Source organism: Styela clava, chromosome 2, assembly GCF_964204865.1.
Source record: "Styela clava chromosome 2, kaStyClav1.hap1.2, whole genome shotgun sequence".
Lineage (NCBI taxonomy): Eukaryota > Metazoa > Chordata > Ascidiacea > Stolidobranchia > Styelidae > Styela > Styela clava.
In genome coordinates, this window is record NC_135251.1 from 23,308,081 (window position 1) to 23,367,425 (window position 59,345).

Genomic DNA, 59,345 nt, shown 5'->3' on the forward strand with positions numbered 1-59,345 from the left:
TTGTTGATTATTTTCAAATTTTCGAAAAATTATCGTTTTTGAAATAGCGATTTCTCAAAAACCGCCAATAAAGGCAGCACTACGACACATTCGGAGAAAAGCAGATACCTTATAGATTCGATTTTATTATGTCAGAACAGTAGCAGTACGTTTTGACTTGGCCATATATAATACCAAACATAGCGTATAATTTTCAATTTTATTAACTATGTAGATGTAACATATTTAAAAACGGTTAGGTATTTCAACTTAATTTACTGGATAATTCATCAAACACTTTTCTCTCTTGGTCATACATCAAAACTGTATGTTCATTAAACTTGGAATAAGACGGCGAATCCTAAAATAACAAAAAATGATTTGACGCCCTCTTGTGGATTTTTTTCGAAGTTTTTGAAAAAATATCGTTTTTGAAAGGACGATTTCTCAAAAACCGCCAATAAAGGCAGCACTACGACACATTCGGAGTAAAGCAGATACCTTATAGATTTGATTTCATTATGTCAGAACAGTAGCGGCACGTTTTGACTTGGCCATATATAATACCAAACATAGCGTGTATTCAAACTTTTATAAACAATGCAGACGTAACATATTTAAAAACGGTTTGGTATTTCAACTAAATTTCCTAGATAATTTATCAAACATCTTTTTCTCTTGGACATACATATATACTGTACGTCCATTGAACTTGGAATGAGTTGCGGAAAGTATGAAATAACGGAAAATCATGTTTCGCCTTCTTGTTGATTATTTTCAAATTTTCGAAAAATTATCGTTTTTGAAATAGCGATTTCTCAAAAACCGCCAATAAAGGCAGCACTACGACACATTCGGAGAAAAGCAGATACCTTATAGATTCGATTTTATTATGTCAGAACAGTAGCAGCACGTTTTGACTTGGCCATATATAATACCAAACATAGCGTATAATTATCAATTTTATCAACTACGTAGATGTAACATATTTAAAAACGGTTAGGTATTTCAACTTAATTTCCTAGATAATTTATCAAACATCTTTTTCTCTTGGACATACATATATACTGTACGTCCATTGAACTTGGAATGAGTTGCGGAAAGTATGAAATAACGGAAAATCATGTTTCGCCTTCTTGTTGATTATTTTCAAATTTTCGAAAAATTATCGTTTTTGAAATAGCGATTTCTCAAAAACCGCCAATAAAGGCAGCACTACGACACATTCGGAGAAAAGCAGATACCTTATAGATTCGATTTTATTATGTCAGAACAGTAGCAGCACGTTTTCACTTGGCCATATATAATACCAAACATAGCGTGTATTCAAACTTTTATAAACAATGCAGACGTAACATATTTAAAAACGGTTTGGTATTTCAACTAAATTTCCTAGATAATTTATCAAACATCTTTTTCTCTTGGACATACATATATACTGTACGTCCATTGAACTTGGAATGAGTTGCGGAAAGTATGAAATAACGGAAAATCATGTTTCGCCTTCTTGTTGATTATTTTCAAATTTTCGAAAAATTATCGTTTTTGAAATAGCGATTTCTCAAAAACCGCCAATAAAGGCAGCACTACGACACATTCGGAGAAAAGCAGATACCTTATAGATTCGATTTTATTATGTCAGAACAGTAGCAGCACGTTTTGACTTGACCATATATAATACCAAACATAGCGTGTATTCAAACTTTTATAAACAATGCAGACGTAACATATTTAAAAACGGTTTGGTATTTCAACTAAATTTCCTAGATAATTTATCAAACATCTTTTTCTCTTGGACATACATATATACTGTACGTCCATTGAACTTGGAATGAGTTGCGGAAAGTATGAAATAACGGAAAATCATGTTTCGCCTTCTTGTTGATTATTTTCAAATTTTCGAAAAATTATCGTTTTTGAAATAGCGATTTCTCAAAAACCGCCAATAAAGGCAGCACTACGACACATTCGGAGAAAAGCAGATACCTTATAGATTCGATTTTATTATGTCAGAACAGTAGCAGCACGTTTTGACTTGGCCATATATAATACCAAACATAGCGTATAATTTTCAATTTTATCAACTACGTAGATGTAACATATTTAAAAACGGTTAGGTATTTCAACTTAATTTACTGGATAATTCATCAAACACTTTCCTCTCTTGGTCATACATCAAAACTGTATGTTCATTAAACTTGGAATAAGACGGCGAATCGTAAAATAACAAAAAATGATTTGACGCCCTCTTGTGGATTTTTTTCGAAGTTTTTAAAAAAATATCGTTTTTGAAAGGGCGATTTTTCAAAAACCGCCAATAAAGGCAGCACTACGACACATTCGGAGTAAAGCAGATACCTTATAGATTTGATTTCATTATGTCAGAACTGTAGCAGCACGTTTTGACTTGGCCATATATAATACCAAACATAGCGTGTATTCAAACTTTTATAAACAATGCAGACGTAACATATTTAAAAACGGTTTGGTATTTCAAATAAATTTCCTAGATAATTTATCAAACATCTTTTTCTCTTGGACATACATATATACTATACGTTCATTAAACTTGGAATAAGTTGCGGAAAGTATAAAATACCAAAAAGCATTTTACGTCCTCTTGTGGATTATTTTCAAAATTTCGAAAAATTATCGTAATTGAAATAGCGATTTCTCGAAAACCGCCAATAAAGGCAGCACTACGACACATTTGGAGAGTAGCAGATACCTTATAGATTTGATTTTAATAAGTCTGAACAGTAGCAGCACGTTTTGAGTTGGCCATATATAATACCAAACATAGCGTATAATTTTTAATTTTATCAACTATGTAGATGTAACATATTTAAAAACGGTTAGGTATTTCAACTAAATTTACTGGTAATTCATCAAACACTTTTTTCTCTTGGTCATACATCAATACTGTACGTTAATTAAACTTGGAATAAGTTGTGAATTGTAAAAAACCACATAAAATGTCTTACGCCCTATTATATTTTTTTTTCAATTTCCTAAACATACCGTTTTTGGAGTGACGAATTCTTGAAAACCGCCAATAAAGGCAGCATTACGACACATTCTGAGAAAAGCATATACCTTATAGATTTAATTATATTATGTCAGAACAGTAGCAGCTCGTTTTGATTTGGCCATATATAATACCAAACATAGTGTATAATTTTCAATTTTATAAACAATGCAGACGTAACATATTTAAAAACGGTTTGGTATTTCAACTAAATTTACTCGATAAATAATCGAATATATTTTTCTCCTGGTCCTAAATCAATACTGTACTTTAATTGAACTTGGAATAAGTTGCGGAAAGTATAAAACAACAAAAAATTATTTTACGCATCCTTGTGGATTCTTTTCATAATTTAAAAAAATATCGTTTTTGAAAGGGCGATTTCTCGAAAACCGCCAATAAAGGCAGCACTACGACACATTCGGAAAAAACAAATACATTTTGAATTTCATTTCACCGTACTAGAACAGTAGCTGCACGATTGACTCCGCCATACGTAATACCAATCATATCGTAAATTTCCCTTCTTTTTTACATTTATTTTTACATTCGCTGATACACCTTGTCCTCTTAGATAGACATTCAAGCATGATTGTGAACATTGCCTTCTTTCGCAATTTCGCAAGTTATTTGTAAGTTTCCCACCGTGTTTCAAAAAAATAGGTTTGGATGAAGTGTTTTAATCGTTATCATGTCTTCCGATGAGCTTAAGTTTGATTGCAATAAAAAAAGTGCGTTCTGGAAAGACAGCGATTGACTAGGGATAGGCTAAAATGATCCATCATTACTTGTAACCGATTCGTGGTTTTATATTTTAATGAAAATAATGACTTAGAGCTCCTAAATTAGTTTATAAGCGGCATATCTCAAAAACAATTCGGAAAAGGGCCTCCAAAATGTTACAATAGCTAAGTAGAGAGATAATTTCAAGATCAAGAGTCGGGTGAATATCTATTTCATACCAGACAATTTCATGCCCTCTCGTGGATAAGAAAAATTATAGTGGACTCCTTTAAACAGCCAATAAAGGCATCAATACCAAACATTCGAAAAAAGAATAACACTTTAGATTCAAGTTACGAAAGAACAAGAACAGCAACTTTTGTTATGACCGTATATATGTATAATACCAAATAGACAATTTATTTTTTTAACCTTTGAGCAAACGTAGCATATTCCTCATTACCTATACCCATTAAAGAGTATGTCGTAAATGGAATGACTCAGCAACTTTTTTTTAAAATATCGTGTAATTGCACATTTATCACATTTGTTATGAGTTGCATTAAACGTAGTATCAAAAAAGGTTTTTATGCCGTCTCGTATAATATTTTCAAAATTACCAATTATTGAAAATCATTGCTATCAAAGGGGTGATTTCTCGAAAACACGAAAATAAAGGTAGCACTACATACCACACACGCACTACAGAAGAAGAACACCTATATGTTTGATCATACACTGTGGTGGAATAGCAGCACGACATGGCCATACCTAATACCGAACATAAGATATTAAATTAAGCATTCACAGTGGAATATCAGCGCGCATTTTGAGAATCACCACGCGACCCATATTTCAATGCGCGCACGTAAAGTATGAACAAACGTATTGCTTTTGAGAAATGAATCGTCACTGTTTGAAGTTTGAATACACGCTATGTTTGGTATTATATATGGCCAAGTCAAAACGTGCTGCTACTGTTCGGACATAATGAAATCAAATCTATAAGGTATCTGCTTTACTCCGAATGTGTCGTAGTGCTGCCTTTATTGGCGGTTTTTGAGAAATCGTCCTTTCAAAAAGATATTTTTTTAAAAACTTCGAAAAAAATCCACAGGAGGGCGTCAAATCATTTTTTGTTATTTTAGGATTCGCCGTCTTATTCCAAGTTTAATGAACATACAGTTTTGATGTATGACCAAGAGAGAAAAGTTTTTGATGAATTATCCAGTAAATTAAGTTGAAATACCTAACCGTTTTTAAATATGTTACATCTACATAGTTGATAAAATTGAAAATTATACGCTATGTTTGGTATTATATATGGCCAACTCAAAACGTGCTGCCACTGTTCTGACATAATAAAATCGAATCTATAAGGTATCTGCTTTTCTCCGAATGTGTCGTAGTGCTGCCTTTATTGGCGGTTTTTGAGAAATCGCTATTTCAAAAACGATAATTTTTCAAAAATTTGAAAATATTCAACAAGAAGACGAAACATGATTTTCCGTTATTTCATACTTTCCGCAACTCATTCCAAGTTCAATGGACGTACAGTATATATGTATGTCCAAGAGAAAAAGATGTTTGATAAATTATCTAGGAAATTTAGTTGAAATACCAAACGTTTTGAAAAATGTTACGTCTGCATTGTTTATAAAAGTTTGAATACACGCTATGTTTGGTATTATATATGGCCAAGTCAAAACGTGCTGCTACTGTTCTGACATAATGAAATCAAATCTATAAGGTATCTGCTTTACTCCGAATGTGTCGTAGTGCTTCCTTTATTGGCGGTTTTTGAGAAATCGCCCTTTCAAAAACGATAATTTTTTGAAATTCCGAAAAGGATCCACAAGAGGGCGTCAAATCATTTTTTGGCATTTTAAGATTTGCACACTAATTCCAAGTTTAATGAACGTACAGTTTTGTTGTATACCCAAGAGAAGAAAATATTTGATGAATTTTCCAGTAAATTTAGTTGAAATACCAAACCGTTTTTAAATATGTCACATCTACATTTTTTAATAAAATTGAAAATATACGCTATGTTTGGAATTATATATGGCCAAGTCAAAACGTGCTGCTACTGTTCTGACATATTAAAATCGAATCTATAAAGTATCTGCTTTTCTCCAAATGTGTCGTAATGCTGCCTTTATTGGCGGTTTTCGAGAAATCGCTATTTCAATAACGATAATTTTTTGAAATTTTGAAAATAATCCACAAGAGGACGTAAAATGCTTTTTGGTATTTTATACTTTCCGCAACTTATTCCAAGTTTAATGAACGAATAGTATATATGTATGTTCAAGAGAAAAAGATGTACGATAAATTATCTAGAAAATTTAGTTAAAATACCAAACCGTTTTTAAATATCTTACGTCTGCATTGTTTATAAAAGTTTAAATACACGCTATGTTTGGTATTATATATGACCAAGTCAAAACGTGCTGCTACTGTTCTGACATAATGAAATCATATCTATAAGGTATCTGCTCTACTCCGAATGTGTCGTAGTGATGCCTTTATCGGCGGTTTTTGAGAAATCACCCTTTCAAAAACGATAATTTTTTTTAAAATTCCGAAAATAATCCACAAGAGGGCGTCAAATCATTTTTTGGCATTTTAGGATTTGCACAATAATTCCAAGTTTAATGAACATACAGTTTTGATGTATGACCAAGAGAAAAAAGTGTTTGATGAATTATCCAGTAAATTAAGTTGAAAACCTAACCGTTTTTAAATATGTTACGTCTGCATTGTTTATAAAAGTTTGAATTCACGCTATGTTTGGTATTATATATGGCCAGATCAAAACGTGCTGATACAGTTCTGACATAATGAAATCAAATTTATAAGGTATCTGCTTTACTCCGAATGTGTCGTAGTGCTGCCTTTATTGGCGGTTTTTGAGAAATCGGCCTTTCAAAAACGATATTTTTTTAAAAACTTCGAAAAAAATCCACGAGAGGGCGTCAAATCATTTTTTGTTATTTTAGGATTCGCCGTCTTATTCCAAGTTTAATGAACATACAGGTTTGATGTATGACCAAGAGAGAAAAGTGTTTGATGAATTATCCAGTAAATTAAGTTGAAATACCAAACCGTTTTTAAATATGTCACATCTACATAGTTAATAAAATTGAAAATTATATGCTATGTTTGGTATCATGTAATGCCAAGTTAAAACGTGCTGCTACTGTTCTGACTTATTAAAATCGAATCTATAAGGTATCTGCTTCTCTCCAAATGTGTCGTAATGCTGCCTTTATTGGCGGTTTTCGAGAAATCGCTATTTCAATAACGGTAATTTTTTGAAATTTTGAAAATAATCCACGAGAGGACGTAAAATGCTTTTTGGTATTTTATACTTTCCGCAACTTATTCCAAGTTTAATGAACGTATAGTATATATGTATGTCCAAAAGAAAAAGAAGTTTGATAAATTATCAAGGAAATTTATTTGAAATACCAAACCGTTTTTAAATATGTTACGTCTGCATTGTTTATAAAAGTTTGAATACACGCTATGTTTGGTATTATATATGGCCAAGTCAAAACGTGCTGCTACTGTTCTGACATAATGAAATAAAATCTATAAGTTATCTGCTTTACTCCGAATGTGTCGTAGTGCTGCCTTTATTGGCTGTTTTTGAGAAATCGCCCTTTCAAAAACGATAATTTTTCGAAATTCCGAAAAAGATCCACTAGAGGACGTCAAATCATATTTTGGCATCTTAAGATTTGCACACTAATTCCAAGTTTAATGAACGTACAGTTTTGATGTATGACCAAGAGAGAAAAGTGTTTGATGAAATTTAGTTGAAATACTTAACCGTTTTTAAATATGTTACATATACATAGTTGATAAAATTGAAAATGATATGCTATGTTTAGTATTAAATATGGCCAGATCAAAACGTGCTGCTACTGTTCTGGTTTGGTGAAATCGAATCTTTAACGTATCTGCTATTCTCCAAAAGTGTCGTATTGCTGCCTTTATTGGCCATTGTCCGAGAAATCGTCACTCCAAAAACGGCATGCTTGGGAAATTGAAAAAAATTATATGAAGGTTGTAAGACATTTTTCACTTTTTCATACAATTTGCATCTTATTCCAAGTTTAATAACACACAGTATCGGTGTTTGAAAAAGTAAGAAAACGGAATATTACGATATTAGGTGAGTTTATTTGAAATACCAAACCTTTTTAAAATATGTGAACATCTACGCTATTCAAATAATTGAGATATACGCTATGTTTGGTATTATAAATGGCCAAGTCAAAACGTGCTGCTACTGTTATGGTATAGTGAAGTCGAATCTAAAAGGTATTTGCTTTTTTCCGAATGTGTCGTAGTGCTGCCTTTATTGGCGGTTTTCGAGAAATCGCCCTTTCAAAAACGATTATTTTTCGGAATTCAGAAAAGAACCCATTATAGAGAGCGTAAAATGTTTTTTTTTTTATATTTTAAACTTTCCCAATTAATTCTTAGTTTAATAAACGTACAGTATTCATTTGTGACAAAGAGAAAAATATATTTGATCAATTTTCCAGCAGCTTCAGTTGAAATACAAATCCATCTTAAATTTGTTACGTCGACAATGTTTATAAAACTGAGAATACACGCTATTTTGGTATTATATATAGCCAAGTCAAAACATGCTGCCACTGTTTTGTTATAGTGAAATCAAATCTATAGGGTATATACTTTTTTCCGAATGTGTCGTAGTGCTGCCTTTATTGGCGGTTTTCGAGAAATTCCCCTTCCAAAATCGATAATTTTTCGAAATTTTGAAAAGAATCCACGAGAGGGCGTAAAATGTTTTTTTGGTATTTTATACTTTTCTTCTGCAACTCATTCTAAGTTTATTAGACGTACAGTATTAATGTGTGACAAAGAGAAAAATATATATTTTATCAATTGTTCAGCAAATTTAGTTGACATACAATTCCTTTTTAAATTTGCTTCGTCCACATTGTTAATAAAATTGAAGAGTATACGCTATGTTTGGTATTATATATGGCAAAGTCAAAACGTTCTGCTACCGTTCTGACATAATAAAATTGAATCTATAAGGTATGTGCTTTTCTCTGAATGTGTCGTGATGCTGCCTTTATTGGCGGTTTTTGAGAAATCACCAATCCAAAAACGATAATTTTTGAAATTCTCAAACTAATTCAAGGAGGTGCGCAAAATTTTTTTTATTATTATTTTATACTTTCTGAAACTTATTCTAACTTTAATAGACGTACAGTATTGATGTGCGACAAAGAGAAAAATATATTTGATCAATTATCCTGCAACTTTAGTTGAAATACAAACCCTTTTTTAATATGTTACGTACCTTTGTTTTAAAAATCGAGGAATATACGCTATGTTTGGTATTATATATGGCCAAGTCAAAACGTGCTGCTACTGTTCTGGCATAATAAAATTGAATCTATATTCTATGTGCTTTTATCCGAATATGTCGTAGTGCTGCCTTTATTGGCGGTTTTCGAAAAATCGCCATTTTAAAAACGATAATTTTTTGTAATCCAGGACAGAATTCACTAGGAGTCGCAAATGATTTTTTGCTGTTTTATACTTCCCGCAACGTATTCCAAGTTTAAAAGATGTACAGTATTAATGTGTGACAAAAAGAAAATGATATTTTATCCATTATCTAGCAAATTTATTTGAAATACAAAATCAATTTGAATTTGTTACGTCCATGCCGTTATTAAAATTTAGATTACACTTTATGTTTGGTAATATATATGGTCAAGCCAAAACGTACTGCTACTGTTCTGCTATAGAAAAATCGAATTTATAGGGTATCTGCTTTTCTCCGAATGTGTCGTGGTGCTGCCTTTATTGGCGGTTTTCGAGGAATCGAGGTTCCGAAGAGGATAATTTTCCGAAACTTTGTATTTGCGGAATACCTGAAAATTCATTTTTCGCTTAGTTAGTCTTTTTTTAAACACTAATTTCTTGTTAAATTTAATGTATTCATTCAGTTTAAGAATTTTTCATCTATTTTCGTGCCAATATTATATTTTGATCAGCATTTTCAATTTTCATATTTACCTTGTAAGTGAACACTATATGCGCGTGGAACCTATATTCAATGTGTAAAAATATTCTGGCTGAAAGTGCTGCTAGCTTCACAGTGGTGTGATGATCATGCGCATTGAGCAATTTGTATACGACGGTATGAAGTGGATGGAGTTTGTAATTTAATGAGTAAGAATCGTATAATAAAATAACAATTGAATATACAATGGATTCGTTGACGCATCGCAGCACAATAGCTTCTTTTTTATTTGTATAATACAATTTTTCTAATATCTCCAAGTATAGAATTAACCTAAGTGGTCATTTTCCAATAAAACGTTGGAAGTCGACTCTACACACCACAATTTTGCAAAACAAACGAATGCCACATGTGCTGCACTGCTGCAAACCAGCTGTCCAGTGTTTGTAAACAGATCCGCGCCGGGACATGTGGTAGAGTTTTGGAACAGCAATATATAGATGCTTTTCAAAACAATGTTGCATGCCGCCATAAAAATAAGATCATGCGATTAGATTCATCAAACGACAAGTTCTTGCAAATGCCCTTTTTCGAAATTCATTTGTACAACCAGTTCTGTCAATAGCGAAATGCATGATAAAATGGCAGCAAATCACAAAATCAGAGAAAAAGTTTATTTCATTTTGTCAAACCAAGAAAACAATATAGGCATACATATATCAATATCAAATAAACCAATGAGCATATATAATTATGAGTACTGTATATATGCTCATTGAATAAACAGATCGGTTTTCGGTACATGACTGGGTGGCAACGATACGACCTTTGGAGTGCCACCCAATTCAATTGAATGAGCTTACAAATAACAGGTTCTGGCTCAATATATCAATACCTCTAATGTTTGTTTACTATATACAATATTTACATGTTTATACCATTTTAATTATAAAAACAAAACTATGATACCGGTATACCGTTCTTTTAACTAACCGAATTAACCACATATTGAATTTGAAAAAATAAAAATGATCGAAACGAAATAAAATAGAACTCAGGTATTCAAAGATACGAATTATTTGGGTAACCGTCTGGTCAATGTCGGTATGGTTAACCAGTCGTTTCAGGCTCATGGATTTGATGGTATATAGAGGACTTGCACGGGTCACGTGACCTTGTTACTGGACGGCAATAAAACAAAAACGTCCATTTGGCTCCTGTCAGTTGCAAGTCGGATTATACGTTTCCGTTTTGTTTGGCTGTTGAAAATGGTTATTTCGTATTGTTCCGCTGGCTGTACGTATAGTATAGACAACGAAATGGATCTTCAGCTATATTCCACTGTTTTCAAAAGATCCGGAACGTCGCGCAATGTGGATATCATCTATTCGAAGGACTGCTTGGTGTCAAGTCCAGAAGCCATCTTACTCGTGTTTCACTGTTTGCGGACAGCACTTCGTTGATGGTGAGTCATGATGTGCCGTTATCAATTTTTTTAAATATTCATAAGCTCCCTCATTTCAATGAAAAGCAGATGACAAACTACTGTTATTGGTAGGCTTAGGCCTACTTGCAGACTTGACTCGTGTAAGGTATTAATCAATAATTGCCATAAGGTATTGTTTCCCTAGTTAGCAGGTAATCTATTAGTAAGTGTAAAAATTTGAATAGATAACTAAAGTTTAATGCCAGTGCTAATGCAAAAAATAACCAGAATTTAATTGAATTCTCTATCTGAGAATACGCTCGCCACCGCATCTCTGATCCCCATGGGAGTTTCACAGGTTCCAATCCCATGCGGGGATAGGTATGTGCGAGGGGACGAGGAGATTGCAGCTCTCCTCCCACTAAGGGTGGTTCACACGACCGCTGGTCGATTACGACATCCCCCATCATCAAGTCCATGCTTCTAAAACAAATAACTGGCTAACTAATCCCGACATAGAATGGTAATCGTACGATGTTGCACCTTGCAATCTGTCCCCAACCACAGATAAATTCTATCCTAAAAACTACCCACATTGTTAGGCATAGTTGCGTTTTAAATTGAAAGAAATCTTCATTAATGGTCAGAAGGTGTTGTCTGATTATTTTGGTAGTTAGCAGGTAATTTATTACTGATCTGATACACAAACTTGGCACTGTCAAATGATGCTTAGTGTTTAATTTATTTTCAGGAAAAAGGGAAGATAACCCATTATCAGCTGCTTACATGTCCCATCGATATTTGAATTTTCGCCATCCCCAGAGAAGAAGAGAATAGTTAGAAAAAGGAGGATTTTGAAGAAAGGAAAAAGGCAGGACCATTTCAACAAATTCTGTTAACTTGTATGCGTTGCAATATTAATTCGCAGTTGTTAGCATAAACATTTAATGTGTCTTCCGACTAGACCTACCACACTTTAAAAAAAAGCCGCCTACACCCCTTTTCACTAGAACCATAATACTGTAAAATATTTGATAGAAATTACCCCCGAGGCATAATATCTTTCATTTGAAAGGGCTGTGGAGGCAGATACATTTTTTACTCTAAATTATGGAATGTTACTTCCAGGTTATCTTATCCTTGCTTATAGATATCTTGAGGTTAGTGACTCCAACTGACCCATGCATGCCACACTGAAAATTCTCTTGTGTACCCATAAAATAAGGCTGTTGGAGCCTTCAGACCTTGAAAACAGTCGAATCTGAGCACGATGGATTCATGTGAAACACATAATACACGTAATATGCATTTAGAGGCAAAAATATCCCATCCTGAGCAGCACCGATCCACAACATCCTGCCTATGGAATCAAAACATTAGACAAATTGGTGTACTGTGCGCATTCACAAATTTTTGCGAATCAAGTGTGCCTTTTGACTAAAGAAAATTTAGCATTGAAATGGTCAATCTCAATATCAACCTAGTATCTGCAGATAAAACCAATTGTTTTTTAAAAATACATTTTTGATGTGCTTTATTTTTCAAATATAATTTATAATTACTGTAAAGTGTGTGATACATTTGGTACCATGAATACTATTTGCAAATTAGCTTGGGTTACACCCCTCTCAAATAAAAGTTTAGATTCTTAAGTCGTATCTCATAATATTCTTTAAACAAAAGGTTGCGGCTAGCTGGCTACCCATCAGAATTTCCTTTCAGATCACAAAGTCGCAATATTACGCCTCGCTTAAGTTTCATTGGCAACTGTATCTGGTTGTAGTATCGGTGTCCAACGTTAGACTGAAACCTTCACGACCAAACCCACCGAAACAATTTTTTTTTCTTGATAGGGTCGTCTCCACCAATCCACAGTAATGACAAGTTACTTTGTCATTACGATAAGCATCAATAAATGGATACTGAGGATGTATTATCAAGTCACGCAAGCTGAGGTCTTGTGCCACTGTGGTCTTGTTGCAACTTATACTTTGCCATCCATCTATTCCATGGTCGCACCCATATCTGTAAGATAATGGATACAGATAAGAGTTTTCATAAAATCTAACGATCAAAGAGTGTGAAATTTAGGGCTGGGCATTTTCGAATACCTTGTGATTTCAGAATCGAGTCGAATAATTTTTTCGAATCGAATCTCGAATACTCGAAAATATAAAATTGTAAGCGACTTTATCATAGTAATTGGTCCTCTCAACAAATGAATTACTGAAGACATAGAATAAATCACTCAGATAGATTACTGAGCGTTCACACAGAATAACAAACACGTTTTATCAATAACTCACTACAGAAAATAGTCATATGTTAGAATTTCGTTGAAAAAATATGACTTCAATGAAAAAAAATTGGGGAATTCACCTCGACCATTAGCGGAAAGATAAAAACAAGATGGCGGCGATTCGAAATTCCAGTCTGAACCGATTCGAATAATTTACTATTCGATTCGAATGGAAATGCCCAGCCCGGGTAAAATTTATGTCCATATCCCACCACAGCCACTAGTCGTAAATGAATTTGATTCCGGGTAGCATACCTTTTTTACCAATGACAATAAAAAGACATTTTGAATCAGTTGTACAAGCACCATTAGGATTGGATTTATCTGGGGGGGGAGCCAGTTATTTGTTTTCAGAAGCATGGACTTGGATGGTGGTGAATGGTCGTAACCGATCAGCGGCCATGTGAACCACCCTCGGTGGGAGTGGAGCTGCAATCCTCTAGCACATAACTATCCCCGCATGGGATTGAAACCTGTGAAACTACCAGGGTGATCAGAGATGCGGTGGCAAGCGTTTTCCTAGATGGCGAATTAAATTGAATTCTGGTTATTTTTTGTATGACCAGTGGTGTTAAACTTTAGTTATCTATTCAACCTTTCACACTTAGCAATAGATTACCTGCTAATCAGGAAACAATACCTTACAGCAATTGATTATTAATTCCTTACTGTCTTACACAAGTCAAGTCTGCAACTGCAAGTAGGCCCACGCCTAGGCCTACTAATAACAGTAGTTGATTATTAGATTAATTCTTTACTGTCTTACACAAGTCAAGTCTGCAACTAGGCCTAGGCCTACTAATAACAGTAGTTGATTATTAGATTATTGATTATTAATTCCTTACTGTCTTACACAAGTCAAGACTGCAACTGCAAGTAGGCCCACACCTAGGCCTACTGATAACAGAAGTTTGTCATCTGCTTTCCATAGAAATGAGGGAGCTTGTGAATATTTAAAGAAATTGATAACGGCACACTATCACCACTTTATCACTCACCATCAACGAAGTGCTGTCCGCAAACAGTGAAACACAAGTAAGATGGCTTCTGGACTTGACACCAAGCAGTTCTGCCAATAGGCAATAGATGATATCCACATTGCGCGACGTTCAGGATCTTTTGAAATCAGTGGAATATAACTGAAGATCCATTTCGTCCATGTCTATACTATACGTACAGCCAACAGAACAACGAAATAACCATTTTCAACAACCAAACAAAACGCAAACGTATAATCCGACTTGCAACTGACAGGAGCCAAATGGACGTTTTTGTTGCCGTCCAGTAACAATGTCACGTGACCCGTGCAAGTCCTCTATATATCTATGAGTGAGCGACACATGTCCTTATCTTTGCATTAACTTTCCTTTCTTCATAATAACGTTTTAAACCTTATTTTAGGTTTTGTCTGCTTTCCCGAAGTTTATGTTAATATGTCATTGTATTTATCTGGGTAAATATTGCCTTTCCTTTTGAAAGAGGTTTCAAAATAAACTATGTCTATATTTAATAATCCCTTGACTTGGACCGGTTTTAAAGACACTTTCTTATCGTTAAAAATTGTCGCTTTTGCCGATTGGTTGTTACCGATGGAATGGTTTTTATACTCATAAAGTGATGGGAGAACTTACAGCGCTCATCCTGTCCCCGTAGATGGGGGTGACTTGGTCCCGCAGTAGCTTGCCCCGGTTGTCAAAATGACCACGCGCCGCCACTGGACCTACCGTACTATTTATTATCACAGCTTATGGCGACCCACTTAACTTTAATTTAATTTTGTTTGTTTTTTATGACATAACACAGAACACAGCAATGGCTAATCATTGCAAAACTACCGTGTTTCTTCGAAAATAGCACCTGGCCTGAAAATAAGATAATAACTTGAATTTTCAAAATAATTTTAATTAAACCCTACCCTTGAAATAAATTTAAAATGTGTGGGAGAGGAAAGGTTCATTGGCCTGAGGTAAGGTGAAGATCACACCACTATTCGAGATCGTGTGATATGGATGGATGTCGGTTTTTATATAATGTTTAGTAAAAAATCTTGTGATTTTCTACAATGTGATTTTATTTTTGATAATTGAACACAAAAGACCTCTTTCAAAAACAACCATAGTGATATTCTTCAAAAGAAAATAAATTTAAATCCTGTCTAAATTTCGGGGAAACACGGTAAGAAGTGCTGTACAGTGCACAAAACTGCTATGCGTAAAAAAGCCACATGGTCATTTTTGTGTAGCAAACTTTTGTTCCTTTGAAAAGATCGTAAAAGGAAACTTTTACAGATTAGAATTTAAATTAAATTTAATTTTTTTTTGTTATTTTGAAGATTTACGTATTCCAGTCGCCACCGATTCTAATAACCAGTATAATTATCCAAAGCTTTCTACATCTTTTCACGACCCCCTAAGATTCCTTTTGCGACTCACCAGTGGGTCGCGACCCATAGTTTGGGAACCGCTGCTCTAGCTAGATATATAACTTCAGAAATGTGATATATTTTTGTTTTATTCACTTGTATAAATTGCCTTATTCTCGAAAATGGATTGACATCTGTCAAACATAAAGTATACCTAGACTGCGAAAATTATAATTAGTCTAAAGCTCTTCTTAATCTTTTTGCAATTTGTATTACTGTTTCTTAATAATTTCCATGATTTACATCATCATGTGATATTCTTTTTTCCTGTAATTTTTAGTCTCGTTTTAGTACTTTTTGAGGAAGTTATTTATGGAGGCCGATGACTCAATACAATAGTCTTTCGCGACACCTCGTCACTTGCGAAACATTTTCGATTTAATTATATTATCTCTATTATATATTAATGTTATTTGTTTACAATGTTTCATGCAGGACAAAATAAAATATCTGAATCTTAACCGGGATTAAAACTTAGATAATTTCAGTCTCGCCCGCCCCCTTCCGATTATATTTCATGATTATAGTTTGTTCATTCTGACTGCAACGTGTAATTTAATAGTATATATTTACGCTTTAATGAAATATTGCCTAATTATATTTAGTTTTTATATATATTTTTTGCGATTTTGCAAATTTGTAAACGCCGTTAGAAAAATCCTACTATCTGCTATAAATTTTCAGAAAGTATATTAGTAAATACATATATATTCATCGCCTTGTTTCATTATTAATTTGATTGTGATCATTCTAATCTGCGGTTGTGTTGACGAAATAAAAGCAATACTACTCAGAACATATCATGACAATTCGTAGACACAAAAATACGTAGTAAAGTGCCCGATTAAATTTTGTTTTAATTCGTATTTTTGTGAACTCGACAAATTTGAGCTGTTCGTACAACACTTACGGTGCTCCAGTACTGTACGTACCAATGTGGAGGCAGTAAAGCAAAGAAAACCTAAAGGAAAATGCCCTGGTACGTATACTACAGTAGCACCCGAAATTTTGCGGTTTGCAATGTCTAAAGAGGCGTTTTTAATCGGTCGCGGACCATCATAAAAACAAAACTTAAGATGTCCTCCGTTTTATATTTTAGTTTTTTGTATTGCCGCTTTTCAATTAAGAAAAAATTTGGATTTCCACCATTGACATCTACCAGAAAAAAAATTCATTCTTCGATGTTCGAACTCGCCAGAAACACCACTTATGTATCTATCGAAGCGTGTGCAGACTCGTGTTTTTGTCGGAAATCCGCAAGATTGATTAATTAGCGACGCGGCACCTGTTACCAAATTTTGAATAGTAAATTGCTATTCTAATAGTTGAATATATGCGCAGCCCTACTCAGTAACCAGTAATTATTGACTCGATTAATGTTATGTGGATAAACTTGCTTTTTATGTTATATGTAAATTCGAACGTAAATCGTAACTTGGCTTATTAAGTTTCGAAAAAACGTTTGCGGCCCGCAGTGAATTTCTGGCTCGTTGCGGACTCTTTCAAATGCTTCGCGGATTCATTTGAGACCGCGGACCCGGGTTGGGAAACACTGTCTTAGACCGTAAATATATACTACTACTTTAGACAGTAAATAAATAATGCCAGCCTAATATTAGCTATCAGTGCCTGTAAGCGCACGTAGATTGAGGTTTTTAATAAAAAAGATAATTGTGAACATCTAAGCCATTTTGCGAGCGCCAACCCTCTAAAATCTGAATTACTCTAAAAAAAGCGTCAATTTTTCAAGGGTGAAAAATAAAAAGGAATTTTTAGGGGTCAAGGGTCGGGGTCCATTCGCGCAAAAGTTTGTTTTTGAAAAACTCACAAAGGCGGTCTTGAAAGTTTTCGCGCAACCGCGAAAGGCACTCACGCCGCTTGTCAATCAATCATTTATTTCGGTACTCTGACATAAAAACAAAACAACACAAAAACTGGACAAACAAACAAAATGCGGAGATACCTGGAAGGCGAGCATAACTTAAAATAAAGTTAAAAAACGTAAAAGTACCGGTACGCGCCCGCCCACCAAAAAAAATATTACTGTATTACTACAAGAATACAAAAAACACGATTCAGAATCGGGCAATGCTTTTTAAGGGATCTGTGGACAACTTACACAAAATATAACAAAATTTAGGTACATAAATTAAATGTAATAGAAGAGTAGTAGTTTTTGGAAGAGTAGTCTAATTGCAAAAGTCTTCGCTGGAATTTAGTAAGATTTAAAGTATTACTGCGTTTCGTTTAACCAAATCATGTTTTCTACGTTACGGTACCATATGTCATTTACAATGCATATGTTCCAATTTAGCATCTAATAATACGGTACTACTGTACCAGCAGTTTAATTTTCGGTGACGTAGTCAGTTGGGGGTTAGGATTGACATATGCAAAAATTGTTGAGCCAGGCCAACTACACTAGAAGGGGATGTGGTACTAAACTATACCAGACCCCAGTTTATCTATCTACAGATCTAGGCTACCTCGCTGCCTCATGCTTACTGGTACTTCTATGCCTCATTAAAGTGCAGAAGTGTCTTGAGTGTAGACTGACCAAATTACTGTACCTGCTAAAGTTCAGAAATTGTACTGCAATACCTGAATTCCAAACTAATAATACTGTAATATGCAAAGTGTGTGTGATTATGTGCAATACAGATCCCTGATAGCCTAAAACTGTAAAAGAATATTCATGATAGGTATTTTGCTTCACAAAACACTGAAAGACAGAACTGCAGAAAGAAGATACTGAAATACTGAAATATGCTAGATATGAGTTCAGAACAGCAGGAAGGTTCATAAAAAACTGAATAAGGCCTGCAGGCCTTATTTTGCTTCGAAATACAGAAATACTAAAAAATCAACAATGGAATAATATGAATGGCTGGATAATACTGAATGATGTTTACGAATATATTTGTTTATTATATGTAACTATGTTCTATGATTATTATTTTTTCATCATTTATTTATTTTAACAAAACTGTTATGAATCCACAACGTGGACCTTTAAAAAAAAAAAAAAAAAAAAAAAAATCACTCATGTCTGGTTACAGTAGCTAAACTCTGTTAATCAGTTAAATAACACAGAACTTAAAAATTACAGCAAGTGCAGTACCTAACCTACCGCAGTCTGGAAGTAGTGTCGATCCATATCGCAGTATTGTTACATGACAATAATAGACAGATAGAGGTAGATTCTATGTAACAAAGTATTCATTCATGTACAGTACACATCCAGACATCATTTCTGAGTTTATAATAAGAAACAATATAACATTTATAACTACAATATGTAAAAAATTCGATAATGTATTAGTTATGTTTAGCATAATTTTGCTATCTTTTGTGCGCGCTTAGCAATTCGCCGCACTGCATGTCATTTTCAATATAAGTTAATTGTGTCATATACCCGTATATATTTTCAGAATTTGTTGCTGTAGTATTTAATATTTTACTATATTCTAATATTACTGTAGCAATTTGTTATAAGTGAACAATCTATTATGTTATTAAAATTGGTTTTGTTCATCTTGATCTTATGCACCTATGATATTTCTTGTGAAGAAAATGCAGAACGAAACCAAATGAACGATGCAAATGGGGACAAAAATAAAGATAAGAGTTGTGGCTGTGATAAGCTTAGTAGGAAAAAGGATGATCAAGATGCAGAAGTTGATGATGTTGTAATAGAAACTGAAGGTGAACCTGAGATCACACACCTTAAGGTCGGTGAAAAATTCTCTGCCAAAATGGTATTAATTCCAGCAGGCCCCTTCAAAATGGGTACAGACAATTCACCCGTACCACCTGCTGATGGAGAAGGTCCATTACGAACAGTCACGTTGGATGACTATTATATTGATGAAACTGAGGTTAGCAATGAACAATTTGAGCAATTTGTTGATGAAACTGGGCTTATCACAGAAGCCGAAAAGTTTGGGAATTCATTTGTACTTGAAAATTTCATCAGTGAAAAAACGAAAAAAGATATAAGTCAAGCCGTTGCCCAAGCTCCTTGGTGGCTACCTGTGGATAAAGCATCGTGGCGCTATCCTGAAGGTTTGGATAGTGACATTAGGAAACGAATGGATCATCCCGTTGTTCATGTATCATGGAATGATGCGACAGCTTATTGCAAATGGGCTGAAAAGAGGCTTCCAACGGAGGCAGAATGGGAGAAGGCGGCAAGAGGGGGGCTGAAAGATAGACTTTTTCCTTGGGGCAATAAACCCAATCCTAAAGACCAACACAGGATGAATATTTGGCAAGGCGAATTTCCTAAAACAAATACTGAAGAAGATGGATATTCATCCACAGCACCTGTTTTAACATATGAGCCAAATAAATATCAACTTTATAATATGGTTGGAAATGTATGGGAATGGGTGCAAGACTGGTGGACAATTGATCATAGTGCAAACCCAGTTGAAAATCCAAGTGGCCCGAAAACTGGTACTGATAAAGTAAAGAAAGGAGGCTCGTACTTGTGCCATAAAGATTATTGTTATAGATATAGATGTGCTGCACGAAGCCAAAATACACCAGATAGTTCAGCTTCAAATTTAGGATTTCGGTGTGCTGCTGACAAACTCCCTAAATATTTACAGCCAGAGGAAATATCTAAGCATACTGAACTATAAATATTTTTGAACATTCAAATAAATTTTTTTTTCATAATTTAGTGCCAAGGTATTGATTTCTATGACATTGTGCAATGTGCAATATCTATGAGTTTGTTAATTCAATTTTAAATAAGAATATCAGACGAAAGTAAACGTAGTAATCCTATTTGATCTGCTGTTTGCTGGTTTACTAGCATAATTTGGTGATAATATGTCTTGGGTTGTGTTGAGAGTGTAATCATTTAATTAAACACATTATTGTATTCGGATAAAAATTATGGTTTTTCAATCAATTCATTATAATGAGGAATGGAATATGCTAACAATAACAGTGCACAAGATCTATCATTGCATCGCCAATACACAAATTTTTCTGAATGCAATTGATGACAAATTATTCAGATATGTTTGAGAAGTCAATAGTCAAACTGGAGATGCATTTTGCTTAAAATTTTATAGCATAACATGACAAAATCTATGCATAGAAGAATACCATGTTGCAGTTTTTTTGAAATTTTCATTCGAAAGCATAATTGATTATTCTTTTAATTGATATTAAATATATTGCAGCAATAACATGGCAAAAAGTAGATTTGAATATGTTAAGCACTTTGAAATACTGGATGAGTGTTTGAGAAACTGTTGGATTGTTGTCCGAGTTGATGGAAAGAACTTTCATAAGTTTTCTGTTGCACATAACTTTAAGAAGCCTAATGATGATAATGCTCTTGATCTTATGAACGAATCTGCATGTGGAGTAATGAGGCTATTTCATGATATTATATTAGCCTATGGAGCTAGTGATGAATATTCTTTTGTGTTTAAAAAAGCAACAAAGACTTACAACAGACGAGCAAGGTAGCAATCATTCAGACCTTCTCTAAAAATCAGATTTTTCTCCGATTTATTGCTAAAATTATTTTCTTTGGTTTGCAGCAAACTATCATCCACTGTGGTCTCACAATTTTCAAGTTCTTATACTTTTCATTGGACGAAGTATTTCCCAAATCAAAAGCTCCTTTATCCGCCTGTCTTTGATTCTAGAGTTGTGTTATATCCATCCGACATGAATATGAGAGACTATCTGAGCTGGCGTCAAGCTGATTGTGAGGAATTTTTTTGTTGAAAAACGATATTTAGATTATTTTTATCGATGTAGAAGTATTTGATGATATTAGGGCACGCATACTTGAAGCAAATATATCTAGTATGATCATCATTTTTCATATGAAAAACATATAGTTTTCCAAACTAATAATGAAAAAGACGAGTTTAAAGATAGTAGGAAAATCTTCATTCAGGCAATGGTACAATTCATTTGGGAGAGAATTAATGACCCTATTTCTTCAACTCTCAAAAGATACACTTGTACTTATAGTGCGAAGTGAAATGGTAGCATATTATTTCGCAATCAGCCAGATTCTTTGACTTGGTGTGACTATTACCTACATGAAGTGACAAAGTTTGACTAGAACTTTACAATATATATTTCAGGTCACATTAATAATCTTTTCAACACCTGCTTTTGGAATTTGGTACATGATGGTATGACAACAAAGCAAGCTGAAGCATCTCTCAAGGTAAAAAAAAATTGGTTTCTACACATTTTAATTTCAAGGTGAAGTCTGATAAGATCATTATTATTATTGCATGATATACAATAGTCTATTGTATCGCTTTGTACCAATGCCCTTGCCACAAGATGGGAGTGCCGCATCGCCTACAACGTATAACAATTGACGTTTTTTCCACAGGGAACCAACTCATCTGAGAAAAACGAATTGTTGTTTTCGAAATTTAGAACAAATTACAATGATCTTCCTCAAGTCTACCGCAAGGGGACGATAATTTTGAGAAAAAAGGTATTTTTACATATCCAACTTTTATTGGAATACATCTGCAAATGCGAGAAAGCCGACATAATAATTTTTGTTTACCGCGGATATGAACCTCGACCTATGCACATCCTCTTGTTTGTACGCTTTATTCTTGGCCACCGTTCCGTAAAAATTGTCGCTTTCATGTCGAGAAGCAACAATACTATCAGTCATTTAGGACAGATGTGACGTTTGCATACTGATTTCATGGGAAGTTACTTTTGCACTGAGAGTTGACAATGGTGGACCACCCAAAAAGCAGATAACAGCCACCTCACGCGTACTGGTGCAAAAACACATGAAAGGGAGCCGCCGGAAAGTTCCCCGAGCGTTTACATTGAATTGTTGACTTCGGTTTTGCATTCTGTTCTGTACCATTTGCTGCAATGAGCAACTGCTGCGAAATTGGGTCAATGTGGCACCGGCGTGAAGATCGATCTAAATAACACGTGATTCATAATATAGTTACCGCCTTGAAGATTATTGCATCTTGTGCGTATTGTTTAATTACGATTTAAGAGAGACTTCATATTATTGAAACGCCAAGGACCACCCATGAACTCCCGACCGCACGGAACCGGGTTACCGCTGAACGAACTTTTGCCTCGAGGACTCTCGTAGAAGTCGATTGTTTGGGAAAAGTCGAACAAAATCTTGCATATGACGAAATGGCCCTGCAGCTACGATGTGTATTTATGTAACAAATAAAATGACGTTTTGTCATTCTCAGAACGTTGGCAAACAACTTATTCTAGTTTGTTTTGCGACAGGATTGTTTCGGGTAATTCGGTCAAACTTTCTACGAAGATGCAGCGTATCTATTGTAAAAATCAATTGGTGTTACATCTCCTTGTATACACATAGTATCAACAAGTAATTTAATTCCATTGAGTAGAGCAATGGTGCCCATTCAAGTTACTTGTCTCCGATTAAAATCGGACCCTGGGAACGGCAGTCATTTCGTCAATAGCCCCGTCGTTGGTGTATGGTCACGACTGCACATTTTTGCTACCTTCACTGATTCTGATATATTTTAGTTGAATGAATTTACGCACGCTATTGAACCTCCATTGCGCTTGCCACAACAATTTTGTAAAAAACTAAAGCCTTTTGAAATTTTATTTCGTTATTTTCATGACAAATGATGTTGATTGAAGTGGGTATCAATGCCCGAAAATCAACATAATAAATGAATTTTTGCTCGAAGGGAGGATCAGGATAACTTCTGTGGTCTTTTCATCTCGATTTCGCAAAACTTTCATTTTCTGAATCCCTAATATTTAGTTTTTGCTGAAAGTATATCAGAATTGATCGCTTATTCACTTTATATTAGCAGTTTTTCACTGTTTTAGGCATATTGACTACGTCCATAAACAGAAATTCGTGCTAAAAACTCATATTGTTATCATATTATTTCGTCTTGTTTTTTGAGCCAAGTTGGTAATATTCGGACACGAGTTGAAAATTTTTATTTTTCAACGTAGCTAAATAAAACTAGTCTATATATTATATCTTTTTTGTTAGTGTCAATTCATGCAGTTGTCATTTTTCACAGGGTTGTGCAGATTATTCGAAGAAAGATGAACTTTTTCAACCAAACTCAAACAGCAGATTTGAAGTACTACACGAAGATATCATAGGACAAGACTTTTGGACAGAACATGCTGACCTTCTGACCTGAATTTGGATTGTGCCGGCAGAGTAGAAGTGAGAATGATGAGCCACAGGTGCGGTGCGGTCTAGCACTTCTTTGCGAAAGAAGTACGGGAATTGGATATCAAAGTTTAGAAAGGGGTCACTGGACAACAAAAAATTATCACACATTCGTCACGTGGTTATTCTATAAATAAACCATGAAAAGTTATCTATAATGACTATTTTTATCGCTTACTTTGTCTGCGGAAGAATAATTTGTTCAAATCTCTAAGAACAATTTCCGTCCACTGGCTTATTCACAAAGCCTATCTGAATATCTTGACAAACAAGATAATGGCCCCACGTAACCAGATACTACTTTGAGGCCTAAAGTAAACATGCGCCGTAGTTGCCACACGCGGATGTAGGCTGCAGAAAACTGGATTTTGAACAATCGCTGGTTTGTTGTGTGTGCCTCGGCCGGTGTAAATATCCCTCATCAATCATGTTTACCCGGATCGTTGTTTGTGTCCGATGGCTTAATATCATAAATAATATGTGCTGGACTGATACATTGGATTACGCTGGTGAGGATTATCTTTTTGATATTATTGAGGTTTTCGGTGCAAATATGATTATATACTTTTCAAAATTATCGAATGCTTTTCGACTAGTTGAATATCAATTAAAATCGTTCAAACTGAAATTTATGGAAGTCTTCCTTTTACGCCATGATGGATGTTTATTAAAGTACAAAATCTGTATTTTCATATTTACTGATAAACAGCTAATGACTATGCATTTTTTATGTTCGACTGCAATCATAGCATAATGGATCGTGAAGGGCATGCCAAATGGCAAGTATCCTTCTTGCTCTCTTGCGTGAATGACTGTTTCTGTGAAACAATGCCTGGGTTTACATTGTGATATACCGTGGATTGCGGAAGTAGACATTGAGTTGAGTCCTTGTGAGTTTCGAACAATTACCATATTTCAATACCTGATGCAATTAATTATAATAATAATTATTTGTTACAAAATTTACTTGAATGAATTGTTATAAAACTAGAGGGGGTAACTTTTCGAAACGTATATTAGGTATTGAACGATTGTTATCACTTTTTGAAGCATAGCGTATTTATTTATGTTGGTCGTGTATTCTAGACTCGGGGCAATCGTTTTGCAACCATGTATCTTTGTAATCATCTGTTATTATCGATAATAAGTAATGATGTGACCCTTTTGACGTGGCGTCCGTCTGGATATCTCTCGTCTTGACTGAAATTTTGCTAGAAATTCACCTTTCTGTAACAATGTCTTATTGTTCTGTGAGTAAGACGCCATTTAAGGCGGTTTAGATTCTACATTAGATTAAGAAAAAACGGAAGAGAGTGGTACAAACAATTGCTATCGTGAACAGAGATGCATCATCGTTAAGATATGATATGCAAATTGATAATGCGACAAAGGGATGGGCACAATGACATGGGTTTTCTTGTTCTTCAGTTAAGTGGAAATGTTGTTCACCGCATACCTCAGGGCGACAAGTCCGCCATGTTCGATTATTTGAATATGCAGCGGCAGTATGAAATCAAAATGGCGGAGATTGTTCAGTTTATCTCAACGACCGGTGCGCATTGTCCGAGAGCTGAATGACCAGAATAGTTTACGTGTAAAATCGTGCACTGACGTTCACTTATCATTCGATATTAGGACTTCTTCCGCCATGGCGCACTCCGCGCGCAAAGTATCCGTAACAACATAAGATATATATCCGTATTTCGAATGCGCTTTTGAATATCGGAAGATTGGTAAATTGCTTATCTCGAACGCACCTAAAATGCAACATCCTATTAGCAGCGTATCATAATTGGTTGTTTAAGTAGTTTTGTTAACATATTCTGCTCTACATTCCTCTAATTATAATTGTTCGGAGTTTTCAACAATATATATTTTCGGTACTCAGCCTAATTTTAAAACAATTCGAACCTGCCCTTCCAAATTTAATTCTTGTTTGTGCATCCAGCCACTATTGCTGAGAAGACTCTGGCATAATTCCGAATAAATAACCATATTATAAATATCTCGAGTGACATTCAACGACAGCAATATCGACCATGGCATGACATTCCACTTTTACAGAAATTTGAACCAAAGTTATGAATTCACAAATCTTCCGATGTACCCCCTTTCATTGTCGTTTCAATGTATATTTCAGCCGGCGCATGATAACGACATAAGGCAGATAATTTTATGTCAGTTGCACCTCATGTACACAGTATCTTTCACATTGGATTTATCTTTTAGGTAATTTGAAACTCAGTTAAAATAGTTCCAACACAGTGGTTCGGACTCGGAGTATGAGTTTTGAGTAATCCCAAGTTTAAGAATTCTTTGCATTTGACGGTTATGAAACATGGAAATTTGTAATCCAAATAAATTCAAAATTTCTCAACGATATCGCGATACGTTTTTACCGCCATCATTATTGTTACATTCGAATCTAACTTCGGCATACATAGGCTTAGAGATATATAGTATATATTTTCCTTTTTCGATATTGACGGTAATGACGATAATGTCGCTGTAGTTTTTTTTACTGTACATCAATTTTCAGAATGGGGCCAAGGTGCGCTCTTAGGTTTTGAAATCCAGTATTTTTTGCTGAACAATATTCTCGCCCTGCCTGTTTAAGTGAACCCTAACGCGAATGTCGGTGTCATTAGTTGGGGCTGGTTGTACAGATGTCTCTAAAATTGCTGAACTATATATATGATATTGTATCGGATTTTCCTAATTATCAGCCGAGAGCCTTTGTTCTGTAAATTTTTGCATGAAATATACCATGAAGTTTGGTGGATATATGAAGATGAACCATGAATAAAAAGGCTTTAATATCTTACTATATTGACAATGCTAGAAATTACAGTCGCAATAATAAGGTGTGATATTGACGTAAATCGTGATGGACCTGTCCCTTTAAGCCCACCTACTTACAGCTCAGTACACCACTTTTGGGTAAATCTTTTACGCAGTGACAATATTTCGGATTTTTAATAATTTCTTCCGTCCCCATACTCAAGGTAATAACTATGAAATGAAATGTGCATTTTTGGCTCAGATATTTTGTTCTCCATTTTAAATACCCAATGTCGGCATTGATTTTGCGTAAAGACAGAAATCAATTAATTAAACCTCAGCAATAACTGAATATATATTACAATATTAATTTCAAATATTGCCAATATTATCATTCTATTCTTAGAAATATTCATTACATATTGTATTTTTATATTTGGTACCCATGTCCAAACGGATATAGTCTATTTTGATTAAATTGATTTAATGAGGTTTCTCGAAATGAGAAAATATATATTCTCTCTCTTGCACATTTGAGTTATTTATAAAATGGAAAATGATATGTGGTCACGTAGATACAAGATTTTCCGTAATTCTCTATGATATATTAAAAAATAACATATGGTAAAGAGGAAAACTGGTAGAACCTGTCTCGACCGACCGCCATTTTGACTTTACATATTGACTCTGGAGAAAATTGAAAAAATATTCAACAAATGAGATAAGTGGGTTTATATCAAAAGTTCGTGTAGCACTGAAACAATTCGAACGATTTTAAATTTAGGAGCGGAATGGAATTTTCTCATTATGTTAACCCATATTTTTCGGCAACGACTTTTAATTTTTCAATTTTAATTTTTCAACATCTGCTGTTGAACTTAACTAGTAGCATACCTGCGTCGACTAAGTTTTGTGGCACGGTTTTGCCAGATTTTCTTCCTTAACTACAATCAAAGTTCTAATGCTTTCACTGATTTCTTTCTGCATTACATTCTTAATCTTATATCAAAAAATTCACTATAAGCTTCTAGCATGGCCCCTCGAGAGGTGAAGCCTGTTAGTTCGATACTCTCGAACAATGGCCTTTACTTCCCCGCATAAACGATAATCCTCACCCAAGATCTTATTTTAATAAAATTGCACTTTCGCACGTTTGCGATGTGGCCATATTTTTATCATAAGATTATTATTCGACTTGTAATGGGATTATGGTAGTGGTAAAGAACAATAGAGTCGGATGTTTAAAGGTCGTGCCTGGGATGAAATTTTCAACATGAGCCCAATCTGTATAGTCTGTGTTTTACGTACTTACATTGGTTGTTTTTTTACTTTAAACAAAGAACAATAACACAGAGAAGCCGGATTTTTAAAAAATATTTATATAAAATGTAAAAAATACACCTACCGTTCCCAGGCAACGCAGTCTGGGACAGTGGACTTGCTTGTTAATCAAATCTTTCTTCGTTGTAATAGGTTTACAATATATCCTTGGTATGTGATCCTATCAAAACAATAATGGTGAGAAGTAAAGAGAAAATATTAGTATTTTAAATATTATACGTGGCACTCCTTTACCAAGATTGTCGCAAACAAAATCGCGATAAATTAACAATACGCCAATTAAAGACACTTGATAAGAGTAAAACAACGACACGATTGTTATAGTTTGGCAGATAATACCTTGTAATCGTCGTAAAGAATATACAATTATTCTTATAGAATAACACCAGTTATGCAACCAGAGGGGTTGGAACAGTCAACAACTCTAGGGTGTGAGTTGAGCCTTGCCTCAGATCCGAATTGAGTTAAGCGAAGACAAACTTTATTTCCGTCCAAGTCTGCTGGTGTGTATTGAATATCAAATGTTGAGTTATATCTCATGAGTAACTTACATGAAGTCTTTTTGAAGTTAGTTCAGTTTTGCCATACGTTAAACAAGTTATGCGGCATACGCTGGAAAAGTTATGTGGCAATACGAATTGGACCCCACAAATTGCACAGTACAATAAATGATTTGAAGCAAGCGGTGTTTTGGAACACTAGCTATTTTATCTTTAGTCGTTACAACTCTGATATGCAATATCAATTTGCTTGGCCGCACAAACGATGCCCTTGTTGCGGTTTACATAGACAGTCGAAACCAAAACTATTTTAGGATGTAACAGATCATTTATATTGCTAGAAGGTTTGATATTAGTCACCTAAAACCTTTATTCGAAAAGTAACTACACGGGGAAAGTGTTGTCACAGCGAAACAAAGATTTCCTACAAATATCTTATCACTAGAGAAAACATGAATAATTGTGTAGTTAGTAATAAACGTAACAGCATACTGGTGATTGTGGTTATCATTTAAAAGCGAATCACATATACTGTATGTATACTATATGCACCTTCTTCCAACATTGTTTCAAAAACCGATCTTGTGAAAATCTCTTTTTCAAATCTGTTGTTTTGTAGTTAGCACATTATCGAAAACTATCTGAGACATTCGAACTTTCAATGATTCCATGATTGGATTAAACGCAAAGTTCAAATCTTATTGTTTCGCAATGTGCATATTTAACGGTACATACCGGAAACATTCGTTTTGCAAAACTACCTCCAAAATGCCCTTTGCTAATTAACAAGAGTCCTGTGGTTTCACTCAATGATCTCAACGACACGTACGAAGTGGCGGCGCCGAAGTTAATATTTACAATAGATTTCCCTACCGATTGTTGTTGTCATCAAGTATTCTGCAGTCATCATTTCTTCTATTTCACACATGCAAACATTTTTCATTAAAATTTGAACTGAAAGACCCACATTTTGAAACTAGCTGTTTAACTAAAAGTTTCCCGTACAGGAATATCTCCTTTATTGAGTATATTACCAGTAAATAGATGGACATTGATGAAACATCGCTATAAACATTGCTGTTCATTTGCAATTCTTCGAATAATACAATGACGTCATCGAATAATAATTTCATCCAAAATAACATCTCTCTAGCTTACGCATTCCCGATTCGGCATTGCACAATACAATATGCACGTAATATTAGTATTACGTAGTATTGTGCTAACACGTCTGTCCGATGACAGAAACTCATACGTAATACTATGTAACGGAACAGATTATAATAAAATAAAAAAGTGCACTAGAAAATATACAGTATCACGCCTTTCAAAGCACCATTTTCCTATCAAGTTTAAAAAACACAATATCGGTAAATAAAAATGCACAAAACAAAACAAATAGCATATTTACGTTTAAAATGTTATAATGATCATATCAACGGCACACATCACAATATATGTGCATACAGGCGTTACTTTGTGGGAACTGACATTTAAATTTCGGGTGAATGAACTTATGGCCAGTCAAATAAATGGTGACTGGACTGACTATGGTTTTGTCAATTCCTCTCATTTTTATTTTCAAGTGTTCGAATATGACGTATTTCCGCAAAGCGACGCTGAGAAAACCACTTAAGATCGCTGATTATAAAAGAAAACTGACGTCATTTCATGCAAATCTCAATGGAGTGACGTTGCGCAGAAGATACTTGAGAAAGTAGTCGAATTTGTTTTCCCGGCGTACGTTGACGTAACGGCAATGTAAACGGCATGGTGTACTATAGCTATTAGATTATCCCGCAGACAAAGGCAAATATAGATAGGTGAAAATATAACATAATTGGATAATTTCCGCATTCAACCTGCGCCTTCAATGATCTCTCATGATCTGATAGGTATTTGCCTACCACATACCGTGCTAGATGATTTCGAGCGCCAGACAAAAGAGAAAGTGTATTAGAATATTTTTATCGATTGAAAGTTGGACTATATGACGTATGTTACATTCTTTCAAAAAAACGCCAAATAAATTATACACGTAGTACGTAAACAGGTAATGCATATCTCAATATTTTAATTTACATTACTTACAATGTACCTTCCCTAGAAAAACATAGGTTTTTTGAACCCAACTTATTTACTTCATCGTTGAATAGCGTGAAAGCATTTGTGACTACAGAGTCATGAAAGGATTATAAGAAGTATGGATTCAAATTTCACGCTCTTGTCAGTTATCATAAATCGGCGTGAATCATACTCAGATTATCTCTAAATGCGATTCGAACGCGAAACCGGCCAGTCATTTTAATCGCCACTAATATCAAAAATATTTCTTTCCAGTTTATGCGAACAGCGAGGTCAGAAACTAAATCGTTTGCGTTGGTGATCTAATTTGCGAAAAATTGGATTAATAACTTGGGCGTTTCATCGATTGTAAAATGGATAATTTGTTTGATAAGCAAAATAAACAATTCCGTGACGGAAATATTTATTTACATGAAAGTTATCGGATCGTTAACATTAAAGATCGTGACTGACGTTATCCATTGCTGAATACAGCATTCCCGCTCCAGCGATTTGGATCCGTTGTCAAAACAATATTGTATGGTTTACACGGACATATGACAATTGTGAGTAATCGGTACTTTCTATACCCCCGTGTACCGCGTACCTTTCGTATTTGCTCGTAAGATCTCGATATTTGTAAAACAATAAAGTGGACCATGGAAGTAAATCATCACACATTTATTTTAATCGTGGACTTCTGGATCAAGCACTACCGTTATCATTGCTGGTATGCGTGTGCAAGACCATCTTATAACTGTAATTATGACCGTATAACAGAAAATCTGATTTCCGAGGGAAATGATATCAAACCAGATAAATTCTGTGGCTTTGAATTAGATATAAGATATGACTCCCAGAAATTACGATAATAGTTGTGCGATGACACAACATGTTACTGCCTTATTTTTCGAAAATATACTAAAAGCAAATAAGATACATATAGTGTTAAAGCACGTAGACTATTGTTATTTGATAACGGTTTGTGTAACGTCATCGAGCTGAAGACATCTATTCAGATAGTATTGTGTAATGTTATACTGGCCAAAAATACACGAGCAGCAATACTATTCTCGTATACTACAATAGAGAAAAAAGGCGAACCAGATATCTCTTTGCAAGGGCACATACATAAACCTCGACGTTATAGGTAGTATAAAACACGAGTGAAATTCAGAACAGGCATCACAACGAATTATACTCGAGTATAGGTACATAACCAGTCTGCGGAATAGAACTCATTATTGTCTTCCAACTGTTTTCTCTTTAATTTCACTGATATATCTTCAAGGTAAGCAAGTTATATTTGACCCAAGTTTGAAGTTTTAAAAGTCAGTCGCTGATAATCAACAAGATACTAAATACCGTATGAATCATAGCTTTTGAATTATTAATTAAAAGTTGATTTCTAAATATATATATACGCAATTCAAGAATTTTCCAATTCTATTGATTGAGTACGAGATTGAATATTATACGATATATTTACAATATAATATTAACTTTTCAGTATGAACATCGCGATGCTCATCACACTTGTTACCGTCATTTCGTTCTTCACACTGTGCGAAGCTAGAAGCATTAGAACGTAAGTATAAAATATGACATAAATTTTAACATCTATTTCACTGACAAGCATTATTGTCGACAATTCAGAATTTAATATGTAAACACATTTCAGTAAAACAGAATTTTGTAAATAAATAATTCAATCGAGTATTCCTATTGCTAAATTCCTATTATTCGTAATTACAGAAAACGTCAATCTGGAGCAATGTGGCAACTTCAACGACGTAGAAGAGATCTATGGGAAACCTACAAACGTTTACAAATAATATACAACCGAATTCGATCAGAAGATTCAATCAAATACGTACCCACTAGCGTTGCCAGTGATGGAAGCCGTTCAAATGGCGAAGGAGCTTTTGCAATGATCTCTCATATTTTAGGACCCGATTTCCCTATATATCTGGATGATATGCCAACAGCACATCATCAAAGAATGGGCAGAATGGTACAGGAGAGTCTTATTCCTCGTCGAAACGCTGCCGTCAGGCAAAGGACGGTACAACTACCCAGTGTATCCCGCGGAGCTAGTATCGAAGTGATTAATTCCAATACCAATACCAGAAATCTCCAATTGGCTAGGTCGTTTGCCGGTAACGGTTTCATTCTCAAGGTTGTCACTGATGCGGATAAAGTTAAAGAAGGCGGCCGGAAGAAAAATCCGAGAAGTGTCAATGAAGTTATTCACTTGTGTGGACAAATTAACCATGAACTGAGGAATAAGAGTTTGAAATTAAGATGTGAAGTATTTTTAAAAAACGAAAGCTAGATAAATAGCTCGATCAAAACATCTTGATGCGATTAATATTTAGTACAATTTCGTACACCGGAATGAATAACCGAGTTTGTGAATGCGAGTACCGTCTCACAGAAGAGCAAATGAAAAGAAACTGATTGCGGGATTGTTTGAAACGTCTTTTCTGGTCTACAGTGAGTCTGAGACCTTATAGTGGAACGCAGATATTGATTCATCGACAAAATATTTATCAATCATATTTATTTATTTATTCTGTGCTGCAGCGATAACTTCACACCAGTGTTAGACAACTGCTACTGCTTCTTTTAGTAAAATTGTTTTTGCTTGTTGCTTTTTTTTTTTCAATATTATTATTTTAGTTCCACCTAGCCGCCATTGCATTTCTTTGCGTATATGATAAAATTTATCCTTTAATTATCTATATTTATATTTTTTTACACTCATCGATGCAAATTTTTATTATTCTATTGCTTGTTCCAAACAAAATAAAAAGAAAATAAGATACCACAATAGAAATTGTGTGACGTCTACGAAAAGAGCGCTATGACATTGCGGCACGACAAAACAGGTCGTACTTTGTTTTAATTGTTTATATTTATTAAAAACCAAGCCCAACAATTAATTTTTTCGAGACTTTTCAGAATTAATATATCATGATCCGAGGCATGTAAAGTAATCTGTTTGTACGACACACCTGTTCATAAATCGAATAGGATGTTTTAGAAAACACAATTCGATATTAAAAAGAAATAAACACGGCGGCTGTGACGGCATCATTAGCCAAAGCCACACATTTAGTAAACTCCAAATTACTGAGAAGAGATAAGTTTCACATGAACGCAAAACCTATCAAACAATTTAACGTTGATATCTAGAAAATTTTTATTAAGCAAGCCAATTAACCCTTTTTCAAAAGTTTACACAAACGAATACTTTACGTAACGTCGACAAAAAATACTTTACAAAATGGCGAAATAATAATCGGCCAAATGTCGATCGATTCTAATCATGCAATGCAATCTTGTTAAATCTGTTGTATTTACATCACGATTAAATCGGCGGATGTCTTTAAACATTATTATTGTGCCAAACTATGAAACTCGCCTCACACACCAATTATTCTAACAATAGTCACTTTGTATAGAAATAGATAATCCTGTAACCAAGCTATCGCTTTGTCAGGAGTTCTTCATATACACAAACGAACCAATATAATATGCTCTATTACTGTAAAATTTAATGCAATTTATATTGCTTTAAAAACTTTAAACTTTTGGCTTAAGTCGTAGTGAACAACTAGAATCTGAAATTATTTATTCCTTATTGTTTAGCGATTAAGCGGATTATTGAACTCATAACGGACTCCAGCAAGTTCTCGTTGCATATTGTTTACTTAATGCTAGAAGTGGTTTAGCATATGGCGTATTAAGTCACGCCGCTCGAGATGATCCCCTAGACACCCAGTCTACAAAATACATCGTTGCTAAAACAGATTTTATTTCTCGCCGCAGGACGCATTGATTGCAGCATTTACAGCGATTATCTTTTTTTCGGATCATAAGCGCTGTTTGCCGGTTCTGGTCGCGTTAGGAGAAAAGGAAAATCTAAAATATATTATTCTGAAATATTCTAATATTAAAAAACTATTGTTAAAAATATGGTTTTGCAGATTTGCCGTTGTAAAAAACTTTATCACTGTGGCTACACAAAAACTTCACAGAAAAATACATATCAGCAGAAACATTTATAAACGCCGAAAACGCCCGTATAATAAATAGGTTATGACGTATTTGATGCCACCCTCACAAGAAAACGTTTTTTTCAGTAGATTACATCATTTTATGGCCGTTTAGGATATTTAGCATATTTTAATGGCATATTGAATTCGATTACATAGAAAACGTAGTTACCCTTTTTATATATATGAAAAGTTGTTCGCAATGCTATTTTTTACATAAAGCGCAATAGATTAAATACCCAACGTATTGATATAAACTGCTATTAAATGAAGCCTGCCAATCTCAGTGTTATTAAGTCGAATAAAAGATTGCACTTGCACCATTTTTTTATTCTAGCCCAGTGCCATGGAACGACAATTGTGAACGTAGAGGACTATGGCCAATAATAGATACGAACGACGCTTTCTCACTTTTGTCAGAAAGAAACCTAAACAAAACCATTTATTCAAAACTCTGTTATGCTCACCCCGGGCTCAGATATTAACCAGAGGTTTATCGCTATTTCGTCATAATTATCTATATTGAATGACTGGTTTATCTGGTTTAGCAAAGATTCCAAACATTGAATAGCTTAAGCAGTTACACGTTATTATGTTTTGTGAAAATAACATTAGCAGCATTTTGGAAATTTCACGTCCCAGTTCAATTCCAAATATACTAGGTTAACCACGAAGCAATATGAATATCCCTTAAAGTTAAACACATATGTATCAAAAACAACCCTTTGAGAAATTTCATGTACTTTGCATTTTGAGCGTTCATGACACATATTATAATAAGAAGAAGATAAACAAAGGCAACGTCAATGAGACACCAAGACCGCAAAACCATTGGACGTCATAAAACGTGGCTGTGTGCTTTCCTCTTGTGGACCAAATGTGGCTTCGATATAAACTGGTTAAATTCCGGGAGGAAAGTTATAAGCATGTGTGATAGTCATAACAATGTACATAAAACCCTTGAACTAATATTTGATCGTTAAACTATTTTTTGAAATTGTATTACAGCTGCCCAGTGACTTTGCCACTATCGGTTACCAGCACAAATATTGGTGTACATGAATTTACTGTCGCTCATGTATGTGAATCATGTAGCCTATCCATCTGTCCTTGATTGATCGGAATGGGCTAAAATATTTATAATCCTGTTTATTGTAGATAATGGCCAGATTAAATTTTTACTAAATCCCCAACCCGAAAAAAGATACCACAAGAATAAGTAAGATAAAACTCGTTAGCAAAAATCAATTTAAACGACAACCCCAATACAACTTTTCAGCGCAATCTTACAATGAAGGAATATATTTATTTATATAATTCTTCGTTCTCAACACATATCAGTGTCAATTCTGTATGACGCTTTTATTTCATCACAGTCACGAGACTCACGAACATATATTTGGTTCGACCATCGTGACGAACACTCCTATAAAATATGCTCAATCAAAAACAATATCTCCGAGCAGATATGATAAAGGGCCAGACTAAACAAAACGAATTTTAATAAACAAATAATAGTAAATAAATATTTGGCCATTTCAGGTTTCAAAAATTGTAGGCTCGTGAGAAACAATCACCTTGGACGCCCTTATTAAAAATATTCACGAACTTTTACTAATTCTGATGTACTGATGCGCATGTAGAAAACGATATTCGATAAGGTATAACATCAAAACACAAATATTATCATTTCGTTCTCAATCCATTTAAATCTTTATTTTAAGTCGGTTATTAGTTTGGTATGACATAAGTGTTACCAAAACTGCATCTTTCTAAATGTATTGAATAAGGTAACGACGAATGCCCCATTGTTGCTTTTGTATTGAAGGTACCTCAATAAGTCGCGTTCATGATTCTTTTGTTGGAAATGTATAAAAACTATACTCTGCGACGCATATTCTATTCAGTTTCACGCTTTATGTGTCGAGATTTTGCCAACATAATATGTGTGTGAATATATTTATGTTTGAATCGGTCATATTATATAATTTTTTGCTGCTTAACAAAGTGGGGTCAGATTATTATCTCGTATCAATACGCAAGCATTTTACCTGTAAATTTGAGTAGTTCGACATAAGGTTGTGACGTGGTAAAGTATACTAGTGATTTAACGAGATTAAGGATGATTATAATCGCAGTCTTTCATTGTGGTATAGATATGAACACATTCATTTAGTTTCGGGAAAGATTATGACTTTATGAAACTTCTTTCCGAGCGAGGTTTATCTTTGTGGTAGATTACAACGTATGTATATACTTCAATACATACATCCATAAATATGAAAGTTATATTATCTAAATTGTTTTAAACCTTATAACCAATGGTGCTTGACAAAATAGATTTATTTGAATTATCGTAATTTCGTTTCGCAATATTTAAACATACTGTATTTGCGCACAAGTAACTCATTCCTTGATTTCAATTTGGGACATATATATTGTGAAGAAGAATGAAGTCGAATAAGTATGCGCATTAGATTAGAATTTTACTGGATAGAAAGTTTCTTGAAATTGAACGGATGAAGAAGCTTACAGCTAATGGAGTACATCGCACTATAACTTTCTTGGGTAATACAAGGAATGCAAGTTTTTAAGTTTAGTACACGACGTGCCCGTGTTTATGACAAAAGTTCACGATTCCTAATGCCTCGAATATATCAAATTTCCAGAGTATGCTTAAATGCGTTATAAAATAAATTGACCCAGTAAAACTAACTGTACTGCTGCAAGTTATATAATGACAGATACGTATACTAGTAATGCTAAACTCCTGCAGCAGGCATTTGCACGTCAATCGCGGGATCGCAAGACACAATTTCCGATTTTGGCATCCAGCCATTTAGCCAATGGAGAAAAGTATTGTACGAACGATCCGGGGGTAAAACATACCTTGGCTTACAGACAGTTAATGAAAGAGCCAATACATCTCAAGCTGTCTGATTATACCACGCCAGATACAAGGCACGTATTTTTTTTTATAGCTAGGGTGAAGCATCAAATTGTTTGAGTGCATTAATAAAAAGTTACTCAACGGAAAAAGTATGCTATAGACAGAGTGCATGTAGTTACCTAGGGGTGTAATGGTGCTCTACTGCTCTATATATCTACAAGATTGCGTTCTACATAAATCAACGATTACATCGAGTTTATTGCACGTTATAGAAAAACGATGAAATGCTATTTTTTGTTTCATCCGAAATATTTTATGAGACCACTCGCAGCCAAATAGCATCTCGATTGGATGTTACATCTCTATTCAGATAAAGAAATAAAATAATGTAATCTTCTTGCCATGGTAACAATAGGTTTTGTCGTTTTAAGGCTAGTGAACTATCGCGCTGTTTAGGATTTTGTACAAACAAATTCAATTGTCTGCTTATCAGCAAGCTTAATCCATTTACTGGCGTGACGAAATGAAGTAAAATATTTAAATCTCATGTAGATAATGGTTAACAAACGATCCTAAATAATAAGCAGTGAAACATACAATATACAAAATATATTCACGAACATCGTAATAAACAAATTATATTTTGTCATAACATAGATAATAAATATCTAAATAATGTTTATTAACATTACTAATTATACCATTCTAGTATTTGAATCAATTCCAAGTCCAGCTGTTCGTAAAATGTTTGGAAAATTCTATACGAATAATTTTTTATTTTTCGTTATTCAGAACCTCCAGCAAATCAAACACGCGTGAAACTTCGGACAAATCGAATATAAATAGCAAGCAAAGGAATGTGATTTTCCCGTCTTTACCAAGAAAATCACATGTCTCACATGATAGAATAAAGTCCACAAAGACAAGCGAGGGTTGCCGTATGCCTCACGCCCATCATGTGTTCCCAAAGAAAAATGAACAAACCCTTGAAAATCAAAAGACATCGCAAATGTTACCTTCGGAAGAGTCAACCAGATCCCAAGAAAATCGCCGCCGTAGATGTAAGTTTTGTGGCAGCATGTATCACAGTACTAACGAACACTATTCTGGCAAATTGCAGACAATTGAAAAATACAGGCGTATGCAAATACTGAAAAAAGAAAGTAAAGTTGAGGCGGAGCACCATGGACAAAAACACTTCGAAAGTAGCGACATCACCAACGATGGTGGGTCGTACTCAACCAGATCACATAACGAAGAATCCGTATCACGACAGGTCCAAGTCTTGGATCGCGACCAACAAACATATATCAATCATATTGAATCAGATAAAACAAATGGAAAAAATCAAAAGCGGACTAACGAAAAACCAAAGATATCATATAGTAAGTCAGACAACAAAGATAAAGTTGAACATACGCGAATCAAAGTGAATCTAGAAAATGAAAAATCGAAATCTTTTAATAGTTTCAAAATACGGGCCAATACAATGCATAATTTAAGGTCGCCCACAAACAAATCAAACGAAAATTTCGAAAGAAGCAAATCTGCTGACAAAGCATCGTATTTTACACACAAACCACGGACGCAGAATTCAAATTTTAAACTTCATGCCTATCATTCTGTTGCAAAAATACCCCAAGAAAAACCTAGAAAAGGAAACTCTTCAACAAAAAGTAGCGAAGCGTCGGAACAGACAAATCTATCAATATCAAGTCAAGTTCGAACTTCGGAAAGTAGTAAATCTACCACACCTCCAAATACCAGGTTTGATAATAGCGTGTATACTGTGAATAGTGAATACCAATTTTAATATTGAAGAATACTGTTTAAAATTACATTTTTTCAGTGGTTCGATGTGGCACATGAAAGAACTTATCAAATATCGCAAAGCTATGGCAATTTATCTCGATGAAAGATGGCAAAATAATCGCAAAGAAAAATTTTATGATAAACTCGAACAGCTCCAATTGAATCAACAGAGAAAGAAAAATAATTTAACGAAAAAGGAGAAGCAAAAAATACATGAATCAAAAGACAGGTAAAGCAGATAGCACAATATACTCGTTCACGTTTGTAGAAATGGTGGAAAGTTTTCCTTTGAAAACAAAAATCATAGGCATATAGCGCACCAAATTTCTCATTGTTCAGAAGTATGCATTTGGCGTTTTCTGCAGCTTAATTGCCCGACTGCTTACCATAATATATTACTTGTTCCAACTAATTGGACCTTTTTATGAGTACGCATCAGCAAGAGCTAAATTATCATGGAAATTAGCATGACTGAACATCAGCATTTGAATCAACGTGTTGTTGTGTCGGCTGTCTTATATTACCGTGATGTAGTATTGAGATGTCCTAAAATGAACTGTGGGTTAAGATGTTCTACTTTAACTCAAATTTCACTTCCAACATACAAAATCTAACATCCATAGCATTTCCTTTATTTCCCGTCGCTATATTCCCAGAGCGCTGACAAGTTCATTGCGATATGTTCTTGAACTAATGACTTCGGTTAATAATATGGATCTATATATGACGGAGGGATATTGGAGTAGTGTTTGTTCATAATGGTACCCAATTGCTAGCACGCCCGCAAGAAACTTGCATCTTTATTACAGTATTTTCTGTCCCCCATGAGACTTTTACTATTGTATTAATATACTGTTCACAGTTGTGTTAGGTTGTTGTGATGTTCTTGGGTTAAGACTAGAGAGCGTGTCCATTTTTCAACGTCTAGTTATGCTGGTTACATTTGGCAACAACTTGTACGCCCCTGAAAAAAGCTTTGTTCCTCCTAAGTAAACTAAGCTATGCGTGAATATACTACGTTGCTTGTAAAGAGGCTATGCCTTCTTAAATAGATTATGGCCTATTGCCAATTCCAATACATTATCGACAAAAATATATACTACTCGGAATGATTGGCACCTCTGATCACCCTGCGTAGATTCGAATCCCGTGGGGCATACTGATGTGTCAACTGATTGCTGGTCTCCCTTGACCCCGCCGTCAAAGGGTGATTTGCATAAGCGCTGGTGGTATACGGCTTTTTCCCCAGTCAAATTCATGCGTCTGAAAAATTGACTGGTTGACCATTCCCATACTCGACATGGACTGGTAAGCGGACGGCCACGGTTGCCGTATGGTTGAGCCTTTTCATCGCCTTTCTTCAACCCCGGGATAAATAGGAAATTCCTATCCTAACTACAGTACAAAAAAAAAAGAAGCTTGAAACACTGTCACTCTACCATTAGGATGGGATTGTATGGACGAGGTGACGGGACAAGTGGTGGAACAGCAGTCGGCACCAAACCTGCTAAAATACCGGATAATATCCAATGACCCATGAAATGTGATCATAAAATTACCAATCACTGCTGCTAGAGTATTGAGACATATTCAACATAGTAACAAACAGACCATGATATAAGTTAAGTTAGGCCTGAGAAATTACATTCACGTAAAAGCGGAAGGTAACGTTAGAATAGTTTTAACTAGGCATAACCTGACTGAGGGAAAAAATATTAAAACAACCTACTTTGATGATCTCCCTGTTTCCGCTCTACTCCATTTCGTTTAATAAAAAATATCTAAACCTGCAATTACAGCAGAAGAACAAATCGCGCGCTTCCAAAATTGAACGACAGGCGAAGTTCTCAAAATGCAGACGACACAAATTATTAGTGCGCATGCGCGACCGACCATTGACCCCAGAAAATTTCTTGCTATAACCATGTACAAAACAGTCTCAAAATAGACATACCGTAAATGCTCGTTTAAACGCCCGGTCTTGATTAAGGGCCCGTTTGAATAGCCGCCCGTGTGAACAGGACATAAAGATAAATAAGGGCCGGTGCTTGAATACCCGCCCGGTGTAAAAGTTTTGCGGATTTGTACCTGCGGTGCGTAGAAAAAGTCAAAATTTTCATTATTCTCGTTTAAATCATACTTGAGAACTGGAAATGACAATATACGGTATTAATTATTGTAACGATCGATCTTATCTACCGGTATTTTTGTGTGAAATTTTACTTTAAAAATAACAAGCGCCCCTGCTTGAATAAGGGCCGGTTTGAATAAGGGCCCGGTTAGTGAGTATGTTTAAAAAAATAAGCGGTGGGGTATTAAACGAGCAAATACGGTATTCATGTACAATGTACATGAATATGCCTATTTTGAGACTGATTTCGCGAGTTACAACGAGGTTATAAGTTTCATATCCACCCGTCTGATTCATGACATTTAAAACTGCATGCCCTTTTAAAGTACTGACAGCTAATTCCAGCCTAGTTTCAGCAACTTTATCGGAACTAAAATTTTGATTATTGCAACTAAACTAAAGCTCGTTGGAAGACTAAATTGACTTGTTAACTTATCTGATTTACACCAATTGAATTACACGCAATTGAAAACTGACTAATTGGTAACGGAACAACAAAAACGAGCTAATATTTGCAGCCGCGCCTAGAACTTTGCCTTAGTGAAAATGGGTCTGAACTGCTGCTAAAATTTCCATTGTTACGTCGCCATTTACATCTTGCCGATTGGCCATATTGCGGAAATCAATTCTCAAGGAAACAACTCATAGAATCAACAATAGCCACATGAACAAAGTAAGTCAAATCGTCTTCGATTTCAATATTTCATATTTATTCGTAGACAATTAGAACAACTCCGTTTAATTCGTGAAAAGCATCAAAAAATCAGAACTAGAAGACTATCCACGCAGCATGTCAAATGGAAATATGTCTTGGGCAGCGGGGAATCAGATCGAGAGCAATATGGACTACCATCTGAATATTACGTGAGAATAGCAGTTTGTACTTTAACGTCCTACCCATTTATTTACAAATACTCTAAAATCTCCAGGAACAGAGTCCTTACTTGCTAGTGTAGAAATTATCGTAATTTTAATGGAACAAAGCTCACATCCACATCAGACTCATCGAGCAAAATCACCACCCTAACTGCGTGCAAACATAAATATATATATATTTATTTCATGGATATACGCGAGCTTCTCCAACTAAAAGCAAAAGTAAGTTACTCTACACGTTTGGCGCAGCAGTAAGGCTTATCGTGCTAAGCGTTAGGAATACGCTCGCCACCGCACCTCTGATTACTCTGCGTTGGTTCGCAGGTTCGAATTCCATACAGGAATGGTTATGTGCGAGTGGATTGCTGAACTCTTCGTCGCCGTGGAGTGGTTCACGTAACCGCTGGTTGATTACAGCTTCCTCCGCCATCAAGTTCATGCTTCTGGACACAAATAACTAACTAATCTCATAACCGACATGGAATGGTGACCGGACGAGAGGCCGTGATTCGCCATATGGTTTAGCCTGGATAAATATGTAAATCATATCCATTGCTGTAAATAAATATAGTATATATGTTTATATTTATAATCGCGGGCAATTACAGCTCGGTTGTGAACTGTTTTACCTAAAAAAAAGTTTGTATTGAATAATTTGTGTATTTAAATTTTAAATAAATATATAAATACCACCGAGCTGATATAAATAATGTGATGTACATTATATAGAAAATATTTTAAACAGACGTATTACGGCTTTACACCCGATGAAACGAAGAAACTGGAAAAATCTCCTATGGCTGTTTCCCAAACCAGAAAAACCCAATCGGCGAGAAAACAACATTCTTCTCAGAAATCACTACTTCCGTCAGAAAATGAGCAACAGGAATTACGACGAAAAAATAAAAAAAGGTAATAAATAATTATTCTAATATAATAGTTGAATGAATTGGTCACATTGCATAAAATATCAACGGCATATATAAAGTTGGTTTTGTTATTTTCTTCTTACACAGGTTCAATCATTTATTTGCGACAAGGTCAAAAACACAATCTGATCTAATCGGCAATATAATCAGAGAGGGCCTATTCACCGTTGATATTCCACAAATATCAGAAGAAAATAAACTACCGGATGAAAACATTTCAAAGCTCAGAAGTCCAGAAAAGCGACCTCCAGTACGACGTAAGACCTCGCGATTGCTAGTTAAAGATGTAGTCGATGATGCCAAGCATATTTTGGATACATTGGGTGAGCTATATGAAATCCACACGAAGTGGTGATTTTACTTCAATTGGTAACCTACTTTAGCACAAAATAATCAAAAATGTTTCTTTCTTTAGATGAGAACTGTGCCGACGACTTGGAAAGCATATCTAATGCAGAAAGATAATTAGGAAGACAAATAGCTTTCATAATTTAGAACTCAAAGAATATTCTGATTTTTGAGATGCACTGAGGTGCCATCAATAAATTGAATTACATATGCCCGTAGAAGCATTACGCTTACGCGTTGATTAGTGCAAATGTATTGTATTATATAACAGATTTTATATTAAGCATTTTTTTTTTATCAAAACATGTATTAGTACATCGAGAATATTGATACATTCGAGGCCCGTGCATATATGAACATTTATAATGCAGTGAAAACCCCCTCACTCCTAGAAAAATATCACATTGCTGGTTTATTTTGGGTATATATGGTAATAAAAAAGTTATGTACACTCGTGCATGATTTATAAATTGTCTTTCCAGAGGAAATTGTGAGTTATTTAGCAGGAATTCTTAACACATTGAATAACTAAACTTGGGCATAATAGAGATGGCGGAATCGACTCCGGATTCGATTCCAGAATTGATTCTTCGTGGATTCGACTAGAATCGATTCCGATGACTTGGAATCAATTCTTAAAGGTAAAATTTGGATTGCAAACAAATTTTAACGTTTTGTGACACATATATGTATAAACCGCTATGTGGAGTTGCTACGACGCTCCAAACTTTACTATATTTCTACACTCTTCTCCCACTCGCTTGTTTACGCGGGTCAAGGACTCGTGCCACATTTCATTCGTATATTTTTTGTATTATTTATTGCGTTTATACCTCCTATTCACTTCAAGCAAGATGCATTAGGAAAAATGAAACGCCTGTTGCAATTTTAAGTATAATGTTTACACCGCAATCCGGCAGACCGGAATGGCGAAATAGCTCTTCAATAGAACGAACGCATATTTTGAAAATCGTATTAATGATGGTATGGGCAGCTTTGAAGCAAGATGCGGCGACATTGGTGAATTGGCCAGGGAGGTGGAGGCTTCAGCTGAAGTATAGAAATTTTGACATATCAGCGATTCAAAAAGAAATGTATGTAGCAATGGTGGCAACAAAACAAAAAATCTTATCCAAACATCGCAGTTGTTGTCCAAAAGTACCTCTGTAATCCATCAACATCCGCTGCATCAGAAAGAGCATTTAGCTCAGCGGAGTTTACTTTCTGTGAAGGCATGTGAACGAATTGAACTTTAGATTGCAATGGATTTTTGTTTGCTCCGACAGGGATTTTTTGGGCTCAAAGTGGACATACAGATCGTTTTGTTTTTATGTTGTTTTTATTATTGTAAAAATTCATTTTCTTGTTATTGTTATGGAAAAATACTTTTCTCACCTACTGGAACTATTGCTTTGAAATTTTCAGTGGTTAAAAACTGTAATCTTTTCTCTAAAAAGCTATTACGTTTATATATATTATGCATTTCAAATATTTCTGTTGGCTCTTAGGGATACGTTTTTCGTGTGCGATTTTAGTTTTGGTCTTTACGTCAATATATTTGAACATTGATTTCTAGGTCGATTCCATTTGGTATTGTTTAAGTGGGCATGTTTTCTCGGTAAGCTATGTCAAAGAATCTAGATTCGCAATCGAAAATTCAGGAATCGGATAAGAATCGAATACTTGTAAGTAGTCATATAGCATCCTTAGGCATAAATAAAGATTTTTCCAGTTACAGCTGCTTCTAGTTCACAAATTGAAATATCCTTTTTTTTATTTGGAAAACCTTTCCTATGTTGTATCAAACTAGATTCTGTCAAGAGTAAAAGCATCATTTTAAAATATCACATCTTTAAAATATTTGCATGTCGTTTTATAAATTAATTACTTTTTCAATTTCAATTTGGTAATAAATAGATAAAAATAAATTCCCACCATGTGATTCGGAAGTGGCATAAAATTGTCGATATCAATAACATTTTCCTCACCTTCGACTTCAAGGATTTGTTAAATACTTCGAATATATGCTAAAATGGTGTTGACGATTCAGCTCACTTAAAAGATAATCTAGTACCTAACGATTTATATTTATTTCGGAGTGAAGTATGGCGCCATGTCAATCTAAATATGTAGCAAATGATACCGATAAGATACCGAAAGCGTTATCAATTGAATAAAATGGTCATTATTCTAGAACAGCGGTTCCCAAACTATTGGTCGCGACCCACTGGTGGTTCGCAAAAGGAATCTTAGGGGGTCGTGAAAAGATGTAGGAAGCTTTGGTTAATTATACTGGTTATTAGGATCGGTGGCGACTCGAATACGTAAATCTTCAAAAAAAAACAAAATAATTTGAATTGAATTTAAATTCTAATCTGTGAAAGTTTTATTTTTACGATCTTCTTAAAGGAACAAAAATTTGCTACACAAAGAATGACCATGTGGCTTTTTGTACGCATAGCAGTTTTGTACACTGTACAGCATTTCTTACCGTGTTTCCCCGAAATTTAGACAGAATTTGGATTTATTTTCTATAAAGAGAATAACACTATGTTTTTTTTTGAAAGAGATCTTTTGTGTTCATTTATCAAAAATAAAATTACATTGCAGAAAATCACAAGATTTTTTACTAAACATGATATTAAAACCGACATCCATTGTTTTTATTTGTATTTCCTATACAAAAATCAAGTGACAAATATCATAACTGTGATATCACCCAATCTTGAATAGTGGTGTGATCTTCACCGTACCTCAGGCCAATGAACCTTATTGCAACTGAACTAAAGCTATTCGGAAGACATAATAACACAAAAATTATTTGATTTACAACTACTTTTTGAAAACACAACGGAAAACTAACACGCAAAACCGCAAAAAGGAGACAATATTCACAGCCCTACTTTAGGCTCGGTGTTGTTGTGCATCGTGCTAATCGTTGGAAATAAGCTCGACACCGCACCTCTGATTACCCTGCGTGTAAGAGAGAGAGAGAGAGATTTCATTATTTTGTCAACCAAAAAATACAGTCATCAATAAAATAGCATTAGCAAATAAAATTGTCTTGATATGGACAGGAGGGAGCGATACGACCATAGGGGCCATCGCAGTCAGCTCCCACCATATACACTGATTATACTCTACTGATGCAAATTATTGTGCATAAAGTGTGGTGTTCAAATATAAATATAGGTTTATAATTAAAGTACTCCCATCATTGTATGCAGTATTATAAAATGTTACATTCTGTATTACTCGTGTACTAAGCCTACCCATTTCTAGTCAACAAATTGACTCTTTTTTCTATTAACCATTGATCCATATTTCAATTTTCCTGAAGCTCATATTAAAATTTTGTTATGTTTATTCAAAGGCTCATGGCCTGGATTATAGAACTGTGTTGTGTTAGTCAAATCAAATTTGTTTATGTTATCTTACTAATTCCTGATTTATTGCACTGTAATGTGCAAAGTAGAATGATATTCATCCCATGTATTTATGTTGTAAATCTAGTCCTTCCCAAGTTTATACTTACACTCATATATTTACGAGCTTCCATTAAGTTTTGGGATTTCAAACTTTCTGTTTAGATTTATAAAGTGCAAAAATTTTCCCAATGTTGTGCCAAAACAATTTTAATTAAATAAATGGCATACCATAATTTTACACTCATAAAAGCATATTTCATCATAAATCAGTGATATCAATCACCCCAAATCAAAAAAGATAAACTAGGAAAGACATAGTGTATATAATTAACAAAGATGAGAGGTATTGATATAATTCACACTAAACCTGTTAAATTATTTTATTACTTACTTGATTCTATTGGGTGGCAACAGACTCTGATGACCCCTAAAGGTCGTATGGTTGCCTCCCAGTCATATGCCAAAAGCATGAATCTGTATATTATTTATATATTGTGTTTTTTTTCTTGGTTTGACAAATTGACAAGTATACTCATCAATAGATTTCAGCAGATGGGTTTCGAAAACGTTTCTTGACCTAAACAAGAAGGTCAATCAATAGGAAAATTTCAATAATTTACATCTTGTGAATCATGTCTACAGAACAAAGCGAACAATGATGATCATCGTAAGAATAGTAACATTTTAATTTGCCTAAACTTTGGTGGTAGAGTATGATAGATGAAACCATTACAAACAAACTGATCCCACTGATAGTTCAGAGCAATTTAGAAGTAATTTAATTGAGCAAAAATTAGCAATTATACTTATCAAACAAGAGAGCTATGCTCAAATATATGGACACGTCACAAAGTGTCGCTATTTTTCATTCTGACACAAAAAAAAAATCTCTCGGAGTTGACAGAAATTTTTGAAATAAATAAAAGTAATAGCCTTCTGTCGAAAAAATCAATCTTTAACCATTGAAAATTTCAAAGAAATTGGTCCAGTAATCAAGGAGAAAAAGCGATTTTTCAAAAACGTGTCAAAGAACAACAAGAACAACAACAAGAAGAAGAGTGTCAGCATAAAATGCAAAACGATCGTTATTTCCACTGACGTGTCCAATAACAAAGATATGAGAAATGGACCATTTAATTGATCAACAATAGCATGTAAATACAAAAGACATGAAAAAGGTATATTAATTGAAATTCCCGCAGTGTGTGTACCAGGTTAGGGCTAGGCTCAAACCCTATGAGTGGGTTCGCATCCCGTGGGTGATAAAAATGTGCGAGAGGATTGCTGGACTTCTCGCCACCGCAGGGTGGTTCCCGTGGCTTCCTCCACCATCAAGTCCATGCTCCGGAAAGCAAATAACTAACTAACTTCGAATTCTAATTTTGGCCCGCGGCTAAAAAAGTTTGGGAACCCCTGCTCTAGGTGCACTTTGGGAACCTATGTATATTTTCAACTTTTTAAGGCTCGCGGCCCCCTTCTGGAGGCTTTTCCCACTCGTGGCCCCCCCCCCCTGTTCATCATTTTCAAAAATTTGACGCCTTAGATTGTATTATGTACTTACGACCTTTTATAGAATGCAAAAACAAAAAGGCAAGAAAGTCATTTATTGAAATCACTCAATGAGTGAACCAATTAAAAAAAAAAAAAAAAAAAAAAAAAAATATATTGCAAAATCCTTGACACAAAAACCCTTAAACAAAAAAAAAAAAAAAAAAAGAAAGTCAAAGCTTTTTAGTAAACAATCATTGGAAGTACTGCGTATCGAACTGTCTGACTAGGATCCTTATTACTGCAATAGGCATCGTATTTAATATGTAGCCAGTTCTGCAGGTGATTGTCACTGTCAACATCAGGACGATTTCTAGATTTTGCTTTGTTGGTAACAAGATCAGAAAAAAACAGACTCGCACCGCTAAGTTGTGCAAATTGAACAAGTAATGAAGAAGCTTTCTTGCTAAGTACAGAAGTACCGTAGTGGGTAAGAATCGCAAGTGGGAAAACCAGAAACTCGAAAAGTCTTCTTTGCTTGATTTCAAAGCAAACTTGTTGGCATACGTCGGCCGCCATGTCATCAATAAAGCCAACGTAACTATGGTTCCATTTTCGTGTTTTGGACATTGGGAATTTACATATAGAGATATACGGTAGGCTTCTGCAGTTATACACAATATTGTGAAGAAATACCTCACTTACACCCTTTGTAACCAATTTATTTCCACATCCTACTTTACTTAATTATAGTACCTAATTTTACTGGTACCGGTAACTTTAATTACTTATTACAATCTGGACTATAATTTGGCAATAATAGGCTCTAATTTGGGGAATGAAATGGTCTCGCGGCTCTCGCCCATCTCTTCATGCACCCAATTCTGGCAACTTTGGTTGGGCAACTTGGCATTTGACTCCAACTATAACAGTATAATCAGCTTGGCAATATGTTCTCAATAGAATCTTCCTTTTATATTTTAATTAACGATTAGAAGATCGATCAATTTGGCAATGGCAACCATTACAAAAATATCAATATGGTGTGGCAAATAATTTTTTTTTTTTTTCTAGTATTTATTTTTTTGTTTACTGTATAGTATACCCTAAATTTATCATGTTTTATTCTTACTTAAATAACTTCTCAGTGGTTGTGTGTGTGTGTGGCTGGTGGGTGCATGTAAGCGCAGAAGCGTGTGTGAAATAACCTAATAATTTTAGGTGAGTAAACACGTACCACTTCCTCTTGGCAAAACCTTCCATCTTATATTTTGTACGTTATTAGGCGCATGTTCACTAAACAACGTAGCTAATAACTTAACCGACACTTTCAATTGTCTAGGGAATACGGACAATACATTCAATTGTCTAGGGAATACGGACAATATCTGATACATAAATAATGCTATTAACGATGAATTTCATGCGTCATGAACTAACGATGAGTAGATAAGAAGAATATAAAATGAATTTAACCACACGAGAAATTGACATTCTGAATTTTATTGATAGGTACCGGACCAACCAGCGATATGAAAATCCGGAGTCTGGCAGCCCTTGGGGTTTTGTCAAATGTACGAGACTGTATAGGATTCTTGCGGGAACATCGCGTACTCGCCCGCGGCATGAACTGCCCCAAATGTCGAAACGCCATGGTAGAAGAAATCAATAAGGCAAACAAGCTCGATGGGGCAAGGTTTAGATGTAGGAAAGCTAATTGCCGTAATACAACGACAATAAGAAAAAACTCGTTTTTCGAGAGAAGTAAAATCGACCTGGTTAACTTGGTGATATTATTATATTGTTGGGCCATGGATGTATCGCAGAGACAAATCGTATATGAAATAGATGTGAGTCCCCGTATTGTTGTAGATTGGTTGCATTTCATACGAGAAATATGCTCGACAGAACTCATTCAGAGTTTTAAAAAGATCGGTGGCAAAAAAATGACAGTCTGCATCGATGAAACGCTGATAGCCAAACGAAAGCCATGCTCAAATTTTAGGGCCCGAAAAATCAAGCCTATTTGGTTGTGGGGGGCTATATGTTTGGAAACCAAAGAAATATGTTTGCAATTAGTGCCCGAAACTGGTAGAACTAAAGCTACAATGGAAGAATTGATAAAGGCAAACGTTGCACCACATTCAGAAATTTGGAGCGATTGTTTTGGGTCCTACAGAGACATAGAAAAGTTGGGAATGGGATACACGCATCGAACAGTGAATCATAGCTTGATGTATGTCACTGATGAGGGGGTAACCACAAATAGTGTAGAAGGGCTTTGGACTGGAGTGAAAGAAAAATTTAAAAAAATGCATGGGACAAGAAGGGAAATGATCCCGTCTTACCTAGATGAATTTCAATGGAGGAGAAGACACCTCCCACACGAACGTTTTGCCAAAATTTTAGAGGCAATAGCGAATAATCCAAAGTATGATGTAAACAGGCTTGAAAACTAAAGTAGGAAAGAAAAGAAAAAAAAAAAAAAAAAACTACGTTACAATGTTCATATTACTTTAACAGAATTAACAATACAATCCTATAAGAGACTTATTATGGAAAACACGAATAAAAAAGCTGCATCGGTATTTTTGTTAACAACTACAGCTAACTGGGGAACTACTCAACAAAGAAAACATGTATCGTCACTAATTGGACCGGATACGAATATAGCCGACATAACGGAGGTGGCTGAACTAATGCTCTTAACTACTCAAATCGTGACGACCTTACAACAGAAGACGAAACAATTAAAGAAGCAGGCAGAAAAAGGAAGGTTTACTATTGGGTATGTGTTGGATAGCGATCCTACCACGACCCATGAAATAACCACCACAACCACAGACCAAGTCCTCGAGCCAGAGCCGTCCACAACAACATACGAAATAGCAACCTCAACTACTAATCCAGTGCCAGAGTTTGAGGCAGATTATGGGGAAGAAAGTGATGGAGAAATGACGAACCTTGCGTATTCGCCACCAAGCCCTGCCTACTCACCGCCAAGCCTTAAGCACTCGATTACTAGCTGTCCCCCTCCGCTATCGGAGGAAAGTGATCTCGACGACATTGATGGAGTGCCCATGGACTATCCGGAAGCGTATTTTGCATGTGAAAAGACAAAACCCTTTGTCGAAATGCCGCTACCGTTACCGGATGAAAGTGAGGCCGACGCTACGACCCCGAACAACGAAATACAAGAGGTAGGCGAGATGACTGTAGAAGGAGACTTCAGGTGTCAGGGGGCAATATCCATGGCAAACCTTATAACCATAACTTCAACTGAGGGGGTTGAGGCTTGGAAGGGAGAGTGTGCTGGACCGTCTAATCGTCCCAACTCTGTGACAAGAGAAGAAATATCGCTACCATTATTGACCAGTCGGGAAGAACGTCAGAAACAATTGAGAGAAAGAGTCTATGATTACGTCATCACAGGAAATTGCGAAAGCCACCTACATGACATCTGGTGTGGAAAGAGGGAGTCAGATAGACTAACTCAATTCGACAGAGGATTTAGCAATAAAGCCATGCAGCGAGTGTGGGAGGCCGCCTGTGTTCGTATGTTCTTCAAAGACGAACAGAAACAAGAAAACGTGCTGAGATACCTGAAACAATGTACTGAAATGTTCACTCGATGGGGAGGGACCCGACTCTCGCGCAGTGAGGCACCTCGCCCAATGAGAACCCGACGGCATACATCTCGTAAGTTCAACCCTTATTCGTTGAGTTATCTTCGACCTAAATCAATGCAATCCTGCAGCAGCCCCATATGGTCACTAATAAACTATGAACTCGAAACGGATGTGTTATTACCTGAGAGTGTTATATTTGCTATCCAAAAATTATTGAAAGTAGATTGCATGGAGGCTGAAAAGATCTACCTACAGTCTCGAAATGGCAATTTCTCAGCGAACTAATTGGAACTGTAAATGAAGTAATAATAAAACAGGCATGCCGTGTTGTACATAACCATGAACTTTTGAATTTTGTTTTACAGACTATTGTTAAATAAAAGTTACAAACTAAAAAAAAAAACTAAATGATATGGCCGGCCCATCCTCCGATGAATCCAGAATGGTGCACGTTTTTAATTCTCGTACTAACAATAATTGGGTTGGCGTCGCATTGGGTTTATGTGCTATGGTATTGTTGTCGAGGGAAAAAGTCTTCTGTGTTATGGGAGAGTTAAATTTGGGCGTGGCCTCGTTGAACGAGGGTACCTTGATCAAGGCGAGTCAATTAAACGCCACGCATTGGGAACTGACAGATCCATCTACTCCATGGGAACAAATTGATTTAAAAAACTGCTGGAACGTAAGTGACGGCGACAAAGTATATAAAACTCCGGCTCTCTATTATTCCTCAAATTTCGGGTATGTGGTTGCGGAAGAGAAAACTTATCAACAACGTAATTATCCCCAGGGAAAATATTGGGAAAGTCCTATCATGCTAGAACGGGAGTGCCTGTGCAAACGGCGAATTGCCTGGATAAAGCCTGATTTACAACGCTCACTTCTTTATAAAAATCAAACGTATAGGCGACCTATAGGCCAACATTTCCGATTTGCATGGCAATGGGCGCCGCAACCAAGCAAAAGGCGCAATAAACACGTCCAAACGATGACCAATCTAATGCTTACGACCTTCACGGCGTATAAAGCTATGGTGATCCGATTGCTACAATTTTACGCAACAGTCGATGTAACAACTCAAGTCACAAAAGCAATTCAATATCGTGGGACAGAAGGTGGCGTCGAAGTAATGGATTTTGACAAAGGTATACTTCAGACATTTTTAACTAACTACGTAGACAAACAAGGACTGTCCCCTTACATGAACCGAATTCGGTATCAGTTTACCGGGCACGATTTAATATTTGAACCCCTAGAAGGCGATTTTTTAATACAAGAAGTCGATGATGAACATAACAGCGTGTCAATTCGAAACACTACAAAATACGTAGGGGTTCTGAATGAGACCTTCTGGCCGGTATCCACTAACATATGGCCAAGTGATTTTGATTTCCCGGAATGGAATGAGAAAATTAGGTGGATCGCGCCAACTCATATTGTTAATTGGACTCACGATGGGGAAGTGATACAAAAACATGGACCTATGGTGTTATATGACACCTATCCGTCCATGTTGCACTGGGACAGTGAATGTAAGCGACGAATTGAAAGAAATGAACAATGTCAATACCCTGTCGGGAGTATGGAAGTAAAAATGCGGTTCTGGGACGAAACTAAGTATGACCCTGCTCGCAACCGAACTCAGTTCCCGGCCCCACCTCTTATGCTAAAAGGAGGCAAATGGCCAAGTCGGAACGCGCAAGATCCGCTTAGTGTGCCCGGAATAGGAATTCCTGCCCGGAGAAATAAACGCTTTATATTTGAGGCAATAGCTCTAATATTTGCAGGAATAAATTATGCAAACACAAGAACCCTTATTGGCGAAATTAACGATCGAATTGACGAAATGACTCGACAGGTGAACACGAGGTTTGCCCAGAATGAAGAGGCCTTAAGACAAGTTGCGTCAAGACTAAATGAATTGTCCCGATCGACTTTTATTCAGAATCAACGGCTAAGTGAGGTCATCTTTCAAATGGTTAAAGAGCGCGAATTAAGAAGACAGGAATGGAATTTCTTACAGGGAGAAATTGACCAGAATCAGCGATTATTACTACGGGAGTTGGATACGTTTCTGCATGAATTCCAAACAATCGAAGCCATGTCTGTAGCTGAGTTAGAGGTGAATCAATTAGTGTTACACGTTTTGAAAAATTCAACGGCAAAACCATTATTTGACAAAACCAAGGCGTATTTAATACGGGTAAAAGATGGTATCCTGCATTTGAAAGAATACGCCCGACTTCTAACAGCAGTAGAGGAGGAGGCAAACCAAACGATTCAGAACAATGTAAGGCAAGCAGAGGAAATGAGACGTGGTATGCAAGGCGCAGACAGAGAACTAAACGAAGCCAATGAATTGTGGGTGAGTGGCTTAAACCATTCCCTAATATTAGTAAACACGTCAGAATGGGACTTCGAAAATATATCGGTCGAACACATTAATATGACATTAGATTTAAATTTCACTAACATAGTGGATGAAGCTATGAACCTAGTAAATAAAGGACTCGGAGAAGTCGGGAATGTTTTCAAAACCGGGGGGGAGGCGGTAGGAAATTTCTTCGGTGGAATTTTTGGTGGGGTATTCTCGCCTTTCCTAAAAGCATTAATACCGATTGCAATCGTGGTTGTGATTCTTATAACAATGTGCTGCTGTATCCAGAATCACCCAAATTGCGCCCCTGTAAAAGCACAGCTGCCGCCTTACTTTCAGACAGGAAGCCCATTAGGTTGGCGAAATATTGAAAACAGGCAAAAACACCACGAAATAAAGAAAATGATAAAAGACGGTGCCGAAACGGCTGCTATAGCAATATTATAAATATAAATCTAGGTAAATTGTCAAAGACTCTCGGAATAAATTGCAAACCCCCAGTGACGCCCAAAACTTCCTGGACTTGATGAAAATCGAATACGTCATGACCTTTATAAAATTGCGCAACGCGACCATATAAGGTAGCGATGCTTGATCCCTCGAGAATTGAAGTTTAAAATACACCCATCAGATGTGTTATAAGGTGACCAATATTGGCCTGAAAAAGTCAGTCAACATCGGGCATCCATGGCAAACGAATATCAATTACTGTATACAACCAGCAAAAGACTTGGAAATATTCAACAAGCAACCGAAACAAATGGAACTTATACAACTCAGCCTACATATCAGAAAGATGTTGAGAACTCAACTGCAACTTCTATCCAGACTCAAGCATTAAAAGAATATCATACGAACAACCTTCAACTAAATGGACTCACTGGTGATGTTACAAATTTATTAAGTTTTCATCCGAACTTTAATTCATTAATCAGAATCTTTCGATTAAAAGAACGGTTATTGAATGATTATATAGATACAAACTCAGAATGACTTTGGTAAACTTTGAAAACGTAGATTATGTTTGAAGTTAATTGTATAATTTTTTACTAGAACTGTAGAACTGTTGAGACCTATAAAGAATTGTAGGGATTTATTAAACAAATTATGTGAAATAAGGAAAGTTACCTAATTCAGATATGTTTTAATTTTCGAAATTATATGAGAATTTTAGGCAGAGCCTGGGAATGCACAATCCTCCAATTGCCTTACATAATAAAAATTAATATTGTTATGGGACATAGGAAATCACAAACAGTTGACGTATTGTCAAAATTTTCCCACATTGAGTTTCAGGAAATTGTTGGCTGATCGTAAAGTACATGGTGCTATGCTATATTTTGCAAACCTGATATTGCCTTATCAAATGGTTATTAAATTTATGGGAAAATAGATTTTGCACGTCGTGAGAATTGGCAGAGAATTAAATATTTTCCATCAACGCTGCAAAGTTATTATCTCGTAAAAAGCTGGATAATCCCTTAAGAGCCCAAGAAAACATGTTTTCCCATGGATAATCACTAATGCATTGCTGAAGTTCCCAGATAGGAAATTTATAAATAGATTCAGCTGCGTTGGTTTAATGGCTTCCGTAACTTGTATTCCCATGACTCCCAGTTATTAAAAAATTCTTTGCAAATGACTCATGTATAACCAAGTATATTTGAAGTTTGTTATTTTTTCTTATTCCATTTACCTTTGTAACTGGCTCTGACGTATGGTGTTTTATTATTATTGGTATATTTTCATTGATTAATAGTTAATGTAATATCATGTAATCATGAGATCAAGGATGATCGTGGGACTTATATTAAAAGTTATGCTAGAGCATATTTGCCAGGCGGAACTTAATATAGGAAATAACATAGATCATGTATGGACATAGTGTATTATAGTGACCACGGAAGTAATACGCATTTATGATATTACGTCATTCAAACATGGGATGCCCAAGTTTGGTTGGTCAGTAAAAATAAAATAATAAATAAATAGACCACACGAATGTATTGTGGAATTACACAATAAGCTTAAAGGAATAATTGTAACGACTTATGCTCACCATTGACAATAATGTAAATGTAATTGTAGTTTATTATCATTATTGTTTATATTTTTATTGTGTTGGTATACTCAACATTTGATTTTATATTACCCTATATACTTATGTAACTTGTTTATTATTATATGAATGAAAATTGTAAGTTTGAACCTTTAATTAATGAACTAACCGGACGTTTGACTTACTCATACGATAAGCCGGTGCCCTTCGTAACAGAGAAATTCCTAAGGAAAGACTTGAAGCCTTCTCATGTACTTATATTATGATGAGTCGTAAACCTTAGTTATTTTTATTAATTATATAGTGGAAGTTATAACCACATACTTAATGTGACTATTTAATGGTGCTGTTTCAATTTGTACATTAAAACCCATAAAAAATAATAAAAGAAACAGCTAAAAATTCTTGATACAAACCAATACCATTGATCGCCGCATCTAAAACAAAATGGCGGCCACAAAGGAAAAACAAAATGGCGGCCACAAAAAAAAAACAAAATGGCGGATACGTGTAACTTATGTTTTTTTGAAATTGTTAAGACATCGAAACTTTAAAATAAGATTTGACTATACTAGTTGAGAATTTTTTGAACATTGATGTCTTTGTATGTTGCTAATAATGTATGATGTTTATCTCATATATTTTTTTGGAATTATTTTGTCCTAGACAACGATAATGAACCCAAGAGTAATCAAGGGCAAATTGAATGTACCCCACCCCCTGTGGGGTGTGTTTAATTAAACCCCAAAAATCTCTATAACATACTGGGGGCTTCGTCTCGGTCTTTCTATTTTTTAACCGGGGGAGGGAATGTTTGTTTGCGGGTAGTAACGCACCGTGTTAGGTGGGCATAGCGGAAGCCAATGCTGGGAGGGGCCTTGACGGTCTAAAGGAAATTCCTGATAGAAGCCCTGCACTGAACTCGAGTGTTGTTTTTTATGCAACAATACACCCCATGCCCCGTGTTGAGAATATTAAGGAACTATACTGAAACTATCTACAAATGTGCATGTTGTATTTTTTTTAATACTTCGCAAATATGATCAAGTGTTTTTCAGTATAAATTTGAAATAGGTTACCGTATTAAATGTGTGCATCACTTTAAAAAAAAAATAGGATATATGGTGTCTGACACGTTATATTGTTTTGTTTATATATTATTTAATGATCTGGGATCAAGGCACCGTAATAAGGGTGTTCAGTGGGAAACTAACATTGGTTACGGGGAGCCTGACGGTCTATGGTTAATTCCTGATAGGCGCTTTGCTTTTGACCCAACGTTATAGTTTTGAAAAACAGTATAATGATGTTAAGATATCTTATATCATATTCCGAATTTTATCTTAAGTGTGTTATGCTATTTTAAGAAATTTGTATTGTGTTTATAACAATTTTTATGATGCAAAAACAAATTAGTAAATCATTTTATCGTATTTAAAATGTTAAATGTGTGTTAGTATGGTTATATTGTATTTTATTTATTTATATAACTGTACTAACATTGGAGTATTTGGTTGTATTAAGATTTAGGCTACGTACTAGGCTTAGGAAAACTTGGGTCGTTCTGAGACCCAAGTCGAAGAAGACAACAAGGAAGGGAACGTTTCGAGCCAAATAAGCAAAAACAAAATCCTGTCGGGACTGGCAAAAGAATTGCGTACAACCAAAACGAAAAAAGAAAAAGCAGAGAGGTAGACTCCAATCGAAAGAGAACGAGGCAACAAACGACCCTTACAACAAGCGGCAAGATAAAAAGGGAATCGTAAAATTGCAAGTAATTTTTATATTAATAACGAATAGTTAACCAGCCACTTCACTCAATAACAACGGAAAAAGCGGAATACCAGTCCAGAGAACCAGTCCGAGAAGAGTAACGCCAAGAAGATTTGGCACTGCATGTATACAATAACAATAATATAACGTTAAATATTTAAAGTAATTAAGGACTAACAATGCCCAATTGGTTTAGTCGAAAAAAAGGGGAGGCGTCCCGTGAACAAACTAAACTTAATAACAAAATGAAATTAATAAAGCATACCCAAGAAAGACATAAAGAGGTTAGCGCCACTGAAAAAAAGCTTAAGCAAGATATACTTGATAAACAAAAACTATTTACTCAAATACAAAAAGACCTTCCCCATGCCAAAAAAGAACTTAAACAGGCAACGAAAGATGTAAAAATGGCCCAGAACGATTTAGCAGCCATTGAAAAAGCAGCAAAGAAAGCCAGCGCAAAAATCACGATGGAAGAACTTCAAGGTGTACTCAAAAACGAATACAATGCTGGAAAGTTATACAAAATGTCTACCAGTGAAGCAGACGTCACGAAGTCATATTCAGTGGCTGTTGAACCGTCGGCACCACCGTCTTCAGAACCACCATCATACCCCGCCACACTTGTTTCCAGAACACCCACGATGAATTCCTGGCCAATTCACCCAGATACCCCAAATGGCCCAAGGTTGGTTGTGAAAAAGGGACTAGACCATCAAGAAATAGAAACTATATACCCCA

General features: G+C 35.3%; 4 protein-coding genes and 1 long non-coding RNA gene across 5 annotated transcripts; all 5 read left to right on the top strand.

The window, feature by feature from the left end:
* Positions 1-10,899: 10,899 nt before the first annotated feature.
* On the top strand, positions 10,900-13,179 carry LOC144418455 (uncharacterized). The gene is made up of 2 exons (XR_013473473.1): positions 10,900-11,217; positions 11,930-13,179. It is a non-coding gene; the product is annotated as an uncharacterized LOC144418455 (long non-coding RNA).
* Positions 13,180-19,316: 6,137 nt separating this feature from the next.
* Positions 19,317-20,545, top strand: LOC120335692 (formylglycine-generating enzyme-like). The gene has a single exon (XM_039403270.2). The coding sequence runs from the start codon at positions 19,409-19,411 to the stop codon at positions 20,543-20,545; it is 1,137 nt and encodes a 378-aa protein (XP_039259204.2). The 5' UTR covers positions 19,317-19,408.
* A 559-nt stretch (positions 20,546-21,104) lies between these two features.
* On the top strand, positions 21,105-24,745 carry LOC120335693 (putative tRNA(His) guanylyltransferase). The gene is made up of 5 exons (XM_039403271.2): positions 21,105-21,385; positions 21,464-21,633; positions 22,022-22,107; positions 22,282-22,389; positions 23,960-24,745. Exons 1-5 carry the CDS (start codon positions 21,105-21,107, stop codon positions 24,083-24,085), a joined length of 771 nt encoding a protein of 256 aa, XP_039259205.1. The 3' UTR covers positions 24,086-24,745.
* A 5,177-nt stretch (positions 24,746-29,922) lies between these two features.
* LOC120336904 (uncharacterized) lies at positions 29,923-33,979 on the top strand. The gene is made up of 3 exons (XM_039404684.2): positions 29,923-32,094; positions 32,314-32,391; positions 32,559-33,979. Exons 2-3 carry the CDS (start codon positions 32,315-32,317, stop codon positions 33,136-33,138), a joined length of 657 nt encoding a protein of 218 aa, XP_039260618.2. The 5' UTR covers positions 29,923-32,094; position 32,314; the 3' UTR covers positions 33,139-33,979.
* Positions 33,980-37,537: 3,558 nt separating this feature from the next.
* Positions 37,538-44,857, top strand: LOC120335847 (uncharacterized). The gene is made up of 7 exons (XM_078109978.1): positions 37,538-37,825; positions 38,547-39,521; positions 39,604-39,795; positions 42,417-42,561; positions 43,319-43,485; positions 43,590-43,825; positions 43,918-44,857. Exons 1-7 carry the CDS (start codon positions 37,602-37,604, stop codon positions 43,965-43,967), a joined length of 1,989 nt encoding a protein of 662 aa, XP_077966104.1. The 5' UTR covers positions 37,538-37,601; the 3' UTR covers positions 43,968-44,857.
* The last annotated feature ends 14,488 nt before the right edge of the window (positions 44,858-59,345 follow it).

Bases quoted from the DNA above. Each gene is read 5' to 3' on its own strand.
- LOC120335692 (XM_039403270.2), top strand. From the start codon at position 19,409: ATGTTATTAAAATTGGTTTTGTTCATCTTGATCTTATGCACCTATGAT.
- LOC120335693 (XM_039403271.2), top strand. From the start codon at position 21,105: ATGGCAAAAAGTAGATTTGAATATGTTAAGCACTTTGAAATACTGGAT. The intron at 22,108-22,281 runs GTAAAAAAAAAT...TTTTTTCCACAG, and splicing joins AAGCTGAAGCATCTCTCAAG to GGAACCAACTCATCTGAGAA. The intron at 22,390-23,959 runs GTATTTTTACAT...CATTTTTCACAG, and splicing joins CGATAATTTTGAGAAAAAAG to GGTTGTGCAGATTATTCGAA.
- LOC120336904 (XM_039404684.2), top strand. From the start codon at position 32,315: ATGAACATCGCGATGCTCATCACACTTGTTACCGTCATTTCGTTCTTC. The intron at 32,392-32,558 runs GTAAGTATAAAA...TCGTAATTACAG, and splicing joins GAAGCTAGAAGCATTAGAAC to AAAACGTCAATCTGGAGCAA.
- LOC120335847 (XM_078109978.1), top strand. From the start codon at position 37,602: ATGACAGATACGTATACTAGTAATGCTAAACTCCTGCAGCAGGCATTT. The intron at 37,826-38,546 runs GCACGTATTTTT...TTCGTTATTCAG, and splicing joins TATACCACGCCAGATACAAG to AACCTCCAGCAAATCAAACA. The intron at 39,796-42,416 runs GTAAAGCAGATA...ATTTATTCGTAG, and splicing joins ATACATGAATCAAAAGACAG to ACAATTAGAACAACTCCGTT.